Raw genomic sequence first — 72,027 nt, 5'->3', positions numbered from 1 at the left:
TCGAGTGTACTTTTATTTTATACATAATTTAATGTGCTCTGTCATCTTAGTGAGAGGGTACCTTGACTAAGGAGCTTTCCATAAGATAAAACATTATTTCAAAAGAAATGTGAGCATGAGATTAATTTTCTTGAATGTTAGTATTCATTTTTCCACTATTGATTAGTTGAAAGTAAATGATTATTAACTTCTCCTATCCAGTGTATTTTGGTACCCCACCAAAAGTTGTATGACAAAATATGAATCCATTCCTGGGGCTTTCTACATTTTAATATGGAGAGAGCAATTTAGAGATTAAAACTTACAATTTAAGAAAAGTAACACTGCTATGGCAAATATGTGTACTTAAACCTAAATTTAACCTCATATAGTTTTAAACATCAGGTTTTCCCCATATATACTGTTGGATCAATAAAAAAATTGTAAAAATTGATTGCTACATTACTTTTGAATTTTTAAAAAGATTCAATTTAAAATTGTACTGCCCAGATTACAAATATGATATAGGTACTATGCCACATTTTAAACAGTTTCCTTGAGCAAGAAGTAATACAGGTGAAACAGCCAAATCTTTACTATATTTGATCTTTTAAAAGATGATATTTTGACAAATTCCGACATGCAAATGCTAGTGAAAGAAAAGAACCTAAGCTACATATTCAGCTTTGCAACTGTATAGGAAAAATTTAAACACTTCACAAGAATATATGATTTGAGAAAATAAAATGTGGCTTCAGTAACAACTTGACATATTGTTCCCAGTACCCTTTTTATGTCTAGCAATGCTCAACCCAGACTAAAAGGGACGAGGCAGTACCTGAATAAATGGAAATATCAGTGAAAATTAAAGAAATTTGTAATTTGCATTTACAAGTGACTGCTATATTACTTAAGCCAACACATAAACAGTTGTACCCACTCATACATACTTCCCAGATACTACACTACTTGAAAGTTTCCTTGCAACTTTTTGAAATAAGTATCAGTCAGTCTATTCCTAAAGTCAAAGATGATTTTATTCCCTAAATTCTTGGATCTCTAGCTTTCAGTTCTCTTGTTGAAAATAAAAATGTTTACATTGCAAACATTGTCTCTCCCTTTACATTTGACAATCCCTGGATTCAAAAGTTTTGACATTGAATGTTTTCACGCAGAAGGGAGGATGAACAAAAAATAGAAAATGAAGAGATGAATGAAGGACATATGCCTGCCAGGGACACACATGATAAATGTATTTTTTCATCTTTTCATGTCATGGCTATAAAACATGAATCTAAAACTGGACTAGCTGCTCGACACTTATAGGTCCCCTGTGTTCATTCACAAATTTCTCTTGCCCTGTGGAAATTCTGCAAGGCAATTTGCATGTTTCCCTAATGGCATCCCCGTATGCTGACATGGGACAGGGTTGCTAAGCTACCATTCTTTTCCTGAGGGGGCAGCTACATCTCATAGTAATGGGACATGTGGCCCCAGGAGGAGCACCTGGCCTGGCCTCCAACTTACCTTATCTCTAAATATACTGAAAATACAACAATTAAAAGTTACTATTCCTCTTTCATCAAGTGTTGGGGAAGGAAATTCACAAGAAATCTCAGGAGAAAATCGTAAAATTTAAAAAATAACATTTCTCACCTTATAAAATAGCTACAATCATATGTATTCATGTATCTTTCCATGCTAAAAAATTAAGCTTTCAGAAGAATAATAGCTAAGGAAATTTGGATGAATAGTAAGCTAAGAGTCCTTGAAACCAAACAGTACACCTGCTTGTAAATATTTTCTTTAGAAAGGAGTGCTGACCAGCTAATTTACAAGAATCCAAATCAACTGGGCCTTCACTTATTTCATCTGGGAATATTTGACCTAGATATTGAAAGTCTTGTAACAGTATCAAAGACTTGCTGGCAATGTCACGTGTTTATTTATACTTTTGGCCTCTTTGACAATGGAAATCTGTTGAAAGTTAATGTTGAAAAAATTTACAAACAAAAATATTTTTAAAAATTTTTGTAAAATATATTTTACTTCTCTAAAAGGATCCAGACTTTGGATTTAAATCAGGCTGCACACCTGTCAGCATTTTACATCTCTCATTATGTCAGCTTGGTTTCACCTGCCAGTATTTCTTTAAATTCAAAGAAAAATACTGTTTTAAATTTTAGGAAAAAAATCCAGGTCTGAGAACAATTGACCTTAGTCCACAATGAAAGACAAAATGAGGGCTGCAGTATCACGTTGCTTTATAAACCTTTTCCCACTAAAACCAAGACTGTAAGTCTCCCAATTTGAAGAGGACATGACACAGATACGGGTGGGTCAGTACATGGGTAAACACACACACATGCACATGTTTAGAAACACACAGTTCCTGCCAACAACAAAATGCAGAGCGTGTCAAGTTAAAAATATTTGGGACGGTGTTGATCAAAACCCCAAGCCAATTTAAAAACATATATTTCAAATTAAATTATTTTCCCAATAACTAAGTATGTGTAGTTTCGTGAAACAATATAATATGTTTGGTTGCTTTTGGTCTAGGAACCTGTTTCACGATTACAATACTTTTATTTGCCACTGTTGAATGTTTATTTAATACTTATTCAAATATAGTGTTTTTTGTGTTATTTGACAATACTTATTCCACCTTTCATTCTTTTATCTTCCCATCATTTTAGAAATAGTCTTATAGTAGTCTCCTCTGTAAAATAGAAATATCTCATTAATTTTCTCTGCTGCATAAATTTAAAGCCATTACTGGATAATGTGTGAAGCAGTAGTTGTCATTTTGCTGAAGGAATAGTCTTGGGCAAATAACCATTACAGTCATAATTTTTAAGAGGGATAATTTGGCACTGTAATTGTTACTTCTAGCATTAAGAAAAGTTACTGGGTCACTTGAAGATTATGTATGATATATGCAATTTGAGAGACAGTCATATGGAAATCAGACATTCATAGAAGCTTCAAGCACTTTGGAAGATGTTAAATGACATATTAGGGAGTATTTCAAAGAAATCTAATGAAAATCAGGGGATATGTTTTTATGTTGTATAGTAAAGAAATCACAAATTATGGCTTAAAGAAAAGAGTTCATTCTTGATGACTATAATTCATTATGTTGAAGCCCATGAGGACATTAATAGCTAGCAACTTTATGTTTAGAGATCACTGTAAGTATATTTAAAAGGTATATTTTGAGTCAATACGATTTACTTTCCCACTGGGCAAAAAAAATTCACTCACTTTTAGCTTTTAGGAAAATACTAACTATTGAATAATGCAGCATTTTTGTGGCTGAGCTATGTAATACAGCTCCCAGCTGCTGGTAGTGTGGAGGTTTCTATTCCAGTACACTGGAAGGAGAAGGCATTGCAAGCAAGCTGACCAGTTGGCGGGTGTTTTTCCATACAAGGTCAGAGGGAATAGGGTCAAAGGTTGGAATTATGTTTGAGAGAAAAAACTGCTCTGTTGTCATTTGCCAATCTTAATTGGCTTATAATGACTGCTTGGAATGTCCAGAACACAGTTAGAGGCTCAATGTGTCGATGAGGCCATATCTTTCCTGTACAACAAAATATGCCACTGTCTACTAATGGTAACTGCTATGAGGAGAGGAAAGGGAGTTGGATTTGAAGCCTGATAGTTTTTTGACCACCCAGTCTATTTTTGATCCTCTGGAAACAACCAGATCAGAAAAGTAGTCACATAGTAACCAAATTCTTGAGCATTATCAGTTGACAGGATTTATGAGTTGGGAATAATTTCAAATTAGGACACTTAAAGCTAAAACTCAGGAACCCCAACTCTGGTGATGTTGACAGGGAGGGGCAGATTGAGACACCTACTCAGTTGCACACTGGAGGCTTTCGTGGATAGCTGAAGTTCGAATCTCTTGGTACTGCTACAGAGCTTCCTATGCTCCTGGTCTAGCTAAGCCTTTGGATCGCTGATCTGGATTTGTTATATTGAGGTGAAGCTTTGGATGAAGCTATTTCTTTCTCAAAATCCTAACTATAAGAGTTTAAGTTCAAACAACTTCTCTTCTAGTACTAAAGCATGCATTCTTGGATAAAACTGCTGAAGGAGTTTATGAAACTGTGTTCTCAGACCTCTGTCCTCAGAAAGAGAGGTAGATGACACAGCCCTGGTTCCTGGGCTCCTTGCTCTTATGATTGTCAAATCCACCATCTGGCTTACAGGGCTCAGAGCTGGCCATGACTGTCTCTGCCCATCAGTACTGTCATCCTGCACTTTCCAGTACAGTTATACCTGTACCTAATGTCACCTTTCACCATCATCTGTTCTCTAGGAAATGACTGCCACCACAAGGCCATCTCACTTAGCAGGATCCTAGCTGATTCCACTTCCATTGTTTTGGAAGAAACTGCTTCTCACGATTTGTTAAACTGCATTTTAACATAGACACTTTGTGGGCAATAGTTGTAGTCTGTAATTCTCCACATTGTCACAAAACTCTCTCATTTGACTGACTTTTTCAGGTTATTACAGCCTCTAGCTTTTCCATCTGCTTAGGAACCAGGCTTTGCTTTCAGAGGTAAAGTGGGTCTGAAAAAAACTTTAATTTTACTGAGAGGAGAGACCCTTAAATTGTAATAAAATCTGAAATACTGCTGTGATACCAAGATGACATCTCCGTGTCTTTTTCTCACTTATAAAAAGTGAAAGTTCATTCCCTGTCTAGTATCATATTCCAGGTGTTGGGTGACCCTTCATCACCATTGTCAGTACTCTTGTCAAAAGTCTCAATCATACAAGTCAGCCATGTGTCCTGCCTGTGTGTGTATCCGATCACACAGAGAGAATTAGCTCACCCTGACCCTCTCTCTGAACTGATCCAACATGCATCAGAAGAAACCCTGGTTCTGCATCCTAAGTAGATTGGCCTTCAGATTCCCCTCTCACTTTATTTCCTCCTTCTCATTCTGCCATGCTACATGGGATCTTCACAATAAGAAGGCAGCACTGAGGTCAATGGTTGGTAAGGATTTATTTCATCAAAGGTTGTGAAATTAAGAGTTTGATTTCAGTGTGTCTCTTTGGGCAGTTACCCAAATATGTTGTTGATATAGTAACTGGTTAAACTTCAGGGGTTGCAATTTTGCAAGAGCTTCAAAAGATGCTTAATCCTTCTAGTGAAAAATTATATCAGCAATGTGCAGATAAGGCTCCAAAACTCTGAGACACAGGCGACTCTAAAATGTGACATTGTGTAAGATGTAACTGGAAATAAATAAATGTTAAAAGCCTAAGCCGTGGTATGAGCAAATGTAACAGGAAAACACAAATGAAGTGTTATGTCCTAGCTCTAAAATGTCCCTCGAGATTCTCACATGTGTGGAATGTGGTTGGATCATGAAGCTGCTGTAGTCACCAGTGGGTTCATCCATTAATTCCAATTTTTCAGCATTGAGGCAATACATGAAAAAATGTCTTCTCCTCAACTTGTCTTTTCTCTCTCTGCCTCCTGGCCTCTCCTGCCATCAAAGAGACAGTTGATCGTAGGTTGAAACAATGATTCTCTCTTCCTTTAATTTGTGAGCACTGAGTATTGAACTCCAGCAATGGGATTGTGACTGAAAGAAGAAAGTTCAGCTTTACTAGGTAGGTAGCCAGCTTCCACACGATCCTCCTTATTGCTGCTTCTATGAAGAAGAAAAAAAAAAAGAAAGCATGCTGGCATACTGGATGGAGGTGGGTGGTTTCATCCAACTTCACGGGTTTTATTATAAAGATGGCATGAAACTGAAGCAAGGGACCGGGGATATAGCCCAGTGGCATAAGGGCCTGTGTGGCAAGTGCAAAGTCCTGAGTTTGATTCCCAGTAAAAAATAAATAAACAAACAAATATAAATAAATACATTGAAACAAGGAGGCCAGCCTCATGCTTGGGTGTGCAAGACATTAAACTAGGTCTCCAGAGACTCAGCTTTCATTGTGAGTCATCCATTGATGCGCCCCGTTGCATTAGGAAGATTCCTTCACTCTCTGTGTCATAATTTGCTTATCTGTTTCAAATAAGCAGAATAACAGTCTTTCATCAGATGTCCCTAAAGGTCCTTTCAGCTTTGAAATGATCCCATTCACTCTCTTAAAAATCTACCTGATGGCTAAGTTTAGTGATCATGAGCTAAGAAATTATTTTTTTTGAAAGGTAAAAAAAAGTGCACAGGTTTTAAGAGCTAATCAATATCCAACTTCAATAAATAATAAGTTATTCATTCTGATTGAGGGAAGCTGGCTTGGAATGAAGAGGCTGAGTGAGTGAGAATCACAGATATTGGTTTCTTTACCAATAATTGGCTGCAAAGCTGTGGAACGTTGTGGTTGTCTGTATCTTTTGCAGCAGAAAATCTGGGACAGAGGAAAAAATAGAGCTGGGTAAAAATGAAGGCAGAAGGAAGAGAACCTTGAAAACTATTAGTACTCAGAGCAGCTTGCTAGAAGTCTGAGGGTTTCCTAGTCTAAAGATTCAGGTTCCCTCTCTGTGGGTGGGAGGTAAAAACTATGCCTACTTTACGAGACTTCTGGACAGAAGATGAAATGAATCAGTTCATTTATTCATTCAACAAATATTTGTGATCTGTGACATTCAGACCCCACCATGGGCCCTAGAAAACAACACCAGTGGACAAAACTCTACACAAAGCCTGCCCTCATATAGATTACATCTTGATGATTCTTAAAGGATCATAAGTACAAAAGTGCCAGGGTCAGGTTCCCTCGCATAGGAGAGGCTTGATATGTGCTAAGGTTATTTAGCTATTTATTTGTTTAGCCAGTACCAGAGACTGAACCAAGGACCTTCTCACTGGGCTACATTTTCAGCCTTTTTTTATTCTTTATTTTGGGACAGAATCTCAATAAGAGGCTAAGTAGCTCAGGCTGGACTTAAATTCAATTCCAGAATGCTGGAATTACCTAATTCACCTTCACCTCTGAGTTGTTCTGTCTACTTTTAAATGATGGAAAATAGATAACATTTACAAAATATGTTTATTGGAAACTTGTTTTCATGGGATCCAATTTTTCAGCATTGATAGTTCTTCACTTTCTCCTTCCTTTTTTTTTTTTTTCTCTTCTTTATGATTTGGCCTCATTTAGTTTATAACTCTTGGGTTGCTTCTCAACTGGAAGGAGAATAATCAGCTCACCACTAAATTAAGAAAACAACAAAATATGGAGAAAAAGGATGTATGTGGAAGTAGCATTAAAGAAAATGAGGCAACATTGCTTCACTTCTAAAGATGATGAAGTGGCCCCTGACCTCAGTCTATCATCAGCTTCCCAGTATAACTTTGTGACACTCACCTACTGGGCCAACCTGGGCTTTTCCTCTGCTTCTTCAGAGTCCAACTGGGAAACCATTATAAAACATGAACCCTTCTTTGGAATTACTGTCATAGCAATATTAACTCTGCTTTAGGCAGTGTGGGTTCCTCTGACTGAGATAAAGAAAAATATAAGAGCAAACTGAAAACCAAATTAGTATTTTAAGACTTTTCTTGCTATACTTTAGTTACAGTATTTGGAATTCATTTAAAAATCCACTACTATAGATAAGATGGTTTATGGTATCTGTACAAATTCAGTTTACATGAGATTCTGGATATCAAATAGCATCTTGTGTTCCTTATTCAGTGACCCTCCTATGATGATGGCAAACGAGCTTTGGGTAGAAGTTAATCAGAAGTGCTTCCTCCAGTTTTGGCAAACACTGAATGCTTTCTAAATCGACCTAGAAGTTTTAACTATAATCAAAGTTTATAAGAAGAGTATTTTATTAGTGAGATGAATAGTATAAAAGTTGGACAATTGGCTAGAGAAAAAGAAAAACTTGTAGGCCTCTTTGCCTTTGATATAACAAGACAGGCTTTCAATGAAGCATCTTTATATTGACAACATGTCTGTGTAAAAGATCTTGCTACGATTAAAGTGTTTGTGCTCTCCTAACATACATTAAAATTCTAATGCTAAAATATTGGTATCAAGAAGTGATTATACTATACAGGTGGGGCCTTTCTTATTTAATTACTCCCAATAATTAGCTTTCCCTTTTAACCATATGAAGACACAGTGAGACGATGACATCTATTAGGAAGCAGGCCCTCACCTTAAATTATTCCTAAATGATCTAAACTTCTGACACCTTGACTTCATAAGTCTCCAGAACTGTAAGAAATGAATTTTTGCTGTTTATAAAGTACTTCATGTGATATTTTGTATAACAGTGGAATGGACTAAGATAATTCTCTTTCCTGTGCGTATATAAGGTCAGCTAATCTTATCCTCTGACTGACCCTTGGGCATGACTTGCCAGAGTGCTTAAAAGGTCAGAGAGTAGGAGCTTTCTTGACCTAACCAGTTACAAGAGGTGGTTAGACAATGTGCTTGTTTCCATTTGGTGATTAAGGTATATTTTTGTTTTGTATTGTTTTTTGAGCAGGGTCTTGCTATGTAGTCCAAACTAGCCTTGAACTTGCTATGTGGCCTAGGCTGGACTTGAAATCACAGTAATGTGCCTGTCTCAGTCTCCCAACTTCTGAGATTACAGTGTAGATTACCATGCCCGGCAACAAAGATGTATATTTGAGGTAAAATTTATTTCAAGAAGGATCTTTGTAGCTTTCCTATTGGTAGAAAACAGTGCTAAACATCTTAATTTAAAGAAGTTATTTAATTTAGCTCACAGCTTCAGAGAATTCAGTCTATTGTGAATCTCTAAAGCAAAAATATCATGATGGAAGGGTATGAGAGCGAAGTTGTTTAGTTTATGCTGGCCAGGAAACAGTGCAGGGGGACAGGCTAGAGACTGTAGATGATATCCAGAGTCACCCTCCAGCACACTCAGAAGTGTGTTCCATCAATATCTTGGGAAGCTCTGAAACCAGTCAAGTTGACCCAATCAAGCTCATTACCACTTATAACATGCACTTTACTAGAGCAGAGAGGTTGTAAAATAGGACAGAGAATTTCCCTGTCTCAGTGACCTCTGTAAAAGGGCATTCAAAACAATATTTCATAGCAATGGGCAACAACAAAATGTGACCCAAGGTGTTTCCTTTAATTTTACCATAATAGCTTCTAGTCTAGAAAATCTGCACAGATAATGAAATATTGAGATTAGCAAATGCACAATATATCATTGTTATTTTATTGTATTCTTCATATACATTTAGATCCATCCAGAGAAGTTTTATCATGGTGTTATTAGGTGACTGCGAGGCAGTGACACAAAAATGAAAAGCTCTTGCCCTTTAAAAGTGGAGCATTTGTTAAGACCAACAGAGATGTATTTATTGATATTTTGACTAACATGGAAGTACACACAGACTAAATAAATAGAGTTGGGATTCCTGGACATGACTGCTAAGCCAAATCTTGCAAGATGAATACAAATGATTAGAATTACTGCTTACAGATTTAATATATATCAGAAACTATTCCAAGCATTTCTAATGTGGACACAGGCTGAGGCCACAGGCTGGGTCTAGTTAAGGAAATCCCCCAATAATTCACTGTGCTTGAGAATGTCCTCAACCAGGACAGAAGGAAAAGGAATGGATTCAAGCATACTTAGGAAGGAAAATCTTGGGGTTTTCATGGAAAAATGAATGTGGATCATGAGAAAAATGGGAATGTTTAGGATGATTATCAGAGCAAGGTAATGCAAATAATATAACCAAAGGAAAATCAATTTTGATATGTATTTTTCCACGAATTATTAAGCAGATTAATCATCTGCTACAGTTTAGAATTTCAGCAGGTCTCATGTGTTTTTGGTAATGAACATTCCTGTAATCATTTTTGGTAGCAAGGTATCATCCTTAGACGCTTAAATCACAGTGCCATGTTTTAGTCAGACATGTTTTAGTCTGACGTGTGCCTTCCTCCTTGTTCGTACTTGGTTTAGGTTGGAGTCTTGCTCTGAGGTGGTCACCATCATCATCTCTTCCTTCACTGCCCCACTTATCCCACTAAGAGAAGTATTTGCAGGTCCATAGCATCAAGTAGTGAAGGAATCTGGAAGGGAAGGGGCAGGAAACCCAAGAGACCCCAGTTCTTGACACTTGTGAGACTTCATTCTGGGTTGGCGGATGTTTATACTTGAGTTTTTCTCTTCGGAGACTTGTCTACTTTAACAAACTACTATAGCCTAAGTGGCTTCCTAACAATGTAAATTCATTTCTCACAGTTTTGGCAGCTGGTAGTTCTGAGATCAAGGCAGGTCCTGCTGTTTCCCGGTTCCTAGATGGCTATCTTTTCAGAGTGTCACCGCATGGCAGAGGGTAAGGGATGTCTGTGGGGATCTCTTTTATAAGAACATTAATCCCACTGTTGTGCACTCTGCACTTCTGACCCCATTTCCCCATAGCATCATATTGAGGGTGAGGATTTGAACATATGGATTTGTAACAAATACAAACATCCGTTTTTCAGCAGAACACGTCCATCCTCCTCTCTGCAGTTTCTAATAAACAAAAATGCCTTTTCTCTGCAGAAGATTTGCTTACTGTCCTTTGTACCAAGCCTGAGTATTCTTTTCTGTAGGTGATTTCTTGCTGTTATGATCAGCCAGCACTCCAGCAACTCTACTTTGGCTATCCTGCATCGTTCAAATTTGGTCTGTGACAATCATCATCATATTTATTTTTCTAATAGACACTAGCTGGTAAAACTATATATTGTTTATCTTTTTTTAAAAAAATTTAATATTGTTGCTGCTATTGTTGTTGCTGATCTTGGAAGTGAACCTACAACCTTGCACATGCTAGATTAGTACCACTGAGCTCCATCCCCAGCCCAATCTACCTCAAATTTGTCAGTAAAGTAATTAGTCTCTTCTATTTCTCTGACTTTCACTGCCAGGAGTCACATTCACCTTTCTCAGGTGTGAGTCAGGTAGCAGAACTTGTGATCTCTCCATATGAGAGGACACATTTAAAGTTCTTGACACTGTTTTCAGAAACACTCCTGTAAGACTTCAGAGGAGACAACCACAACCCCTAACCCCATTTCTCAAAGAGTCCATAATTGTTTTCCTTCAAATCTCTTTATTAATCTCTTGAAAAAATCTTCAACTGAAACTTCTGTTAGACGAAGACTTTGGAGAATTAGCTAAAACATATTTCTCTTGGAGGAGTCAGGTTTAAAAAGAAATAAAAGAGCCTTTGGGGAATGCTCAGGAAATGTGGTTATCCCTTTATTTGTGGAGTCCTAGCATGCTTCATCACAGGGCATACCAGTTTTTCAGTCTCTTTTGCTCAGTGGCCCATCTGATTTCTCACTTCTCACAGGCTGATTTTAGAGAAAAATAAAGAAAACATCTTCAACAAGTCAGGTCCCCAAAGGCTGTGAGTCTCATTGTGGTGGTTGTTTCCTTGAGTGGTTGAATAGCCTTTGTTTCTGAACTTCCTGCCCCATATTTGCTTGCCTTGACATCTACAATAGCCTCCTTTGGTAGTGATTTTGTGTTTGTTTGTTTATTTTTAATCTTTGTTTTTTTTTTTTTTTTTTTTTTCCATTTCACTTTGGTCCGGATGAGGTGCTATCTACGCCTTCCCTAGGAATGATTTCTCAGGCATAAGATTGCCCTTTGGACTCATTCTCTGTGTCCATAATTGTGTCCAAAGAGCAGCAGGTCACTCACATATTTCTAGGTGTTCACCTGCCTTCAACCAAGTGTGTTTGTTAGGACTCATTCTCTGTATCCATAATTGTGTCCAACCAGCAGCAGGTCACTCATATATTTCTAGGTGTTCACCTGCCTTCAACCAAGTGTGTTTGTTACTCATAAAATTCCAACCTCCTACTATCCTAGCGCGTCGTCCATGCAATTATTTATAAAGGGAAGAAAATAATCTCAGAAAAACAACCAAGAGAGCTGACCAAATGTCCTGCAGTGGAAACAATAGCTAAGTCTACATGGTATTGATCTGATGACATCTGTGCTGCAGAAATTATAGGTAACTCCCACAGTATGAATCTGTAAAGATTAAGAACTTGGTGTTTCTTTTCATGACCCAGAATTGACTATTCTGAGAAGAACTTCATGAAAAGTAGAAATCCAAGCTCATTGGATATCTTCATTTGCAAACTGTAACTGTGCATGTTAAAGAATATATTATTCTTTTCATGAATAACTCCAAATTTCAAACCATGTTGACACAGAAGATCCCAGAATGGTTGCAAGATCAGTGCAAGGTAACATCATTCTAAGTCCCTGCACAAAACCAATTAAATGCTGAAAACTCAAGGAAGTAAGAGTAAAACTGCCTTCAACATTAATCCTGTGTTGTAGTGAATAAAAGTTAAAATTTGTTAGATTTGACAAGTATGTCCTGCAATTCTTGTTTTCAAAAGTTACCTCAATCCTGTTAGTCTTTATTGAGGTATTTTATATGCAGAGGCACTCTTCTAGGTAAGAGCTTATGTCATTTTATTTGACTCATAGCTATTCCATGATATGAGAAGTTTCCTCTGTTATCACATAAGAAAACTGTAAGTTGCAAAAGACCACAGTGTCATAGAATTAGTAAACAAAAGGGCTAGATTTAAAATGCAGATGTCACTGCTTGTATGTGAAACATCAGTTTGGTTATGCATATGTGAGCATTTTAATGAAGGAATAATAATTCTCACTTAAAGTTTAAAACAAGAAGCACAAAAGTTAACTGAGTTACAAGGGACATGATATGCAGTATCTTCAAGAAGTACTTGCAAAAACATACATTTTTGGAGGTTTAAAATTTCATATTTTTATGGCAGATATGCTTATTTTAAAATCTATTCAATTACAATATGTTTAATTTCCCAGATGATTTCAGGTAACAAATATAAGTGCTCGTTTTTTCCCTCAATTAATATAGTTTAGAATTTAATTAGCAACATAATGTCTTAGTTAGGTTAGGAAGAACTTTAGCTAAGGCTGTGATAGGACTGGTTATTGGAAAGCAAAATATCTGCCTGTGATTCTTTTGAAGATAAAAATATATCATCTCATGAAATCATGTATCATCACTTGATAGTGATTGTGACATTAAGCCAGTATGTGCCAAATGTCTAGTTGTAGAGACATTTCTTAAAATGAAGGTCCGTGTGCCTCTCCACCTTCCATAGACAGAAATAACACTGTTCCTAATACAGAAAATTAATCCCAGTTAAGTGATGTATTTTAACCCAAATATATAGGCCTTTTCATTAGAAGTTTATTATTATTATTACTTTTATTATCCTCTGGGCTTCTTATCTATTTGATGTGGCATTTGCGCATATAATAAACTTTGAATCACTTGAATGGTTTCATTGAAAAGTGTTTTGAAAAGAAAAGTTACAAAGCAAAACAAAACATACTGAAAACCATTTCCACAACTATTTCGTCCTCTGTTAGTTCAGTTGTAAGAAATGGAGAACAAAGGCATTATCAACCAAGGCTTTTAGCAGAAGCATAATTGCTTACACATCTAAATACATCAGCCAAGTTTGCAACACGCGATTAGGCAGCCAATTGTGTTGAAAATGTGCTTGCTCATTCGGAGCAGGCCACACCCCGAGGCTCCAACCACATGCTCCTCTGCAGTTTTGAAGTTTAGCTAACACCAGACCAGTCCTTTTATCCACTTGTTGAAACAAAGTGAGGCCTCTGGGTAGGAAGAGTGGTTTGGGCACAAGTACAGCAGTCTATGTCCCACCATAGGCCAGGAATGCGTGCTCTGTAGGCTGGTCTAACAACTTGAATCATTTATTTTTCTATCAAATGATACTACTTATAAATAGTTATGTGTCAGGAACTATATACATGGATGAAGGGAAGGGCGAAAGAAGTGAAGCAATAAAAAAAGGAATTAAGATGTGTTATGTGCATGTATCAACTTCCCACAAGGAATACAAACATTATGTATCACATGTACTAATAAAGAAAATGATCTGAAAAAAGCATGATATCACAGTGATACATCAATGCCCAAAATCTTAGTATGTATCTTACAAGAATACTTAATTTAAAAGAAAAGAAAGCTGGGAATATAGCTCAGTGGCAGGGGCTGGGGGTTTAGCTCAGTGGCATAAGTGCCTGCCTTGGAAGTAGGCAGTCATGAGTTCGATCCCCGGTACCAATAGAAAGGAAAAAGACATAAAAAAAATATATATATAGCTCAGTGGCAGTATGACAGCCTGGCAAATGTAAGACCTGAGTTCAATTCCTAGGCAAAAAGAAATAAACAATGAAAGGAAAAGGAAGAGCTCATTGCATATGTAATCTCAAGTATATGTCCCCATTTTTAAAATGACTACATGAAGGGATACCTTGAATATGTTCATCATGGGGAGTTCTTACATGTACATAGTACATCTTAATCTTTTTGCTTCTCCTTTTTGTCCTTTATCCTCTGTATTTTTACAATCCTTTAAAGTTAATTTGTGTTGGTAGTCACAGAAACCAATTTTCCATGTCTAACTTTAGCACTATTTTTTAATTGTTTCTTTTTGCAACCAGGTCTCTTTGTAATCTAGGTTGGCCTCAAAAGTTTCATTCTCCTGCCTCAGCCTCCTATTTGCTGGGATTATAGACATAGATCACCTCACCTAGATCTAACACCAACTTTTTAATAATTTCAAATGTGGCCATGTATCAAAGTAAACAGGGTTACCTTCTTTTATTTTTTTCTGGAGTGCAGAGAGAAATATCTCAGAACAATAATCCTTTAGACATTCAGCAAATACAACATGACAGGTAACTTTCCTGTCTTTCTCCCAGTTTCTTGGTTAAAATTCCTTTTACCTGTATGAGTGATCACTTAACAAGTCATTCTACAGCGCTGGCCTTGTAGTAGAGGTATACATTTTGTGCTGGCCACTAATTCTCTTAATAAGTGCTAAATGTTGTTCTCATTCCCAACAGGCTACAGCATCAAATTCTAGCTGGTTGCCCAAGCAGAAAGAATCACATAATTTCCACTTAGGCAACAAATTCCATTTTCTTTTCCCCTAGTGTTTGTTGATTTCCTGTCTATCATTGCGCAAGACAAAGACTAATGTAAAAGTTACGAGTTACGCATTTACACAAGCTGACTGTTAGGTTCCGTGTCAGTTTCCTATTGTGGCTCTAACATATTACCACCAGCTCAGTGGCTTAAAACAACACAAATGTATCATCCAGCCTTTGTTCACATTTCTCAATGGACTGACATGAAGGAATCAGTAGGCCAGATGCTTCTTTCAGGGTCACGTGGGAGGAAATGTGTTTCCTCTCTTTTTGGGCTTCTAGAGGCCTGTTGTGTTGTGAACCTTGGGTTGTAGTAATCTCTCTCCATCCCCAAAGCTAGAAACGGTGGGCCAGTCCTCATATTAGAGCACTCTGACCTCTCCAGGGAATTCACTGGGCTAGTTGGATAATCCAGGATCACTTTCCTATTTCAGGGTTAGCTGGTAAACAAATTTAGTTCCAACTGCATTCTCCACTCTCGTTTTCAATGTGACAAAATATTCACAGGTTCCTGGGATTAGGACATGAATATTTTCGATGAAAGGGCATTATTCTGCACACCACAGACTCACTTTCACTTTGATTGACAGAGATTAAAAAAAAAAAAAAAAAGAATTTCAACTAACATCTCCCCAAAGCCAATATCAAAGTGGCCTGGGGACCATACACAGGAAAATGTACCTTCTGACAAGTCTGTTTATCCCTTTTTGCTCTTACCAATATCGCTCTTTGCTCTTACCAATAGCTTTAAATGACTGTGCTCATAACAAGCAGATTTTAAGATTCAATAATCTTTGGTTCTATATATTGTCTGTAATCTAACTTCACTGAGCCCCTTCCCCCCTCACTCCCTCCCTTTGTGTGGGCAGTGCAGCTCTGCTCTCAGTAACGAGCCCCTCTGCCACAGAGCAGACCTTTTGAAGAGTACCTACTTTTCATCATACCAAAGTATGAGCTCACACACGTCCACACTTGCCTTTGTTCCCTCCAGGCTTCCATACCTCATGAGTTGTCTCTTTGCTTTCAGGGGGAATCAAGGTAGCAGACCTCAACAGCATTCTGTTTCAGGGTTGACGGAGAGGCAGCAGAGAGGGGATTCGGGTTATATCCAATGACCACCTCTGTCCTGGGTTTGCCCTCACAGCAGCTGGAGGGCTTGGAGGTGCTAAGCCCTCTGATTTAGAACTACACAGGTCTGAAGGCTGAGCATTTTCTATGAAGGGCCTTCATCTTTGGAATTCCCTCTCCAAGCTTATTGACCTAGATGGCCTGAAGTAAATTCTATCTCACTGGTATAGTGGATTTCAGAGTTAATATGGACAAGTTGATTTGGATTATTTATCTTCAGTGTTAGCCACAGCCGTGGAACTCTCAGATGTGTGTAGGAAATGAGTGCATCTTTAGAAATCCATCTTTAGGAAAGGGTCTGTCTGTAATCTTTTTGTGTTGCTATGTGCCTTGCTGTAATACTGAATATTGAGCCTGTATTCTGTGGTCATTTCTTCAATTATTTTGTCACACTACCTGAACTCCTCTGGCATTTTATTACAGAGGATATCTCTCTAGCTTGATGGCAAATGCCTGGTGTAAGTAAATGTAAATAAAGTACAGGGCACTTGCGTATATTGAATCAGCTGCACTGCTCTGTGTGGAGGACTGGAGTAAGGCGGACAGAAGGAAGTTATTAGCTTTCCAGCAGGGGCGAAGAGAAAAGCCAGTACTGTCAAAAGTGAATGCTGAAACAAAAGAAAATAACCCCGTCCCAAATGCTCTGGGCTGAATCAGCCTTCCTGGGGTCTTATTCTGGTTCAGAGATAGCTCTGTCCTTGAAGTACTCTCTGTTGAGTGACACTAGTCCATGGTATCAAGTAGTGCTTAAAATACCTAGATTAAAAGCTGTCTGCATTTAATGTCTCAGCTCCAACAGGTTTATAAACCAAAATGAACTTGCAAATTTCATTGAAGCTATATCCTCTAGCCGGGCTAGTCCCTAATGTCACAATTTCCACATTCCTGACAAAGAATCTTTCACTCCAACCAAGTTCCCATTCACAGTTGGCAGCTGGCCCATCCAGCAGGGGAAGGTGACTCTAGTGGTGTCCTGCCTCTTGCAGAGGTGCAGGTTAACATCCTCCTTGGGCAATGAGGGAACTAATATTTTGTTCTTTGTTCAAAGCTCTGGAGGATCAATGTATGAGATGCGATACTCGAATTGATGTTATTCCTGTTCTGCACACACTACCTTCAGTTCCCTTCCCAGTGGAAGAGGCGAGAGGATGGAACTGTGGGCTCAGCACTGCCCAACACTTTTATCAGATTTCTGCCTGAAACGCATTGATGTTTCCCTTAAAATGGACAGATAATAGAACTTCTTATGCAAATCCAACACGAATGGTAGATTTTAAATACTTAGAGACAAGCAGTTGCTTCTACACACAATGCTTGTTTGACTAAATGTGCCTGATGTATCCCAAAGTGTGGCCAGCACCTGATGAAGAGCCTACTCTTGATCTAATGGTTGTGGGAAACAGCCTCCTAAACAGTGTATCTCTGTCATAATTTGTGCTCTTAAAATACGGCTTATCCATAGACCTTAAGAAGCCCAACCTAGAGGGTAATGTCGGCAAAAATTGCCTCCTTAATATGCCGAGGGGTAGACAGCTGTACATCTCTCTCCTGAGCCTCTCCATTCAGAAAAGGAGGTTTAGGAGCTCAGTGTCAGGGGAGGGGTCAGTGATGGCTGAAGTCAGAAGTGTGTTCAAGTTGGACAAATCAGAGTGCATCAATTGGCTCAAGGCCCAGCAGTGATTAGAAAGTCCTCCTATTGGTGACTACTTTTCTTCTTCAGGACAGGAAGAGAATGATTGCTGTGATGGGGCATTCTCAAAGCTAACTGCGTCTCAGCATTGTGTCACACAAGCAGGAGGTAGGCAGGTCACTGTACCCATAGGAAGTGTTTCAGCTTAATCCTGACAGACTACACAGCCGATGGCTGCTGTGTTCTGTACAGCAGCCTGACCCACCAGCTCCAGGGCAATCTGCCCTGATCCTTTCCCATTACTGTCCTTAGTCTAGTCTCTCAGGTGCTTTCCCTGTTCTTATAATCACACTTGCAACTTAGCAGGTCCTACAAGGCCAAAACACATGCTGCAAAGCAGACGATAAACAGCTTCACATTGCCCTCATGTTGTGAGGTTCTTTCATTCATCAGTATCTTTAAAAGTGACCGAGATTTTCTTGCTAAAGGATTTGCATGCTAGGTGTCACAACCTAAGGTAACACGCTTTGTCCTTGCATCTAAAAACATTCTCCAGTACTCACCTGGATAGCTTGTTTTGATATTTCATTCCTCTTATTTAATCCATATCCATAGTCGTTAAATCTTGTGTAAACAGGTCTATTTCTGGTGATTCCATAAAGCAATGATGACTGCAGGACCTTGGCTGCACATATGTTCCATTACTTTACAGAGTCTGTTATCTTTTATTTTGTCAGGTGCCACCACACCTTCTTGTGGTATTGTTAAAAAATGTTTTTTCCTCCATTTTTAAAATTTTAAAACAAAAAGGATAAAAACGATACAGAGTTTTTAAAAAAGAAATAGGAAATTAACACCAGTTAATATGTTGTTTATTATTATCTTGAAAGGAGTTGTTCAGATTATAAGATTTAGGTATGGAAAAATGATCAAACAATCAGACAATGAAAACATAAAGTGTTCTTTTTGATGAACAAATAGTAGTATAATTATCTATCTCGGATATATTTACAAGCACACACACACACACATACACACACACACACACTCACTCACTCACACAATCTTTTTCTTTTTTTCGTTTCCCCTATCCCAGTTGTTCTTTCCTTTTGAACACTTTCTTTCCCAAGCATAATTTTCTTTGATTTTTATACTCAGTATTTAGACATTATGACATGGTTTATTGGAGCCTGTTACTGCAATTAGTCTTTGGGCTGATGGTTAGCTATGTTCTTCTTTACAATTTTGGACTATTGTTTCTTTATCAAATTGTCAGTGAGTGCAGTCACAGGAAGTTTTGTTCTTGGTTTCTCTTTCTTAATGTTCTATTCATGAGTCACTTGTCTCTCCATGCATTTCTGCTGACCAAATCATATTTGATTTAATTGCCCATCTTACGTTGAAATTAGCTTCAACTCCCCCACATTCTCCACTCACCTTTCAACCTGGCAAGGCTCTGTTCCTGTTGTATGATTATGCAGTTGTTCAGATGGAATGAATCAGAAATGAACCAGGTCATTAAGGTTGTATCTACACCAATAAACACCGAGGTGGGATAAAACTACAAAAGCTGGTTTTCAGCTAGAAATTTTAATTTAAAAACAGGCACTGTCTCTTTCCCTAGAAATCCTGTTGTGGGTAACAAATATTGCATCACTGCTCATTGGTTTTCACCAGATCAGATTTGGTCCTATTGGCCTCCTTTTGGCATAATTGATCTTTTCATTAGTTCTTTGTAAAGATTCTCTAAATAGTGGGGCTGAATCTTCAAGTTGGAAACTATTTATAAATTTGGAATACTTAGAACTGTCCTGTATCTCACTCCTATAAGATTTACTTCTTTCAGCAAAGGACCGCTTTATAAACAGTTTTATTTGTATAAGAATATTCAAATAAATTATATTTATAATTTAATTACTGTTGTTACATGGACCTAACTCTCAAAATGCAAATATTGCCTGAATTTTGAGTAAGCTTTTAGGTATTATAGTTCTGATATTGATACTCTCTTCGGGTCAGGCAGGGATAACCATGTGTAGACACCCTCCTGGCCCTCTTTGTGAGCTATATCTTGCACCCTAAATTCAAGGATTCTAAAACAGACAGTGTTCATGTCCACTGACCCTGGAGTCTATAGAGTTCTGTCTCATAGAAGAGACAGACCAAAAGCCTGTCTCTCCTCAGTCCTCTGAATATCTTGAATCACACTCAATTTCAAAGCAGAACACATTTATAAACAAACTAAAATGCTAAGCTGAGGTTGGGGAGTAGAATGGAGATAGAAACTAAACAAAAATAAGTTTCTCAAAAAAAAAAAAAAAGGGCTCACAATGATAAATAAACTCAAATAAAAAAGTCATAGAGAAATAAAGAGTGATTTAAAAGTCTTTCTGTAGGACCTTCCCAAAGTTGGAAGATATAGGGGCAGCATGGGCAGAAAAGAAAGAAACCAAGACTGGGGGCTGTGAACTAAAGAATGTTTGGGATGGGTCACGTTGCTAAACTCATCTCTAAACTTCTCTTTGACACACAGTGATTGGTTTCTAGGTTAGAGTTGAAACTATGCCCTCAAAAAATAATGAGCTACTAGCCTGTGTTACTTAGGTTTTCATTACTGTAAAAAGTTCCTGGGATAATCAACTTACAGAAAGAAAAGGGTTATTTTGATTCAGAGTTTCAGATGTGCCGCTTTATGGTTCAGTGGTCCTTTGCTTTTAGGTTTGTCATGAAGGAGAACATAATGGTAGGGATACAAATGGAGCAAAGACCCTCGTTATATAAAAAGAGAAAGAGGAAATATTGTAGTTTGTTTATATGTAGCCCCAGAGCCTCATGCAGTCATGGAGGTGGCTGAATCTAGCATTTGTGATTGGTTCACGTGTAGCACTGGGATTGGCAGTGTGGATCTGCATCTGCCTCGGAAGGTAAAGGGAAGGAGATGTACTTTTCTCCTTCTACCCTTGCTGTTTGTGGCTACCATGAACGGCTACCCATCCAGCCACACCAGCTGCCCTGGAGCCAGCTGAGTATGGACTGAAACCTCCTAAAACTGTAAGATAAATAGACCTTTCCTTGCTTCACTTTGGGCGTCAGGTATTTTGTCTCAGCAATGAGACAAAAATAATCAAGACAGCTCCAATTGAGCCAAAGACTTCTTGCTAATCCTCTTTTCCCCAAAATACCAAATGTTGGGGATCAAGCAATTTAATTCATAAGCTTTTGGGAGACATTTACCTAAACTGTAGCATTCCCTTTCAGAAAATATTTTTGAAGCCTAGCTGCCAGGTATATCTTTACTTATCTAAGTTAAATATAGGGTGCTACTCTAATATATTATCTATACTACAAAAATAAAAAAGAAACTATGCAGAAGGATAAGACAAATTCATAGTCTATTCCAATCTTTTCTCAAAATTAGATTCTGTTTTAGAAAAATTGGATGTTCCATGTGAAAATGCTATCAGTAAATATATTCTCATTAAATGAAAGTAATTATGTGTCAATTTAAAAGTCCTAACCAATTTTCTAAACATAACTAAAACACATCAAACTACACATAAACAGATCCTTGTGTTAAGATACAAAATGCTGCTGGGCTGGGGATGTAGCTCAGAGGCATAAGTGCCTGCTTAGCAAGTGCAAGGTCTTGAGTTTGATTCCTGGGTACAAAACAAATATCCTCGTAGGTTAAAAAAATATGTGTGTATATATATATATATATATAATGCTGAAAATATCACTTCCTGATTTCTGAAAAACATGGTAAATAAAAAATAATGGATTTGATAACCTAAACTCCAAACTCTACAAACATCATAATATAAATGCACATCAACCTTTTTGAAAATTGAAAGCATTGAAATCATCTATACATGATTATAAGATTTTACCATTCATAGTTGAATATTATCGCAATAATTTTTTTAGCATTTGGTTTAACATGTACTATGTTTAGGTGATTTAAATATATTTTTTCTATAAAATATTGACCCAAACAAAATGTGCTATTATATAAAAAAGTTCTACAAAGATTGAGAATTAAAAACATGGAGACCTTCTGCTGAAAAAAAATACTAATCAGGAGACTTTTTGTGTAGTATGCCTATGTTTTCTTCCATTATCCAAATGGATCAATTTGTCTGTACTAAGAAAGTTACTGTTTTCTAAAGACATTTGATTGTGTAAAAGGTACTAAGATTAGTACTGCTGCCTGAGATCAGTTATTAGTGAGGGAGAGAAGATACCTACACACCTTCAAGCAAAATCTATCCCCTGACTGGCGGTCAATTCTTTCTTTCAGGGAGAGCATGATTCGGATGCAGAAAACTCAAAACATGTACCTACACTGGGCAGCCATTCATTAATACAAGTGCATGAAGGCAAAGTCATGCATTAGCAATCTCTTGAGGACAACTGGGAACATAAAAGATAAAGCATTGAATATGCAAAAAAAAGAGAGAAATCGAATGAGTATAATTTAGGAAAATGTTATTTTTTGCAGGAAATTAATATCCTAAAGATGTTGAAGACTAAACATGACCAATCTAACAGTAACAGATTGCTAAGAAAAATATCAATCAGAAAGTAAGGAAAAAGTTTATGAAAATTATTTGAAAAAAATACAAAGCTAAGTCAGTAAAAAGATGAACAGATGTTCAGCAAACTACAGAGAACAGAACAAGGGAAAGAGAAATCGAGAAAGTTACAAAATAAAATTCAAGGGCATGAAAGACAATCTGAGAAACATTAGATTAAATGTTTTACATTCGTGTTACCTCTTTGATATTAAAACAGCATAACAGAAGTACTCCACAGATGTGTGACTAGACTCCTCTTACTGGTTTCTCTTCTCTTCTCCTTCTTTCCCCCTCCTTTTCTTGCTAATCCCCATTCCTCTCCTTTGTCTCCTCCCTTCACCCCTCTCCTTGTCTCTGCCTTCTGCTTCTTTTACTTTTGATGCTGGAAATTGCACTCAGAGTCTTGAGCCTACTACCACTGAACTATGTGGCCAGCTCATGCTTTATGGTTTTTTTCTTTTAAATAAGGAATAGAGGAAGGCTTTCTTTTACTTAGAATTGTAAATCTTCTAAGGCAGAAGTCTAAGTATGTGTACGTCTCATAATAAAATGTCAAAGAAACACCGGAAAACAAAACAGCTTTCTACTTTTGAAATTGATTGTATATCCACTGTGATTGAATTCTGAGTTTTTAAGAAATCTTCTAATTTGTAGCCAAGTTCTCTGTGTAGCAGAATGGATGAGAGCTGTTGACAACCCCAGCAACCTGTGCACAAATTTCATTTGTTGTTAAGAAATAAGGGTTAGGCCAGGGGTTCAGCTCAGCAGTGTAAGTGCTTGCTTGGCAAACGCGAAGTCTTGAGTTTGATCCCCGGTACAAAAAAAAAAAAAAAAAAAAAAGAAAAGAAAAGAAAAAGAAAGAAATAAAAATTTATTGGAACAGGTCAAAGCCTGAGGTATTTCATGGTAGATATATTTAATCAAAAATGTTCTCAGTAATGTTCCAGGTCCCCATTTAACTCTATGCATGGCCACCTTACCATTTCAATCTCAAACCACCATTATCCAGGAAGAATGACTTAAGTGTATATGAAAAGAAACTCTCCTAGGCTCAGAAGGGAGTGTTATACAAAGCACCATTGGTCATGCAGTTAGTAGCTTGAGGAGAAGGTTCCAACACACACAATTGAGGAAAGTCATTTGAGAGCGCTGGGAAGTCTGCAGCCTTGCAGAGTGGCTCCACTTAGGGCATACTAGCTCCGGTCTCATCCAAGGTGGACAGTGTCAGGTCCATTCTGAGCCAGAGCTGGAGGTCTGAGTAGCCTGAACTTTCCCTGTGCTGCTGATGGTCATTGTGAATCACAGGGAGATCCAGTTTACCTGTGCCTGAAGACCCCATAAGCCTTAGCGGTACAACTGACTGAGCCTCAGGTTATGGGAAAGAAGAGAATGCTCATTTATGGTAAAAGATCATGGTGTTTGTTAAATCCTAATTTCAGGTGGCATAACACTTGTTGTACCACCAAGATTTTTAGTTCTCCTGTCTTCACAATCTCTCAGGAAGCAAAATATATAATGTACAATAAGACTATTGCTCTACTTTGTCTTTAGATACTTTTGCATAAACAATTTTTTAAAGTCTTTCATTTTAGCACCTGTGGATTAGTACTGTCTTATTTGTATTGGTGTTTTATTCTTAAGTATATAAATGTAAATTATATTGTATTAACAAATGCTATAATGTTTATTAATAAAATTGGTCTTAAATTATATCACTTGATTTGTTACTATTTTGTATTTTATAAGAATGAGTTTCTACCAGGCTGAACATGTCTGATTGGATAGTGAAATGCAAATGCTTAACATTTTAAGTGAACAATATCCCACTTGGAATTAATTTTGATTTAAAAAAAATCTTCACCAAAACATTTTTCTGACTCCATAGTCCAACTACTCTATAATTAAAATATGATGCTACACATATTGGCATAGTTAGAGCACCTAAAATTGATACAATGATAATCTACCTGCATGAGAAAATGATTTCTCTCAAATGCTTTTACCTGTGGTGAAATCTAAAACACTTTCTAAAGTCTGAGGCTAGTGTAGGGTGTTGAATGATGTCACTTGTCTACCTATCCAGAACCTCAGAATGGGAACTTATTTGGAAATACAGTCTTTAGAGTTGTAATTAGAAAACATTGTGAGGAACTCATGCTTAGGATGAACCTTAAATCTAATAACTGGTGCTATTATTGAATAATCAATGAAGATTGTCTAATCTTTTCTATGAAATCAAGCTTCCAGAGAACAGAAAAAAATCTTTTTCATCTTAGATCTATACTGAACATATGATTTTAGTTCATATTCTTGTTTTATTTTGAATTTTATTTGAGTTTTATGCTGTTGACCACAAACTAACCATGCCCTATTTTCCAATAAAGCATTCACTTGTCTTTCGAAGAATACAACTATCCCAAAAGATGACATTTTTAGAAAGACATCAACAAAGCTTTTCTTACCATATGGTTCAATGAATTTGGTGACTTAATCTTAAGATTTTTTTTTTTTTATTTTAGTTAATGTTATGTCTCACTGAACTGTGACGGATTATGTCTTCCAAAACTGCACAAGGACAGAGTTCTGCAACATAACTTTATCAAGTAGTATTAGAGCAGACCTAATTAGGAAGATTTTGAAGTTTTAAGTTTAGTCATTAGTAGGAGTCTCCATATTGTTTGTAGGAGGTGCTTTTCTTTTGTCTAGTGAAGTGTGTCCGGTGTAAAAGATGGCAAGCCATGGTCTGTGGGTTACATTTTTCTCCATCATGTTTTAACCTCTTTGGAGTTTATAGAATAACTGCTTACACGCTTCAAAGTCACTTGTAACTGAGCATCAGTGTTAAAATGCCAAGAGCTGCCTGTGACACAGCTGTTGCAAAAAATATCTTTTTATTCTAGCTTTGATCTTTGAAGTTTTAATTAAGCTCAGGTACAAAGCATGATAGTGTCTGTGGAGAATCTCCTAATTACTTATCAATCAATATTTCTGGAAGAACTGCATTAGACACTATAGGGAGTCAGAAATTGAGTGGTTAGGGTTCTTATACCAAAGGAGTCTGTAATTTCGCATGGGAAGTCCGAGCAGAGGAGGAAAAGTAAATTGTCCAAGAACCAACGATGCTTGAAATATCTATGGTCGAGGAGCCAAGTTTATAAATGGTTCCTGAGTCCTGCATGTTCAGGGAATGGAAAGGACATAGAACTTTGATTAACTGCAAAAACTTCCTGGGAGGGGAAACCTCACTCCAGACCTTGGATGTTGGATGGGTTTCAATAACAAGGGATGGCTGAAAAATAATTCAGGTGATTGAGAAACAATGTATATTTGCTTCACTCCATAAAACAACTCTTCAGCTTCCTCAAAAACTTTAGGAAAATGATTTAGATTAAATTAAACGGCACTGTTAACGCAATAGAATCTATAATTTTATTTTACATATTTATTATTCCAGTTTAAAACTTGTCCATATTAGTATCTTATGGTCTCTAAAGAACAATTACCAAAAAACATGAGTTTTAAAAAACTGAAATCTATTGTCTGACAGCTTCAGAAAATGAGAGTCCAAGAGCAAAGTGTTAACACGACGACTTTCAGGCGAGGTCTCCTCCCCGTGGTGGCAGGTGGTTACCCTCTTTTTTTTTTTTAATTTTTTTTTTTTTTTGGTCTTTTTCATTTTTATCGGTACCAGGATCAAACTAACAACTGCCTGCTTGCAAGGCAGGTGCTTATGCTACTGAGCTAAATCCCCAGGCCCCGGTGGTTACCCTCTTGCTGTATTTTCACATAGTCCTGTCGATGTAAGTGAACCTCTAGTGTCTCTATATGCCCAAAAAGCCCCTGGGGATGGAAACTCATGACCGCGCACTTGCAAGGCAGGCGCTTATGCTGCTGAGCTAAATCCCCAGCCCAGATACCCTTTTCTTATAAAAGCACTACTGAGATTGGATTAGAATTCTCTTTATGTCCCCATGTAAAGTTAAATACAGCTATTAAGTCTCTCTCCCCAAGAACAGTCACATTTGGAAATATGGGGACATAGAACATTAATGTATGAAAAAAGTGGGTGTGGAATTCAGCTAATAGTATCTTATCAAGGACTATCAACCACGTGTTGATACTGGCAAAATGATGACTGTTTTAGCCGAAGAATTAAAATTAGAAACTTGTGTCATCTTCTATCTTCATCTCCCCAGAACTATTTGCCACCACTAGAAACCTTTCCTTTCTTCTCAGACTTCTTCCTGGCGTGTGTCCCAGCCACCCTTGATTTTCCCAACACTAATTTCATTATCAGACAGCTACATCACCTGATTATCTATTAACTACACCACTACCACATACTTGAATCTCTCATAGGTCTTTAAAACTTTTATCCGTTCCTGACTCACCAAAGTAATTTTCTTCTAATTGGTATGAAGAATAGTGCTAAGAATTACTCATGTGATTCTATTAAACTGATAAGAACAGATACTATGCTTGATCTTAGCCAAAAGGCTGAGAAGCGATTCTCAGGTGATTCTAATGTGAAAGAAGTGTGCGAACCACTTAGGTATCAGAAAGGGAAAACACATTTACCTTCTACGGACAGTCATTTGAGCTATAAAGGTGATGAGTTTACACTCATATTTCTGGTCTTCATAAACCACTCTTTGTAGTCGTAGGGAATTTTCCTGTCCAAATAAATGACAAACCAAACAAGATAGATGTCCTGAACAGCTGGCATTCCATAGGCTTCAGTGCATGCTGCTGTGCCATAGGAACTACATGGCTGGCATCATTTCATAAAGATGCAGTGAGGAGATCTGGAAATATTAACCTGTCTGTGCTTTTCCATGTCCCATATTCTACTCTGGTCATAAGATTTCTCATACTCTTAAGACAAATTTAAATTTTTAGAGCAGAGGCTGGAGTTGTCGCTCAGTAGTACATAACTTTGGTAACTCAATAAGCTATTGCCTTCATCTTCACTAACCTGAACAAGTCACAATCTTACAAGTACACCTTAGAAACGATGCATGCTTCAAATCTGAAGAACTACCACTCACTTACACCTTGAATTTACAGAGCTAGGACGTCATAACCATGGATCAGGATCCTCAAAGGTCACCCAGGGCTCTGAATTTCTTTCTTTCCAATCTTATCTTCCTGTAACTCTATATCATCACATGCCATATTTTGAGGGCTGTTGTATCTTTTACCCTTGACAACTTGTTCATTTATTTCTAATACAATTTGCTTTGTTTTTCCCCCAAATCCATAGCTTCTTCTTTCTGTATAATTCAAAAATCTTTTTTGAAAAAATATATTTGAAAATTCACAGTCAAGCCTTCACCTTGCACAGCCAAAGAAGAGACCAGGGCAGGATGTTCCACATTCTCTGATGAGCGAAAGAGTTCTGATTGTTCTGAAGCTGGTTTTCGATTCATCTCTAGTGAAACTTTGGAAACACACATACGATGTTCTGAAGAAATGGCTTCAGCTGCCCCTGGCAGATCAAGATATTACTATGTTCACCTTAAAACCTACCAGGCTGCCTGGAATTAGCTTGAACCTGAAAATGGCTCCTATTAAGCATTGGGGACTAAAGGTCCCTTACTCATCAATGGTGGCATTTTAGTTTGGAAAATTTTGAAATTTTTGAATAATGTGCTAGGTTGTTTTCCCCCATGAGTTCATCCAAAACTAAAGTGCCATGAGATTACTCAGTGAATGTATTATCTGGCCAAATCAATTTTCTAGTGAAGTAAGCTAAGTAGTAATTCAGTAGTACTCTAAGCAACAATGTTGAATTTAATTCTAAAAATTGGTTTTTTTTTTAATATTTTCTTCTTTGTTTCAGTGACCTTTAACCAAGGAGACATCATTAAGTCATTTCTTGATGAAGAGCATTACAAGTGGATAACTTTATTCAATGTAATATTTTTGCTTTGTTGTATCTTACAAACCCTACCATAACTCAAGAGCAATGTAAACAATCACATCTTTTGGGATGTTGTCCACAACTAAGGTTCCTGGGAGTAGTTACTGGCAATTTTCTGTTCATATATATTACTTTGTCTCCACCATTTTCATATTTACTACCAATTTTCATTATCACTTTGTTCTTTGAATTATGAGATTAGGAAAGTCTCTTCAGTGATAATAAATGAATCCCCAACTCTCACTGGCTTAGTGTAACCAAAGTTCCTGTCATCGTCAAGTCTAATGTCAATGGAATGAGCTTTCTTTGTCTTGTAGCTACATTCTCACTAAGCCTGAAGAGAAAGAAAGTTTGCAAGGGGTGGTTCAGAGGCCAGGGCTGGAAAGTACTTATAGTGTATCACTTTTGTCCTCTTCTTGTTCATTAAAATTCAGTCTCACAGTTCCACAAAAGTCTCAGTGTCTTCTTCCTGTGGCCCAGAAAGAGAGAACAGTGCTGTGAAAATGTAGCATTTATATATAAAGTCCTTTAATGTTTTCACCCTCCTCTCTGCTTTCTAAACTGGCACTTGACTCATAATGTATATTCAAACATGATTATACATGTTTGGAGGGATGGAAATTTAAAATTTTTCTTTCTTGTGGGGAGTGATGTGGTTTGACAGTGTATGGTCAGTATTGAAAAAATGTGACTCACTGATTTGTCCTGATAATTGTTATCTGAAGATTTAACGCTACTTTAATGTCATTTCCATTGAATAAAGAATATAATTTCCAATAATGTAAGAGTAAGTCAACTTTGGACTTTTTTATTTAAAATCAAAGCCAATGAGAAAAAAAAAAAAAGGTGGGATGCTGTATATGTGGTATGTCTTTTTTAATGTTTTTTCTTATGGGTGAATTTGTATTGATTCTAATTGGATCACATCCCCTTAAATTTTTACTAATATTGCTATCTTGGTGTGAAATTCTAATTGGTCTTGTTTTACTAACAAAATTATTTCTCTCATTATAAATTCATATTTACACTTATTTAAAATTAAATATCATTTTACCATTAAAAGCAGCAATAATTTGTGAAAAAATATACTTCTCTTTTAAATCCATATTGATTACACTTTATTGTTTCCATTTATGTGTCTAAATATCAATTTCAGTGGTCCAAATATATATTACATTGAACGATCTGTCTTGGATCCTGCAGTTCCCAGATGAGATATCCTCTGATAGTAATGTCATTAGGTTCAGTTCAGTTCCAAAGCTTACTGGTGCAGGAGAAGAAAGGTGACTAATGGGTAAAGATGGCAACCTTACTTGAAGTCCCTCTGTCCCTATTCACACTCATAGATGACGTACTTGGGAGATTTTACTTGAGAATTCTCCAGACAAGTGGGCCAGATGGAAAATTCAATGGAGAACTGAATACAACTCTTCCGCGATAGTAGAGATAATTCTACCCAAATAGTCATTGTAGGAATGTTTCCTTTCTAAATTAAGTACAATAGAGGTCCTGATACTTCTTGACCTGATAAATAACAAATAAAATGAAAAGTGGAAGGAGGCAGAAAATTTTCATATTAAGATGACTGAGGATGTAATGATCATGAAAATCAATAGCAAGACTATGTTTTTTGAAAGTCATTGGCAAGATGTCTGATGATTTTTCTCCTTTCCTTAAACTGTGTTTTTGTTTGAAATACATGTTTCAATGTTAATCTTCTTATTCTGCTATTTTGTTTTCTCTTCACTCTTGTCTGCCCTCTTTATGCTCAACTTTGACCAACTGGTTACCAGTGAGAAGTGATCTTACTAAATTAGATGATGGTCAAACAGGAAGAAGTTGGCGATTTGGCTCTGCAAACATGTTGCCCTTTCTCTGCAGACTCTCGTGTTCTTTCCTTCCTCCTTATGTGGTTTCAGGCAAAAATATTTACACAGGTGAGATGCCCAAAGCACAGGATCGAATGAAAGACTAGTTTTGGTGGCAATGTTTTGCCTAACTTCACTGGCTTGGAATTTGACTTAGCTTACGTTCACATGGATTTTTTGAATGTATAACGTCTTTAAAATAGTTATAAATAGTTATAAATGGAGCATATACTAAAGAAATGATCGAGATGATAAGTGAAAAAGCATCACAAGAACTCAACACTTGTTAAAGTGTTATTATAATTGATACAAACACAGTTGAATTTCCATTACACTCATCAAAGTACATGAAACTGAATCTCATATATCTGAGAAAAGACATTCAAGGGACACAAGTGTTCAAACAACAGTTAAAGCAAGAAAATGAGGATTCACCTAAAATGCATGAATGTCCTACGTTCTCTCCTGGCTAACTCTCTCCAAATGTTGCTCATCACTACTGAATTGAGGCTAATTTGCTTAACGTGATATATAGAGCTTCCAGTCCCTGGCCTTTACAGTACTTCTTGCATCATCTATCACATCCCTGTCTTGTCCTTTTTAATAAGAAGGTCAAAGGAACACTCAAGATTTATTTTTCCTTGCATCTTGTCTCTACCACACATACCATCCAGGCACAGAGCTTCCATGCTTTGGCCACAATTTTGCCTCTGCCTGTAGTGCACTTTTCACCATACCAACTGTCCCAGGTAGCCCAGCTCACATTTATTTCATCCTTCAGGGTACTTGTTTACTCAAATGGCCTACTTCTGCTGCCTCCAAAGCACCAACAGCCAATTTCTATCACAGTTCTTAGAATTATACAGAAAAGTTTTCCATGTATTCAACCTGTGTGCCAAATCATGTGGTAAAGAGAGAAGACTTGTTGTACAAAGTTAAGTAGAAAATCTAAGGATTTCTTACTAGGAGTTCAGGGGGTCAATTATTGCCTTTATAGAAACCCAGCAAGCTTGTGTATCTTTTCCTTCTTTAGAATCTACTTCAAACTCATGCATTCTTCATGTAGTTTTCTTCAAGGGACCTGCTACGCAAAATAATACTGAGACTTGCTTTGTACAAATTGAATTTGATGAAGGCAAATAGGGCAAGTCTGTGTTGGTAATGTTTTCTCAAAAGGTAAATAACAAAGAGTTTTCTGCTCCAGCTTTAGAAATGGAAGCCCACAGTCAGAAAATACTGTTTATCTTTCTCATAATTACCAGCCAGGATCTGATTTTCCCAGAATGACACATGAACAAATTGCACATAATACATACAAACATTCTGCAAATGCTACATATTTGTAACGGAAACATATTTATGTCTCAGAGTGATGCCAACTAGTTCTATGCTGTTTTTGTTAAGCATAATTGCAGTTCTTCACAAAGACCCTGGAAAAGAGAACAAATGCTTGGCATATTTCTTTTGGTTTTTCAGCGTGTGTGTAATTTATTTGTTTGCCACTGAGAAGCACTCTGTTTTTCCTGTGGGGCGCCAAGGCAGTGTGGTAGGTACTACAGCTTCCAACGCATTTTCTCACACTCTCAGGCTTCTGGATTTATGAAGTTCAGAGTCAGTGTTCTGTGGCCACATTTTGTGATGTTGAAAGTTGGCACTGTTTCATCTTCCCCCATTTTCTGTTCAGAAAGTGCCCGGTTATTACTTGTCATAGAGAAACCGGACTCCCACAGAGTTTGGAGATGCTGTGAAGCACAGGCAGAGCCTGAGTGAGAATCACCAGGCGGTACATCTGGTTATGGAGGTTGAGGGAAGGGCTGCTGTTTCTCAAAAAAAGGGGAGGATATTTAAGCTTACAGGGCTGTCTTGATTCATACATTATAAGTTAAATTCTATGAATATGCATTAGTTACCTCTTTTGAACTTCCTTGGAACAAATTCTCATAAATAAACAAGGAATGTACCGCACTAACTGACAGAGTCATTTAGACTAGATACTTTGTGCTAATGGAGTGAAAAGAATAAAAATTTTCAAGGGCTTCAACCCTCAATTTTAATAAATTTCATGGAAATCGGATCAAGTCCTAATTGCTAATTCATGTGAAATTATTAAAAAGAGATTTCAATTACATACCACCATTGAATTTTGATGTAGCAAATTAAATTAGGATACTAGATTGTTTCTTTTCTTAAATCCAGACCTATTTAAAAACCTTTTCCTGTAAATTCTGAAAAGGAACTTTGAGTTCTGTTATGTGGCTGAAAAAAAAAAAAAAGAAAAAAAGAAAGAAAGAAAAACAGCATTAGCACGAAGTAGTAGGTTAAATCTCTTAGTGAAGATTTTTAATGACATTTCAGTGTTCCTCTTATAATTACTCTTCATCTAAGATATCCCATAATGATGTTGGACACTCCTGGTTCAGGCTCACTGGCTTGCTTCATTAGCATGTCATTCCCATTCCACATCACAAGATTTAATTGTAATGCCGGATATGCACAGCTCTCCACAGAAGTCTAATCAAAGTGGATTCACTTGTATTATTAATATCAAAAATCAGTCCACTTGCTATTTTTATAAATAAAAGAATCCAGATACATAAATCAGCTGTCATTTATTAGCATGTTACTGGCATATCTGCCAGACATATGAGCAGCCCTATCACAGTTCCTTAGGATTATTTTCATCAAGATTAAAACCCTTCTACATTAAATATACATACTAATTCCTCCATAAAGTAATCAGATTACAGAGCAGGTGACATTGTGTGCTGGAATTCAAATGATTTGCAGTAATGAGCTGGAAAGGTGTGCTTGGAGTCAGGCAGAGAAAAGAGAAGAGAAAAGACAAGGAAAGAAAGGAGACTTTACTTTTAAATTTGGGCTTGCACATCTGTTGTCTTATTGTTTTTGCTAACTTCTATTTATTTATTTATTTATTTATTTTTAATAAATAAAGGACTCAGACAAATATCCATAATACTTAGAAACCCACCGTGTCAATCACTTATACTGCTAAGTGTTACATGCTTCTGCTTTCTTCAGCTTCTCTTGCCTTCTTTGTCTGTATACTCTGAAGTCAGTCAGGGTAGGAAAGTATTTCCTGTGGTCAGTCAAGTGGCCCTCACAGATCAATTCTTCTGGTCGCCTTAGCTGCTGAATCAGAATTCTTTATATTCTTACTAAGCAGATCTCTCTGTTTTAAAAAATTTCAGTAAAACATGAGTAACATGCCAGGCACAACATAGCTGCTCTAACATTTGTAAAAAGAATCGTGGAATAATATTTTGGAAGTCAAATAAAATAACTGCAATTGACTAAAAATCATTTTACCCTAGCATTTCAGATACATCAGTTTAAGACTCCTTGAAGGGTCTATTGGACGAAAGTGAAAGCTCAGATAGAGAGCGTCTTGATATTCCATTTACTTTCAAATTCTTTTTCTTAGCATATTTTGCAAACAAAAATGTCATTGATTTTTAGATACACATATACATGATGGATACATTAACAATTGGTTGACAATCTAGGAGACCAAATATCTGAAAATACACTCTGTTCCCTTGAAGAAGCTATAGTTGTCTTTGTGTGTGATTTAGTTTATTTCGAATACAGGATAGCTTTAATTGTATCACATAGTAATGAAAGACACATTAGACTTATATTTATCATGTTCAAATGTGTTTTCATATAATATCAAATACTACATTTATTTTCATTTTAAAATGTTATATGTTCTCTTTGATTGTAAAATGATTTCATTAGATTGCTTTTTGATGAAAAAAAACCTTTGACTCAATGCGTATTGCACCCCCCTCCTGACACAACTATGTAAAGAATGAAGGAACAATAGATAAATGAAGGAACATATAAAGCACATAATAAGTAGTAGTGTGATCAGTGTAATAAAATCTGTTCTCCTTTATGTAGGAGTATAATTTCTGACCCATTTAGACAGGGCCTCTTTGAAGTGTTGTGATAGTAAATGGGACAGCTTTAAAATAACCCATTCCAAAGATCCAGCCAATTAAATTACTTACTGCATTCTAATAAGTATCATATATACTATTATGCCACTGCATGAAGCAGTCAGGGCTCAATTTATTATTCAATAAGAATGCATTTGACCTCAGCATGTTGATGACTCTTTTTTTCAGAAACTATATTCTGCAGCTAGGCTAATCAAACTGTGTACAGTTCATTTGGAATAATTTCTAGTCTAATTCCTTTAACTATTTGGAGACAGAAGTTGGCTTGTCCTTTGTAGAATAAAAAGTAAACAACAGCTGCTATTGTATAGAAAGCAAATTGAAAGGGTAACAGCTAATTTGTGATTAATACCCATTTCTACATTATCACTTAAACATACAGACGTCCTCAGCATGTTTGAATTATTTTAACCATAGATGTGGTCATGATTCTAAAATGCAGGAAGAAAAATCAAGACATCTTTAGAATTATTTAGAGTAAATTATTTTCTGTTGATTATCTGAGGAATGAGGGCTTAATAGCATGTGTTGATGGTGACTCTAGAACCTCTGTAAAGAATTAAAACTTAACTAGGGAGAAATAGCATGAAAAAAGAAAGAGGCTTAGAACCTGTAGACATGCCCTAGATTTATAGTGGAAATCAAGTCATTAAGCTAATCATGGAAGTAGATAAGCATCTCACTGTCAAAATATATCTGTGGTTAATATTTATTCATTTCCATACTTGGATTAAACATATATAATGGAAATTATAAAGAGAGATATGTCTTGTTGCCAGTTTCAGAAATCTCTTATAGTCTTTCAGAAATTAAAAGTATGGGCTAAATATGCTTAGTGGTGTATTTTTGTCTGTAACTACAGAAGGCTTATGAACTCAGTTTTGTATTTACCTAAAGAATGTTGATAACATATCGCATGTGTAAAACTGGCCATGTCCTTGGCTATATTCTTGATGCAAAGAGCAAAAGAGAGGGGTTAGTCACTAACTGAGGACTGCAGTGTTTTGTCAGGAGGATACCAGACAGTGCTAGAACTCACAGTGCTTGGTAGTACTTAGTAAGTACCAGGTCAATCTGATAGTATCAGTACCATACTTACTTACATATTTCGGAAACAGTAGAAATCAACTGGAAAGAAGCATTTATAAGCCACCTAAAACACTGCAGCACGGATCACTCCCAAGCCGCTGCATACATTATACTGCAACTTTGGCAGACCGACAAAACTGCCAAAGCCACCTGGTTTAGGCATAACCACCAGTAGACACCATTGTGACTGGATGGCCAACCTTGAAGTGAAATCTGTTCTGGAGGGAAAAAATCTTGAAGAAATCAAGATTTATATATATATATATATATATATATATATATATATATATATCTCACATGAAATCAAGAAATGAACTCACTTCATGAGACTACTGAGAGTGATTACAGGTGAAAATATAGGTGTTCATGCTAGAGGGCCACATGTGTTCTGAAACACTGTGGATACTACAAGATGCAAATAAAGATGCTTGATCCAGGATTGGTGGTCCAGGCCTGTAATTCCAGTTCTTGGGAGGCTGAGGCAGAAGGATTGCCATGAATTTGAGGACAGCCTTGGGAACATAGAGGTTCAAAGCCAGATGTACTGCATAGCATGATTGTATTTTGAAAAATTTAAAACAAACAAACAAAGGTGTTTCTGAGAAAACTAAGATAAGAGCAGACCACTCACACAAGCCGTGGAACTCTGAAACCAGAACACGAGCAGCCAAAGCAAAATGAAACAATCCTAACAGATCTGGAGTAATATATCTGTCTTCATATTTACACTTAGCGTCACAGTCAGTCAGTTCGTCAGTCAGTCATCACTGTTCTGAAATCTTAAAATGCTAAGCTTGTGTTTTCTTCTCCAGGATGCATGTCGTGGGAGACAGTTGCTTTTAAGAGAATGTATTTTCATTAAGATGTGGTTCAGGATGTGGACTTCTTAAAATAATACTGAGTACTAAAAAAAAAATTATTTTGTAGCTTTTCTTCTACCCTATAATTTAAATACATGGAAGTTTCAAAAAATTTAGGACCACTGAAACCAACCACCACTACCAATAAGTGAAGTCATTTTATAGTTTTTTTTTTTTTTGTTTTTCTTTTTAAAGAAAATATTTTCAAGCTTCTAAACATTTCTACTGTGATTGGGGTTGCTTTGTGTTGACTCTATCTTTATGATTCTGCAGGGCTAGGAAAAATGTGCAAAAGCCGTTCCTGAGTTATGCTGTTTTGGTTTCTTTATTCATCATTTGTAGGGAGAGTAATTCACATCATTTCACATTATTTTAAACAAAGGACAAAGCAACTTGATTTGCTGCTGGCCAACTATGCTTAAACTGCCACTCAGCCCTCATCTGGCTTATTCAAATGTCCCTCCACTTTTAGGGTCAGATTTTTCACATATTTTAAGCAAAGAATCTGTCCTATATATCAATGAATATATGCATTATTTAACACAGGACTTCTTTGTAAAGGTGTAAAGAATTCAAAAACATGTTATTAATGACCTAATATTTTATCAATATTCTTATAAAACTACTGTATATTAAGAATTTTTCTCTAGGGATGTAAACCCTGAATAACTCTTTGAATTGCATTAATCCTCCTAGTTTCTTAGGTATAATGATACATTTTCAAAAGTTTTAAAAATTGCACTTGCTATGAGAAAAGGCACACTGGATTTTGGCTCCCCACACTGTGTTGTGGGAATCAGAAGAATACAGTCTCTGTTTATCAGGATACTCTCTTCATTGGCCAAAATGGAGGCATCATTCTTTGTCATGAAAGTTAGATGTCAATTCTCCAGAGAATCTAGGACAAAAATTAGAAATAGATGTCAACCCTTAGTTGTTTTCTACTGCAGTCAAATAATACTGATTCTGGACTTCTAACACATACCTTTTCTGTTGGTCCTGAACTTTACCCAGGACCTCTGAGATGAAGATTTCTAATCCAGAGTCTTCTGTTTCGTAGTTACTTAAGAGGGTTGAGTGTCAGGCATGATGATGTTAAGTGGTCACGCTTTGGTGGTGCAGGCTAAAATCATGATTAAAAAAAAAAATCACCTGCCACCAGGAAGATTTTAAAATAGCAAACTATTCTTAATGACTTCTAATTTTCAAGTTTCAAAGAGTATATTTCTTGTATTTTGTGCTTAGCAGATTTCTATTATTTATTCCAAGTAAGATCAATTCTTAGAGTGCTAAAGAAGACAGATTGTATATGAAACTATTCGTGGACGGGCACTCCCTCTTTCCCAAAGTATCTGTGATTCCACATGCCTATCTCCTTGGCAACCTCCTGCCAGGGAGTAGCAGGCCCTTGGATATTTCTGTCATCTTTCACACCTCTATCCTACAAGGGGGTGCTCTTCATGTGACCACACATTGTTTCTGTGGAGCTATTGAGCTCCTTTGTCCTGTTCTTTCTCTCCCTCTAGCTTTCCTTTCTTACAAAAGCTGCCACAGAAAGATAGATATTGGAGAAGCCTCACTAGTGCTATAAGAAGGAGATGCTCTTCCCGGGATGCCATGTCTAACACTCTTGGGTTTCTAGTTGCTGCATTGCCAGCAAGTTGCTGGTTTCTGCACAGAGCCCAGGAAAACGGTATCCTCCCAATTCAGAGCCAAGCTGGTCACCGGGGCCCTAGAAGCTGAAGTTCAGCCTCAGAAAGGCCTTCTTGAGGATGTCAGCCACTTCTAATTCTGAAATCTTTTTTTTTTTTTTAAAGAAGAAAAAATTTAGCCAGATGGTGGGATTTGGGGGGTTAGATGGTGCTTTTGCATCTCTCTAATTTTACTTGACATCATATCTACCTACAAACGAAGAGAGATTCTTATTCCTTTACCTACAATTCAAAATATTCCTTTCCCTGGAAACAAAATATTCAAAATGAAAGTTGTCAGTGATGGTGAATTATTCCATATACCAGAAAAGTACTGTTTTCATCTTATAATGTACAAGATCTTCTAAAAACATTGTTTAGAAGACACTCACGCCACAGAATTAGTAATGACTGTACATTAAGACAAGATTATAGATCTCACTTACCTATTCTATAGTATTTATCATTAGAATTTAGATCTCATGAACAAGTTTCAAATACTTTCTAATTTGTATGGCTTAGTTAACAAATGTGGAAGAAACACTTAGAACCAGGGAAAGTTCAAACAATGATAGTCTGATTTTCATCTTCCTCTAGCAATTATATTCTTTTCCCTGGTCTATTTTAACCACTAATTTTTCCACATAATCTTTTCTTTTTCTTTTTAAATTTCTTATCTTTCACCTTTAACTCTCTATTCTTGGAAATCAAAGATAGAGAAAATTGCCAAAATTTAGGATATGATGCAGTTACTCTTTCAAAACATTGGGAGAAAGATTGATTATTCAATAAAGGGTATTAGGACAGTTGACTGCCCATTTGGAAAAAAATACAAATGGAGCTTTATTTCACTACTTACTCAAAATGAATTCTAGGTGGTGCCTAAATTTGAGCATAAAAATGTAATCATTAAAAATCTGGAATAAACGTGGTAATTTCAAAAACACTTCAGGGTGCTCAAGATCTTGCTAAATAAGATAAAAGTGGGATATAAAACATGATGTATTGATTAAATTAAATAAAAATTAAAAGCATTATCCTTCACCAGAGATATGTTTAGTAAAGTAAAAAATGAAACAAAAGGTTAGGAAATATTATAAATTAAAGGGTAAAGAAACTAATGTCCATAAGTCATTTAGTAAAAGAGTAGAAAATAATTCAAATGAGAGTTTCAGTAGATAAATACAAGAAAATGTCAAATTTTTAATGCAAGTATAAAAACATAATTTTTACTAGTAGAAAATCATAATTAAAATCAAATTAATATAGTGCACAGTGACATTTTTTGACTTGTCAGTCTGACATACTTTTTTTAGTTTGATCTTACCTGATAATGAGGAAGCTTTGAGAAAATAGACAATGGCCTAAAAATTAGTGAGAATAAAAATTTGTTCAGATTTCTGGGAAAACAACTGAAAAACGTCTTATTCCAAGAATTCATTATAGTGTGTGTTCTGCTGAGTGAGCATGAGAATTAATTATACCTATACAAAGGTATTATTGCAACATTTTCACATATATATGCCTGTATTTTGAGATATATTACGATATAGGTATAGAGCTATAATAGATACAGATAGATATTATTTAAAGTCTCTGTGTACTGATACAAAAGCTATACATATTCTCTGTGCTCTTCACTGGAAAAATTATATAAAATTAGCAGGCACTTTTACAAATTTTTATTGTGATCTTCATAGCATTTAAGAAATTAAGATTGTAAATGAAGACTGAGTTACCTTAAAGTCATTTTTACTTTCCCAATTGGTGTATAATTTAGACTGGTGTATTGGGAGCCATCTTTGTCAGAATTTCATGAAATTCAAATTTGCTGAAAGGATGTAAAAAAGATTTAGGTATAATTCCTTATTATAAGTGTGAGAACTTTTAGATCTAATGTGCTTAAATGATTTGATCAAAGTCAAGAACGGAGGTGGAAACTAAATTCTGGTCCCAGAATTACCACCATCACTTTCTGCTTCACAACCTGTTGGAAACATCAGGAACTGAGTAGGGATCTTGGATCTTCAAAGTGACCACACTTTTAATTTTTATGTGCATTCACTGTTAGAACATGAAAGCAAAAATGAAAACATTCACTCTTCTTACCAACCTAAACACAATAGGTATTAAATCACTCAATGGAGGAACAAGATATGCATAGAAAACCAAACATGAAGATTAGAAATAAAAAAGGCAATTACATATTTAATTCACACAGGTACTTTTTGTTTTTGTACCTGAAATAGAATTCAGGACCTCACGCTTGCCAGGCAGGCACTGTGCCGCTGAGCTAAATCCCCAGCCCCAACACATATACATTTTAAGATATGTCTCAACTATGAATCTGAAACAATTGATCCGAAACACTTGATCTTGTTTCTCCTTTTGACTTTAGAAGTTTTGAGGACTATAAACAGCTTCTGTTATAGATACTGGTATTTAAATATTTATTGGTATTTAACATTAGAGGCAAAAGGTTTGTTTGGTTGTTTGATTTTTGAAACAGAGACCCCCTATGTCTTTTAGTCTGGGCTTGAATTCACTAGGTAGCCTTGGCTGTCTTCACACCCATGGTGAGTCTCTTGTCTCAGGCTCCAAAGTGCTGGGAGTAAGGTGTGTACCGTCATGCCTGACTAAGAATAGAAATAGTTTAAATGTTTATTACTTAAAAATACTAATTTTATTAATATACAAATAATAAACATTTAACATGAAAACAAAATACCTATTTTTGAAAGAAAATAGGAGTCATTTCATAATTTTAAACTATTTTTAAGCAACACCAAAATTGTCTATATTTATGAAAATGACACATAATGTCTCAGTATGTATATACAGTGTATGATGATTGGAACAGGGGATAAATATCAGTCTCCTCAGATAGTTGTCATTTTTGTGGTGAAAACATTTAAAATGCTTTCTTTTAACTGTTTTGAAATACAAAATGCATTACAGTTTTCCATAGTCACCCTATTCTGTAACGACACAGCAGAACCTGCTTCTTCTAATTGTAATTTGGTCTCTGTTGGTTAATATTTCTAATTCCTGTCTCCTCTCTGCTTACCTTCTGATAGTCACTATTTCATAGCTTTTTACAGACCTCTTGCAGGGCTATCATAGTGAAAATCTGCGTATCTTCTGCATTCAATCTCTTGCAATAAGCTGTATGATTCATATAAAGAGAATTCTATTAGGCACAGATGTAGTTGAAGCATATTTTTAACCTTTTCACGTAATGGTGCATATTCTGTAATACTACTCTAAAGCTTGACATGTGCTAGTTTCTTACTAATTAGTTGCAGTATGTATGCTCAAAGCCTATCAAAGGATTTTGATTGTCTTTTACATTGAAATTCATTCATCAGCTTATCTTACACATTAAGTGGATGTTTATCATGCACAATTTTGTAATATCATATATTGCTCATTTGGGAGATACTAATAGACTGATTTATGGTGATTTTCCAAATGCTGACATATTTTACCATGCAATATATTTTAAAACTTATTGTCTAATATTTCCACCAGTCTTTTCAGAAAAACTTAACTACTGAAAAGTTTTGAAACTTTTAACAGTGAGTTCAAATCCTCCAAAATTCTACTTTTCACTTGCAAGCTCCCAGTTTTATTGTTAACAGTAAATATTTTCAGATGTTTTATTGAACTAGTGGGTTCATTTGGAGATATTTTTGAGAAAATACCTGCCAAATACTTACATCTCAGTAGCTGTAATTACCTGTCAAATTTTAAGTAAAATAGGAAGTGCCATTTGAAGGCATCTAATGGAACTCTCCACAGCTGAGATGCATCTAATGCTTTCTCTCCACAGCAGCACAAATGATTTTCATTGAGGTCACATCATACTTCAACAGGGAGCAAAAAGTCTTATGTGTATTTCCCACATCATCACAAGTAATATTAGAAGTCCTACAAAGTTAAAAATAGTTACTGCTGCATCAAGGGCATTCTTAAATTAAACTATTTGATTTAGTAGGATTCTTGATGATGTAATAATAATAATGATGATGATGATGATGACTAGCTACAATTAGGTGCCACTATTCTTGTTTTGTGTGTGTGTGTGTGTGTGTGTGTGTGTGTGTGTGTGTGTGTGTGTGTTGTGTCTGTTACCGGGAGTTGATCTCAGGACCTCATGCTTACCAGGGAGTCGCTTATACCTATGTGTTTTTTTTTTTTTTTGCATTATTGTGCATTATCTGCGCAAATATCAATTCATTGCAAAAGTATTGATATTACTATTGTTATTAAAAACCAATTTTGATATCTCCAAATCTGAAAGAGTTTGAAGGAGGGGTCTAGAAATGCACTTTGGAATCACTAATTTATGACAACAGTTATCGAAGGAAAGAGATGGCAAGAAGTCATCTCTGAATAAAATGTTGTTTTGAAAATAAAAGTCATTACTCAGATACAAATGATGGATATAATCAAAATCTGCTCAGTTGCGTTTAAGTTACAGAAAAGTAAATGTGCTTGTAATCAAAACTACTTAGTCCTTTACCACTTTTTCTTTATGGAAATCATTTCTATATAATTCAATATTCGATGTCAAAAGTTCTTTAATGCACACTTACTGCTGTTGTATGCTCATGAGCAAACGTGCACACACACACACACAGCTGGCATCTACATGTGTTTTCTGTACACATCCATCCATCCCTTTTCTTCTTTAGGAAATAGATGAAGTAGTTTGACTATCATTATTAAACCAGAATCCTATCATTTCCTACATTCTCAATTATATCTACTTTTTCTGGTTTTTTTTCTCACTTCTGTAGTGCCAAATTTTATACCCTGGATTATTCCAATGAGAGCATTTGAAAAAGAAGACAGAAGGAGAAGAAACAGCAGGAGGATCAAGGGGACTAAGTGGAAGGAGGAAGGGGAGGAGGAGAGAAGACCTCACCAGAGCAAGGGTAGAGTTCTTGCCTAGTAGGGCTCACTGATATGTGTTTACCTCACATGCATGAAGCTCTAGATTCCATCCCTAGGTTGGAAAAATGCGAAGAAAATTTTCTATCTTTTCATCATTTCCTATGCAATTACAATTTCTCATCTCAGAAACTATTCAGTTCACTGTAAGATAGTTTCTAGCCTGATATGCTATTGAAATGACCTTTGTCAAGGATGTCAAAGATTTCCATGTTGTCAAAGTCTTTATTCTCACTCTGCTCCAAGAATCACTAGATACAGTCCACAACACGTTTTTCTTCTTTTGAAAGTAGAAACCTCCATTCTTCACGGTTTTATTTCTCATTCACCAGTAGTACTTTTCCACTTGTCTTACCTCCCTTAGTTCCCTACTGGTCTCTAAATATGGGAATCTTAAAGACCTTGTGCTGAACCATTTTTTCTCCCTACCCATCTCCTTAGACACATGGCACCACCATGTTGATGAGCCTAATCTTCATATTTCTATCTCCCAAAATTTCCATTGTTCTCTTTTTTGTACCAGTAATAGAACTCAGGAACTTTGTGCTTGCCAGGCATTTTGTGCTATTGAGCTAAATTCCCAGCCCAAATATTCAATTTTTATGTGTTCAACAGTTGTTGCAACATTTCCATGAAGACTTAAATGACTTTTAGAAGTTTCAACATATTTCTCAGATGCTGATGAGGCTGTGGGGGCAAAAGGAAAAAAAAAACTTCTATATTGGTAGTGGGAATGTAAACTAGTACAACCACTATGGAAACCAGTATAGACTTTCCTCAAAAAATTGAAACTAGAAAATTCCACTTGACTCAGCTATTGCCCTTCTAGGTATCTTCCCCGAAGAGCTTAAAACATCAACGACTGTGTTCTTACAACACACAGTGCATAATAAACAAATTTTGGAAGATCCCTTTAGGTCCATCAACAAATGACTGAATATATATAATGTGATATTTATACACAACGAAGTACTGGCCTGCCATAAAGAAGGATAAACTGGAGTCATTTGTGGAAAAATGGATGCTCCCAGGGACTGTAAAGTTAACGCACAAGCTTAAATAGCATGTGGCTTCTTTTGTATGAGAAATTGGAACTTTAAGTAGAGAAAAAATAAAAGATAGGTAGTAGGAAATAGGGAGGCATATCCTTTAGAAATGGAAGGTATGTCAAGAGATGGAGGAAAGGTGCTTTGAAAGAATTAAGATGTGCTGTATGCTTGTCCCTGCTGCCCATAAGAAATGTGTCCTTGAGGCTGGGGATTTAGCTCAGCAGCACAAGTACCTGCCTGGCAAGTGCAAGCTTGTGAGTTTAATCCCCAGCACAAAAAAACAAAACAAAACAAAACAAAAACATGTGTACCACAAACATGTACCAATAAAAAGTTGAAAAAAAGATTTATTTTTCCAGAAGTAGTTAGGATTAAATATATGAATCAGCTTCGGCCATGCATTTATTCATTCCTCCATCCTACCATCTGAATAACTGATCATAGCATCTTCTCTATTCAGCAACAACCCTGTTCTGAGAGTTTTAGTAGGGCTTCCAGGGGACAGGCTGCTGAACTTCATCCGCATGAATGAGTCACAAAGCAGGTATACTCCTGTAATCTCAGTACTCTGGGAGGCTAAACCAAACATTTCTTAGATGTAAATTTCTATTTTCTCCCCATTCCCTCTTCAGCACAACAAATGGCAGGATCTTTTCCTGATTTGCTACAATCAAGACTCAGGCATTATTCTTTTCTTCGGGCCCAGATCCTCAATCATTTAATTGAATACCATCTATGGTAGAGGTGTTCACTTTTATACCAGTGATGGCTTGTAATATAAATCACCAAACATGTTCTTTATCTAATATCTGTACCTTGGCAATTTACGTGTGAATGAAACATACAGCCTGATTGTTCCATGATAACTTTAGGAACTGCTAGAACTAGTATAAATTTTATTTTATCAAGGCACTGTATCCCAGCATTCTGTTCCTTCATATGAATTACATTATTACATTCACATTAGTAGGACATTATATTTTTCCCTAAATAAGAAGCAAAACAATACTTTCAAGAGACTCTTATTCTGGAGATTATTTTTTTAATGTCTTACACACCCAAGTTGGAATATTGCAAAGTAATATTCATAGCAGTTCCCTCCACACTCCTGCTTATCCCAGACAAATGGCTTCACTCTCTATTAAGCATAGTGAAAGCAGTGAAATGCCACGTAATCTTCTAGAACTAATAAATGACACCATTTGTACCTCTTCTGTCTCTCTAGCAGTGTGAAACCCTTGGTCTTTAAGCAATTGACTCTATTTTTTCCACAATATTTAATATTTCCCCTCTAAATTTTCCTTTCAACAATGATATTTGCATATTTTGTCTGAGAGGCACCAAACTGCAGATGATATAAATAACCTCAAATAGATTTTCTGGGATCAACTATCTATTATCTATCTCTCTATCTATCTATCTCTCTATCTCCAAACTGTTAAACTGATGACTTATTTTCTTTGGTCTCAAGGTGCTGAAATATGAGTGACAAATTTATTTTTACATACTTTTTTAGCGTTCACATATTCCCATTGATAGCAATAGGCATTGCTGTATGTCCAGAGAGCATACAAAACAAGTCAAGGCGAAACATCTGGTGACATTATTTTTTTCCTGGTGTTTAATCTACCAGTGATAAAGGCTTCCTTTTCATAATAGCTCTTGTTTTCTAAGTCTGAATTGCTCATCTAACCTTTCATTATAAGGCTGAAGAGATTTTTATTATTGTTCCTTCTTAAAGAACAAATATTTTGGATTTTGGTGGGGTCATGAGGATACTGGTATAGTTTATCTTCTCTCAGTGAATAAAAACAAAAAACTGGATTTTAAACGTCCAGCTCTCTTTAGAATAATATCTGATAGGTTTAAGGATGTGTGACTTTTATGAGTTCTGTATTAAATAAAATGTTTATTTTTCAAAAGTTGATTTTTCAAGGATCTACAAAGTACTGTAAAATAACAAAACTAACAATGCTGTTGTAACTAATGATTCCTGGAAATTGCTTTTTTGTGTTTCCTGAGAACTTTGAATTGCAACCATCAATGATTTTCCCTCTAATTTTTGTTCTATACCAAATGAGTCAAAAATTTTAGCTATTCTAACTAAATCTATTGGACAACAGCTTTCAGTTAAAATCAAGGAGTTAAATCAGCTCAGGTTTTCTCTCATCATTATAGGAGTCCATAATAATAAGACAACCAAAAAGCCTGCATGGGTATAGATTTTTAATTGGATTATACATTCCAAACCTATAAGCCGAAAGCCCAGAATGTTTCAAGATGTCTATCCTGAGTCACTGGCAAGGTAATCAAACTAAAACTGAAACACCATACATCAAATTACGCACCGTTTACCCTAAGGTAAGCTCCTATTAAGGGGTTTTAGTAACACTTCAGTGTGTTTATTTATATGTTGAGTACAAATTAGGCAGGTGGTCAGTCAGTTATTAAGAGAAAATTACTATCCGATGTGGCTGGCCCTGGAGAAAAAGTGGACAGAGATTATGGTTTGTAACCCTGGTGGAATCTACCAGCAAGTTCTGCCAGACTCATTTTAATACAGAGGCCCCCTAAAGCGAAGCTTCATCAAATCGTAAATATTCTGTTTATTTAGAAATATGGAGATAGCTAACTGCTCTGTGAGGGAAACTCCTGGTGGGTGATGTAAAGGCAGCCACACTCAGCATGGCCAACGTGCCAAGGCCGAGATGCTCTGAAAGCAATAAAGAATAGAATCCCTTCCTGGTTCTTTTTTTATCTCCCCTTTGTGTTAAGTCTATTTGATTTTGCTATCAGTGTAGCTTATAATTTTCTGAGTGCAATGAAAAATAATTCTGTGAATCTGTACCCAATATCTAAAGGAGTTTTCAAACCAAGGAGGATAAAGAATATTTCGTCTTCCCTCTCCATTTTTAATTGTATGAAAGATATGCATAGACTGTACAGAGTGATATGTGCAAAAAAAAAAAAAATCCCTGTCAAGTGCTCTCTACTTTGCTATTTGCCCATGGCAATGGACAGTCCAGAGATAAAGGGGGAAAAAAGCCTAAAACCCATCAATCCCAGAAATCTCTTGCTAAGCAGTAACCAAGGGCAAAATAACATGCAGCTGACTGATATAAAGTGAGGCTACCTTTCAGATTTAGGGTCCAATTCTCTTTGCTCCCCTCTAGTTAAAAACTAAACATTATTTTTTGCATAGCTTCCAATTGCAGAGCTGTTGAAAACTCATTATCTTCAAATAGGATTACACTCCGTTAATATGAGAACATGCATATTACAATATCTGGTAAAAATCAAAAGTTCCAATTTGCTCACTACATGTAAATCCAATTCAAAATATTTCCATAACATATATCTGCTGGATGTTACACAATTTGTGTGTCACTCTGGAATGGATTAACTCTGTGACAGACTAGGCTCAGTTTTTCTGCATTTGGTGTTTTTAAACAGTTTATATTTGTTATCATATCAAAGACAGGCTTGCAGTTTTCAAAAGGAAGAAGAGAACACAGCGCCCAAGGCTCCTCCAGCATTACATTTCTTATTCCATTTTATCTTTCTTGGTTTTGACTAATGTCAGTAACAGCTACTGGTAATAAACTGCTTGTTACAGCCTGCTGTTGCCTTGAAGCCTGGCTTTGATACATTGTCAGCCAATAGGAAGCATTTCCTGATTACGTTTCCAAATTGCTTGTTTATTGATCGAGAGTTAATAAAGCAAAAGACAACTTTGCAGCTTAAATTAAATGAAAGTTTCCTTTGATGTTCAAATTATCCAATCAGCCAACAGGCAGTGCAGTGTAAGCATTTGAAAGTTTTATCTGAAAAGGGAAAAAATGTATGAGATAAATGGATCTTAGTACAGACACGGTAGCTAAGTACTAATGAAAAATATGTGCAACTTAGCATACTGAGATTTCATTTAATTCTCAGGCAAAGGAGATGATGTTGTTATTCAGTCTACCCTTCTCCTCAAATGGGAACAAGCAAAAGTACTTCCAGTACTATTATTGTTATTTGGATGACAAAAATAATTTCCTAAAATAAGAATGCTTTTAATAAGTGAAAGGAAGCACAAATGATTTTGAGTTTATCCAATCTCTTATATTTGGATATAGGAACAATTTATATGCTCTCTCTTCACTATCACAGGTAGCTATTTGGAGGATATATGTTTTCAACTGTGCAAAATAAACTACCCTCCTCAAAAATGTCACTGTCTTTTCACAGTTTTTCCCATAGAGACAGAAATCTTTTATGAATACAAAGGGAAATTGGACACTTCTCTCAATGATGAAAATAAGACAAGTATGCTAAAGGTTTGTTAATGCCAGGACTCACTGGAGACCAGCACAACTCATGTGTGATGCGTTCACTGAATGATTGATTGGAGAGGAAGGGTGGGGTTATTTGAGACCTTGGACAAAGTCATAAAGAGGGTTTTTTTTTTTCTTATGTTTGTTGTATAATGCTCAGTAGAAAGAAATTAAAATTTGTAGGAAAAGTGTGATGACAGAACTGTAATAAAAGATGAAAATAATACAAGGAATAAAGTTTTGTAACAAGTACACTGGGGAGTATAATAGAATATCAGCAGAATTTTTTGCAGCGATTCTAAGGATATTTTTCTTTTTAACATGCTTTCTGCATTTCCTAAATTTTTAAATAATGAGTGTGCCTAACATTTAAAACGGAGAAACCCATTGTTTAAAAATTAAAGTTAACAAAAGCTAAGGCCATTTTCTTAATGATTTCCTTGATAGTAAAATTGCACAAAGTTATTCTGGGATACAGAATCATGAGAAGCTTTGACTGTTAACTACAAATTCTCACTTAAATTGATCCTTTTTCTCTTGCACATCATGCTTCCTTTGCACACTTGCCCTTTCACAATTATTTCATCCTTTGTTCCTTTCTGGAGTGGGAATTGTCTGAGGGAAGCCGCTTTGAATGACCCTGCTCACTGCTAAATCTTCAGCTCCTAGTAAATGCAGGATGCAGGGAAGTAATCAATTAGTTTTGACGGAATGGAGGTGATATGAAAAAATAAATTAAAGCCCATATTGATAAAGGGAGGTTAGAAATTATATAAGATATAAAACTGTCACAGACAAATTTATTAAAAGGTAACAAACAGCACACACAAATGAACTGAATGCACATTTCCATATGTGCACATTTCGTTAACCAGCATCTGAATGCATTTTGTTAACCACCATCCGAATGCACAGAACATCCTCAGCACTGCGTAACTTGTCTCTTGGGCGTTCCACCTTGGCTCACTTCTCACCCTCCCAAAACTAGATGATCCCTATCATCATCCATTATTTTGTCACTTTTAAAATTTCATATAAAAAGAAATTATTCAATCTTTACACTTTTATGTTTTTTTTTTATTCAATATATCGGAGATTCATCCTTGTTGTGTATATAGCAGTGTTTTCCTTTCCACAGTTTCATGTTATTCTGTTGTATGAGCATATCATGATGTAGTTATTCATTCACTTATTAATAGAGCTATGTTGGAAAAACTGTAGTAAATATTCCTAAACCGATCTCTTTAGCTTTTTGAATGTTAACTCTATTTTATTACTATCATTAAAAAATCAATGGGTGCACGCTCTTATAATGCTCAGAAATAACATTTTAATTCTTTGAAACAATTGAAGAAACAGTTGAAGAAATACAAAAGAATTCTAATTGATGACTGGGGAAGTTGTTAGCACTCTGTCAGAAGCAGAAAAACTTGAAAATCTAATGAAATAGAAAACTTGTTAAACATAGTAAAGTGCTTATTAAAAATATATCCACAAAAAGACATGAAAAACTGTCCATAGGAGATTTAGTATAACCCCAGACTGGCAAAATCAAATCAAAGCAAACTAATAATTCTTAAAATTCTGTACTTTTACCTATGATTCTTAAATTTTGACGATGTATCACACTTAGGTAGAACTTTAACATAGATAATAAGTGGTAGAACAGGGACTCAAATCAGAACGAGTGACCTTAACTTTATGTGTTTAGCCATCATACTCTGATTACAGCTCATCAGGAAAAGCTACATTTAACATGATTACTTATGACCAAGTGTGTTTAATTTTAGTATATTTAAATCTGTGGCTTATACTTTGGAAAGTTTTTGTAATTAGAAGTAATTAGTTGCATATGCATTCTGATCTACCCTGATCAAATGGGTCTCAAGCTTTCCTATCTCATACATATCAGTCACCCTAACAGAAAGTTTGTATCTTTCATGGGAGGCATAGGCTACATTTCACAAGCAATGAAGTTTCTTATATTCATTGATAGACATTCTGTAATCATTTAGTTTTCATTCATGGTGAATCCAGGGGAAAAAAGAATCCAAATGTTTTTGGTTTTGCTTTTTTTTACCAGAAAATTACTTTTAAACTTTACTTTTAAAATGGTGGTATGTATCTAATAACTCTATGAAGCTACACTCTACTTCCTAATTACCCTTAAAATTTTCTAGAGAAAACAAATATGTGGAAACTCCCTAATGCACTGCTTTTCCTTTGTTACTTTCAGAAAGCTTAACTTTCAAAGATGCCTTTTACTCAATGTTTCATAAAGTGACTGTATGAAAATCCTACCGTTGAATGACATCAATAGATGGTAGCGACCTCTTTCAGGTAGAAGGGTTGACCTTTGATGAGAATTAGTAAGATTAAACTCAGAGTGACTAATTATAAATTCAGATACTTGCTTCTAAAAGAAAAATATAATGTATTTGTGGAAGGGTGAGAGAAGGTGCTCAAGTCCGATCTTGAGCTGCCTGAAAGTTGCTGGTTTGGGTACTTTGTGAAACTAAGTTAGTATTCACAGAAGAATGATGGGGCATGGTAACCTGACTCACTAAACCTATCAAAGCTATGATGCCATCCCAAGGAGGAGCTATACCATTTACTTTTCATCTACCTCAGTGCAACCACTGACATGGTCTTGACGTTGTCAAGATCTGTATCATGATGAGCATACCCAGCAAGAAAAATTGCTCTCTACACGAATGTCTGTGTAATATCCCCCACGCCCCACCGCTGTCTAGCTTTTAGTCAGTGTTGCTTGGCTGACAGAATTCATCTGCAAATAGTTGTGTTTATTTTTGCCAGCCATGAAAAATCGCACTCCATTCTGCCTGAAATTGGAAACTCGGAGCCATGTCCATTTCAGCAAAAACATATTACTCTTGTTTTTTTACTGATTTGTCCTCTCCTGAAGTGTGCAATTGTTCATCCTATTAACATCAGTGGAGCTGAACTGTTTCGGTTTCCCTTCAGTGTGGTTTAATTACATAAAGTAATCCCATATCAATTCAAATTTTAAATGGATATACTGTTGCCTCCTTAATTTATTGCAAAAATGATTTCTTTTTCTAAACAGTGAAAAAGGAAGGAAAACATTCAATAATAATAATAAAGTAATTATATTTTAAAAGACATGATATGCAATGTTGTACAATGTAAAGTGAATTTTATACCTCTTAAATTCATTTTTGTGTACTGTGATTTCTACAAATAAATTCAATATACATTATGAAGAAAATACAAATACATTGATATCTGTAATTATTTTTATGTCTATTTTACTTGTGTGTGTTTTGGTTTTGTAAAACATAAATATATATACTGAGAGTGTTTAATCAATGCGTCCAAATCAAATAATCTTTGTATTAGTTTTGTCTTTCTATCTCATGTAGCTATTTCAAAGGTGTGACTGGAAATTTTGCAATAAATTTAACAATCTGGAAACAAAGTGCTTGTGAGTAAATTTTGAGTCTAGTCCTGAATTACTTCCTAACTTTGGATCAGTTATTTGTTCTCTCTGGATCTTAGATTCCTGATGTGCAAATTATAGGACCTGTACCACATGTCTTCTATGAGAATTCATATATATATATATATATATATATATATATATATATATATCACTATGAAGAATTTTTATAGAAAAATATGTTATCATTCTAGCATCATTGTTGTTGCCATGATCATCATCATCTGCAATATGCAATGTAAAACTAGTCCAATTATGTAACTAGAAAATTTGTACTGATGAATTCAAGAAGAAATACTTAGTATGTGTATTTTCATCATTAAGATTCAGGTACCTGGAATATATAACATTACTGTTTGCCATGCATCCTATTAGTGCTAATTTAAACAAAATGTGTTAACATTCCATTGCTGTGACAAAATTTCTGTTATGGTTTAATCAGATGGCCCCCAAGTCTCATGCAATCATGGACAGTGCTGGATCTAGCATCTGTGATGATTGGTTCATTGTCTAGCACTCGGATTGTTGGTATGAGTACTACACTGGCGCAGAATGTAGTGAAAGGGCCCAGGAAGAAGGTGTGTCTTCCTCTCTTTTGCTGAATTCATGCCTTACTGTTTGTGGTGGTCATGAATGGCTGCCCCCTAGCCATGCCACCCTGCCTTGCAGCCAGCTAAGTATGGAGAAACCTCCAAGAACTGTAAGAAATAAACCTTTCCTTTCCTAATTTTGGGCGTCAGGTATTTTGTCTCAACAATGAGAGAGAAAAGTAACTAAGATAATTTCTAAGAGGAAATAAGCTTATGAAGATGAAAAATTTGTTTTAGATATGATTTCAGTCTGTGCTCAATTAGATTCATTGTTTTGGGACTTGTGGTAAAGCAAACTGTTATAACAGGGAGCCCAAGACAGAGAAAAACTACTCATTGTGCGGTACTCAGAAAATAAAGGGGAACAGATAAAGAACCTGGGTTTATCTTTACCCCTTAAGACCGGACCCAGTACCCACCTCCCTTCCACTAGCTCCATCTCCTAGGAGGTTCATCTCTTCCCAACAGTGCAGAATGCTGGGGATCAGGTCATCAACAAAGGAGAGTTTTTGTGCAATTAAGATATAAATCATAACAGAAGATTTCAGAAAGCAGGAAGTTTTACATACTGCTTGTGGGAATGTAAATTTTTACAATTACTTTTCAGTGTCCAATAAAATTGAAAATATTCACAGTATTTTACAGCACGGCAATTCCTAACCAAGGTATATATGTATGCCACATCTACATCATGGGATATTATACAGCAGTTAAGAAAATGCACTAGCTACTAGAATCTGTCTCAAAAACAATGCTAAGGTGTAACTGAAAGTGGTTAAATTTTCTTTATATAATATTTATACAAATTACAAACCTCTAAAAACCCAACTACATTATTATTCATAAATCATCTTAAAATTTTTAATTTTGTTGCAATCTGGAAGTATATAAACACTGGTTTTGTAAAGAAAGTAGAACAAAAAGACAAAATAGGTCTTCAATATGCTTTTTTTTTTAAATTTTATTTAAGGAGAAAACAAAAAAAAAAGCAGGGAAAGGGTACAAGTTATACAGATTTACAGAAAAAAAATGAACAGTAGGAAATCACTAGTTAATGGATTACATATTGTCATCTTAGAAATAATTGTTCAAGTCACAAAATTAAAGCTTGTAAAGTGGACATTCCATCAATGATACTGCAAACAGTTCTGTTCATTGATTCAATAAAACTCTGTGATATCATTTTCTATCTTATACACTTAAATATACATGCAGTTATATAGTTTGGAGCACTTTCTTTTCCTCTCTTTTGTACCATGACTATTACACATTTTGGGTTTCATTGCTCCCACGGTTCTTATTACTTTTTTGAAAGAGAGTAAAACCAAATGTGACATAACAGAACAGAATCGGTCAAGTCAAAAGGGTGGACATTATAGATAATGTAAAAACATAATACAAGGTGATTAACAATGGTTACCATAATGCCTCCCGCTATCTCTAATAGAATTGCCTACATCATTAGTTATAATACAATTGAACAAAACAGTAAAGAATAAAACCGACAAAACCAAAACATTGGAGACATTGTAGGTTTTCAAAAGTAGATAAAAGTCAACAAGAATGGGCGTCATAATGAATCTCATTATCTTCTCAGCTGATGCCTAAACTTTCGAACCTGATACTATCCAGCAAAACAGAATAGGGGAACATCAGTTAAAAACCAGATGGTGAGAGTAATACAGGGCTTTAAATCAAGGTAGTGAAAAGTCAAAGTGGGTTACTATAATATATCCTGCTATTTTTTTTTTCTTTAATTAAAAGGATAAAGATAAAAAAGTAAATAATGGAGTGGAGATTGAGATAAAAGAGGGCATAACAACGAAACAGCGCAGATCAAAACATAACCATTTAAGCAGAATAGTGTTTCACCACCAGATAATCCTAACCTATAAGTAGTTACCATATTGTTTCTTTCTTTGAAATCCTTGAGTACAACTTTGTATACTGTAGCATTAAGTATATCAAAACAATGTAAAACCATTCAAGAGAATGACAGCATTACAGAGTATTTAGAATCGACTAACAGAAAATGAACAATGGTTTCTGTATAATCTCCTTGTCTTTAAAAGGTTTTTGCTTATACTATCATACATTATAAAATCCAATAAGATACAGCCTATTTAGACCATTGGAGACAGAAGGACAAAAGCTAGATGAGACTTCAAAACAAGATGATACTAAATCAGTATTACCTATTAAGATGTCATTTTCTCCAAAATAGCTGTTCCTATCATCCAATCTTCTCTGTCTCATTTCTGTTGAGCTCTTTTTCTGTCAGTAGCTGTCAGTTTGTCTTCTTCATTTTGTTCTCTGCTCCATTCGCTGTGGCCTCTCTGCCATTATTTCTGGATTCTTTGTATTTTTCTTTTTTTAGAATATCCTGCAATACTCTCTGTAGAGTTGAATTGGTGGTTGCAAATTCCCCCAGTTCCTCTTTATCCTGGAAGCACCTTGTTTTTCCATCAATTTCCAGGGACAGTTGTGCAGGATATCTCAATCTTGGCTGGAGATTATTATCTTTCAATGCTTGAATTATTTCCCCCCATGCTCTTCGTGATTTGATGGTTTGTGCAGAGAAATCTGCTGTAATTCTGATGGGTGTTCCCTTGTAAGTGGTCTGTTTCTTGTCTCTTACAGCTTTTAATATTCTGTTCTTGTATTGAATTTCTGGAATTTTTATTATTATATGCCTGGGTGTTGCTCTGTTTGGGTTGTAGGTAGCTGGGGTCCTGTATGCCTCATACATCTGAGTATCTTTACCCTTTGCTAAATTAGGAAAATTCTCCTGGATTATTTCTGTGAGTAGCTTTTGTAGTTCACTTGTTTGTGTCCCTACTTCTTCTTTTATGTTCTTAATCCTTAAGTTATGGATCCTCTTATCATCTTCTTGTCTTTGTATTATTGCTGTTTGTTTCTTTGTTATTTTTAAGAAGTTTTTCATTTCATTCTCCCATATTACAAGTCTGCCCTCCAGTTCAGATAGTCTGTCCTTAGTTTCTTTCAAGCTGTTATGCCAGTCTTCTATAGACTTCTTAGTATCTTGGTAGTCCCTTTGAACCTGCTTCACGTATTCTATGCTTTCTCTGTTTTCTCCATCCAACAATTCTCCCCTTTTTTTCTGTTCTTCCATTCCACCACCTGTTTTTTCTTGGGTGGTACTTAGCATTTCTCTAACTATTCTGCATACTTCTAGCTTCAGGTCATTGATAACTTTATTCCTGAATTGGTCTATGAGGCTCTCTATATGGTGCCTTATGTGTATTGGTGTGGTGTCTGCTATTGCCTGTTTCTCAGAATTGGGGGCCAAGGAGCCTTTCTTGTTGCTGCCTCTTCCCATTCTGCCTCTTCTTCTCTGTTCCTTATATATGCAAGCTTATATAAGAGGCCCAGCTTCTCTCCCAGTCAGCCACAGCCTGATCGAATTGCACCAGCTAGGTGTTCCCGCTCACCGCTGCGCACCAGGGAGTTACGTACCAGGCAGCCTACGCGTCTCCCCTCCCGGCCACCGTCAGGCTCTGGGATCTGGGTTGGGACAGCCTACCAGGTCCGCCGGCAGCGTCACGCAGGCCAGGCACTTTTCACCAATCCCGCCCGAGAGGGGGATGTGTGGCAGGAGTCGCCACCGCGCCCTGCTCCCGCAGGACTGTTCGGGCCCAGAAAGTCCTCTGCTGGAGTCAAACTGTGGTGGAGTGTCAGTTTCTCTCACTCACCTCACCACAAGTCAGTGCACGCCTCCCTGCCATTCGCAGATTGCCGTTCTCAGAGCTTCTGCGCGTCTCTTTCCTTGCCGAGCTGCTGTAGAGGCAGCCAGCCGCCGCGCGGCGGGAAACCCAAATCGGGGCTTACAATGGCGCGGGGTCCAGCCTCCACACCGAGGCTTTTCTGTTCCTGTTTTAGCACCAGGACTGCATTCCAAGTTGGCTTCTCTCAGCCCAGTTCGTTCCTGAGTCAGCAGAGCATATCTCCACCTGCTTATGTCTCCTTAGTCCGCACCATTCCTGGCTTCTGAGCCGAGTCTTTCAGAGAGCCTCCGGTAGTTGCTGTTATCTGTCCGCCATGTTCTCTCAATATGCTTTTTTAATTGAAATAAAAAGCCTTGGAAAAATCACATAAATAAGGTTAATATCTGACATTTCTTGGTGATTAGTACCTGGGTCTTTAGTATATATGGCTCTGAGTGCTCTTATAATTTAAAAATTTCTCAAAATATGTACATTTAAATTACTATTGTAAAAGGTAATCATTCTGAAAAAGATAAGTACTATACTATGCACATGCCAATTCATCATCAAGAAGGAATAAATAGGTTTCCATTACAATTTAACAAACATATGAACATCTCCTACTTTGGGAGCATCTCAAGATCAAAACCTATGACATCTGGCATATACTAAGTGCTAGCAAACCTACTTTAAAATGTAGAGTGAAATTTATACAAGAACAAGAAAAGAAGTATATTTGTAATTGTTGAAGAAAATAATATAAAGTATTTAAGAATCAGTAGGTATTACTTTAAATACATCAGGAAAAATTAAAAATGATAAAGCCCAACACTCATAAAGACATGAGAAAACTACTGAACTTACAAAGTCTTGCTGATAATTTCAATTGACAACAACTTCGGCAGTAAAATTGATAATATCTCGTTTTTGAAAAAATATCCTAAGAAAAAAAACTCCAAAATTTTATATATATATATATATATATATATATATATATATATATATATATTCTGTGCTGTTATTTAAGGAAGAAAATGGAAATCAGTGCCACTGTTCACTAATCACAAAATGGCATATCTAATGATTAGATCATGGTGTAAGATGTTTTAGAATTTATTCAGCTATCAAGACAATAATAATGTACATGATGACAATCTGTCTAAAACATCTGATACCCAATTTTTAAACAATTTATTTATTATTAGTAATTATCATATCAGATTTATAAAATTATGCCAAGTGAAAAAGACAAAATAGTTTATCAGTTTCTAAGGAAAATTATATGAACACATATGACCAAGATGAAAAGAAGTTTGTTATAAAAGTTATCTTTCCTCAACAGTAAAAATGTATTTTTATAGTATTTTATTGAAGAAAAAAATAGAAAAGTAATATTGCACATTTTGGGGATAGAATTCAAAATGTCTGTTTCATATCTACTGTCCTGAAATCCAGTCATGGAAAAAAGAATGGACTTAGCAACGCAGCATGTAATGTGGATGGTAAAAATGATAGAACAGTACCCTGTTGTTACATTTATCTTGAGAAAATACACAAACAAATTTTACAAGGCTGTATATTCTGCTCCCAAATTAGATTATGTTCAATTTATGAAAGACAGAACTATTAAGTTTGATATTTTACTCATACTTTATGCTTTTGATCAAAATATTTGGTTACGTTTTTAGAAATCAATATCTAGGTTTTTAGAAATATTATGGGTCATTTTTTAGGCAGACTATTTCTATGATGGTTTATTCTATTGAGCTTTACAGAATAAAAGTTTTTCTTAGAAGCAGCTGCTCAAATGGAATACCAAAAATTTGGGATACAGTAAAAAATAGAACAGGATAAAACATTAGAAGGTTCATGCATTCACATGATCATGTGTGTGGGGGTGGGGTGAATGAAACAGATGTGATATTTGAAACATGAATACGGCACACATGAAAACAGTATTACATTAGATATGGAAAATGCTCTCATTGAGGTATCAGTTGAGATTATTTGAAAGAGAAATATGGAATCCAGCATTAACCAAGGCAGAGAAAGAAGACAGAAAATGCGTGCTTTATACTTGAAATCTGAGACTGAGAGAGACCAATTGAGATTTCCAGAGGATGTCATTCCCAAATGTCACTCCTCATTTACACATTACCTGGGAGAGTACCGTGCAGCTGCATATTCTCAGCTGTTGAATGTGTTCTGCTCATTTTCCAGCAGAGAGGACTGGTTTAATGCTTTCTTGGCAGTGTGTACTTTCTTCACTTCTGCTGTTTCTATTTACTTATCTGCTTACTTATTTATTGTTTGCATTTGACTTGCCCTGCAAGTAGCTCTGAAAATTGTAGGGTGACAATATCTACAAATAAATCTCTGTCTCTTCAGTTTTTATAATAGGTTTGTGTGGAGATTCATTCCTTTTTATCCTTTTCCTTCAAGTTCATGACATTTTCTAAAGGACCGTGCATTTTTAAACAAAATGTGAAGGATAGAGGTTTCTTTTTCAAATTTATGTAGGCTGCCCTTTGACTCCAAAATTCTTCCCAAAGAACTTCAATTCTAATGAATCATTGTCTTTCACACTGTACAACAACTTTTACCACTCCTGTGAAGGAATGCTAGATCCGAGGCCTGAGGCAGACCACTAAAACTTGTTTCCAACTCATCAGTAAAGTAGGGAACTAAGTAATATGAGCACAATTATTCAATTAAGGTTTCATGATTGCTAAAAATATTTTACTTCAAGAGCTTTCCAGAGAATAGCTGCACAGTTTAAGAGTAAACACTGGAAGATGGTGATTGGTAAATAACTACTTGGCAAATAATGGGAAGACAGACATGGGAAACAATCATAGTTCTGGCTATATCAATAGCCACAGATTATATTAATGATTTTGTAAGGAAGCTCAGCAAAATGCTAATTTGTTTGATAAATATTTAATAGTGTATAATTTCAATAAATAAATTGGTATTTACACTGTAAGGAATACAAATGTTTTGTGCATACAATCTTGACCTACTTCTATAGTCCTTCTTGGATACTTCCCAAAGAACTATTTAGAAAAGAACATCAAAATATTTCTGTTTATACCAGCTTATGATTGGTGGTTAAATCTATAAAATAATCCAACAGTTTATCCTTCTTATCTGGAGAATGTTTAATCAACTTTGATATTTGCTTTACATTAGCACTGTCAAGTGTACATTTGTAAAAAAATCTCTCAAATCATGAAAGATTTATAATTTGCAATGTATTTGGATTATTCTTCAGTTAATCAGTTGGATAAAAACTAGGAGTACTGTAACTAGAACAATTAATTCAGTTGAGTGGAGTGCTAGAAAAATAATTTCATGGTGTGCTTTGGCTACATAAATGAAATAAATCCTGTTCACTACCACCGAATTGGTGTGATGCAAGACACACGTGTCCTTTGCAGGCGCTGAGATTCATAATAGAAGCATAGATCACAAGAGGAGGAATCAGGAGGGGGCATTCTTGATATTAAGTGTATTGCTGGCCTTTTATGGGCTCATGTAGGTTAATTAGCTCTGGAAAGACTCAGTTGCCACTCCTGAGAAGTATAATGAAAAACAGTTACTTGTCATTCAGTTTAGCAACTAGATGTTAATGTCTATTACTGTGATGTGTAGTAGGGGTAGCAAGAACTTACATGCTATGGGGTGATGACAGGTGGAGAGAGAGTTGAATAGGAAACTCACGCAGAGAGATGTGTGCCAGAATCCTTACCTGCAGACCACAGGTCTGGGAAACATAGTACCGGCTGACTGCAGTCCTTCCTGCTTCCTAAGAGAACTCTCCTGCTTACTAAGGTGGTGATGCTTTTCAAAAGATGCCCAGAAGATCACTAGCCTTTGGGGTGTCCTGGCATTGACAGTGTCCTGGAACTGTAATCACTGTTTTAGGTATTTCACATCATTTGAGGGCAAGGGGCCAAGTATGGCAGATCAGAAGGGTGACTTCACCTGGACATTAGAGAATAGATGTTTGTCAAAGCAATGACAGAAGAGCGTTTCAAAAAATGAGTAAGGGTGCAGAAAATGGGAAACTTATTTATAATGTAGTTTATAATATAAAATTATAATTGTTTATTATTATTTGTAAAAATAATAAGCTGGCTTATTAATTGAGAAGTATTGAGATCACTGAGGCTAGAACCACAAGAGAAAATATTCTGATAAGCAACCTAGGAAAATTAGCCATCTTACCTGGTCCTTTCTCCCTGGGTATGGTTCAAAACAGGACACTGGAGCCTCCTCCTTGCCTTCTGTCAAATGAGACTCTGGCTTTTTTCTTCATATGAAGAATTATGAAAGCCACAGACTTAGAGTTTTATGTTCCCTGAGTCTTGAAATCCTAAAGGGATTGTGCAAGAACATCAGCCTGCTGCATTTTATCTTAATAGATTGTTTTAAACATCATGTGACATTTCTGAGATTATGAATTTTCCATTTTTTATCTCTTTCTAGGGCACATTTTGATTTGTTCACCGTGTAAAAGAGGTAAATCAACTTCTATACAAACAAAAACAACAATGTATTTATAAATGTATTCTTTGGTATCCCAAAGTAGGAAGTCCAGATTGCATAAAAATATAATTAAAGTTTCAATTTTTAAAAAATGGGTCAAAGAGCTAACTGTACTTAAAAGTTTTGCAGATGTTCATTCAATCCAGATTTCTAATACAACAACACAAGTTCTTAGAAAAATATGCAACATGTAACTTTTCTTGAAAGGAATTTATTTATGACTATATTAAGCACCAAAGGAAAAAATGAATTGTAACTAACGTTAAATACATAGGGCATTGCCAGATATCTTGTTGCTGACATAACATATTTTAATCAAACACAGAAAGCTGATTATGAAAGGCAATATTTTTAATCTTATACTGGCTCCAGTTATTCAACTGTATTCCTATAGATTGCTATATGTTATTTACTATACAAATATGCCACAATTTATCTATGGTAATAAGGTTACTTGTGATTTTGGCTATAACTAATAAAATTATTCTGAGCATTATTTTACATAACCTGCCTGTCTAATCCATTTATCTGTCTTTGTTTTCTATGTGGAATAAAACTGAGTGCTCAAGTTTAAGTAAATGCTGCTAAAATGACTTTCCATAGTGGTGGCACCAGCTTACTTTCTAACCAGCTAAATATGAGATTTCTGTGTGTTTGTTCCATTCTAGGTATAGGTCTTTTATTGAATATTGTTATTATTTGTAAGTTCTTCCACTTTGTGATTTGCATTTGTCTTTTTCTGGTAGTTTCTTTGGATAAATAGAAATTTCTACTTTTAAAAAGTTTCTTTAGCAATTTTCTCCTTTATGGTCAATGCTTTGCTGTATGCACTTCATGTGCAAGGGATCTCTGCTTTCCAAAGTTCAGAAAGATATGATTTTATGTGTTGTTATATATCGTGTAAATTTTCTATTTTTCATATATAGAGCTTAGATCTTTATTTATGCTTTATTTTGGGACATAAGATGAGCCAAGAAAAGAACTGAAATTTAGTTTTTTCTCCATGTGGATATTCAAATGCTTCAGCACTCTTTATCATAAAGACCATTTTCCTCTCTTTCTGAATTACCAGAAGTGACTTAGTGACCATACTACAGCATTGATGGAGTATACATCAATAATTTGACTATGATTTTTTTTATTTTAAAAAACAAAACAAAAAAAGGATAGAAACAATACACAATTTGAAAAAAAGGGGGAAATTAACAATAGTTAATACATTTCATGTTGTTATCTTAGAAGTAGTTATAAGATTTAGACATGAAAAAAATGACCCAACAACCAATTGAAAGTACAGTCTTCTCTTAGATGAACTAACAGAGATTAGTAGTATAATTGTCTATCTTGTACACACACACACACACACACACACACACACACACTCACTCACACACACACATGTATACATATAATCGTTTCCCTTCTTTTTTGGGCTAATTATGCCTTTATCATTCCATTTTTATTATTGAAATTTCATAGATCTTGTTTTTCGGTATTATGAAGTTTTCAACTTTGTTATATCTTTGTTGTTATGCATAATTGTGTTCACAGTTTCCATAAAAATATAAAAATAGTCCTTTTAATGCTCACACATAATTGCTACGGTTTTTATTGAGTTTGAGTGAAATCTATGTACCAAAAAGTAAAAACTGTACTGCTTTTAGCCTTCCAACAGGAAGATTCATGAGTACATTAATTTTGTCTTTTTAAAAAATGTTTTTGCTCAGTAACACTCATAATTTCCTTTGTAGTTATTCTGACATTTTTGTTAGTTTTATTAGAAATTAGTGTTTTATTACTATTTTAAATGGTATTAATTTGAAACTTTATTTTTTTTATCTTCCAGCACACAGAAATAGAACTGAATTTTGCAAAACCATATTTTAAATAATAACTTACAATGCTTGCAATACATTTATCTTTGTAGTTGTACCCCATCTACTAAACAATAATTCATATATTTAAAATCGTTAATGTTCAGTTTTATTTTTAATCATGAATAAATATTTGAGCTTAAGTTTTAACAATTTATTTTTCTAGTTATATATTTTTAACATAACTTTTGTATAAGGAAAGATATCCAAAATTGTTTCAATTCTTTTATTTAAAAAAAGCTTTTTTTTTTACTACTACTCAACATGTCTGTTTTGGTACATAGTAACCACTTTTGTACTTGGAAGAGAGATGACTTCTATCATTGCTGTGCATGATGTTCTCTATACACTTAATCAACATGCCAATTAGTGTGCACATTGATTTATTCAAATCCTCTGCCCACCTAGTGATTTTTTCCCACTTGCTTTATCATTTGGCAACTAGTCTAAGCTCTTGAAATATAGCTTAGATGTTGAACCACTAAGAAGCTTCATTTAGATTTCCAAATTGAATGCTAAGTCTCAGGCTGTCAGTGCCTTGCTCTGAATCCTTATTTGTGATAGTTGCAGTTTATTTCCCTCTTGATTAATTTGTCTTATGTAGGATCACCTTTGTATAAAACCTTGCAAGAGAAAATCTACTGAGGGAAGATTCAGGATTCTAACCCATTCCTGCCACAGTGAACCCTAAACATTGTATTTATAAGAAGCACTTGTCAGTTTTTTGAATATTTTATTCCTAGTTGTAATATACTTTAGTAGATTTTTATTTCAAAAAATCTTCAAAATGCTAACATTTTTGCAAATTATTCTTAATTATTTTTAAAAGTATAAATTATTAATACCTGATCTATAGATGTTTTTTATTAAAGTATTAATTACATTTTAATGATATATAGGTCTTCCATATGTTTAATATATTTAACAAAAAGAGCTTTTGAAAATCCTGAGTACTAACACAAGTTAGTATAATGATCATCAGATTAATAGAATGTCAGTCCAAGCTTATACATTCACAAAAATATTTGTATTGTTCTCAGTGGTTTAATAGAGAACAAAATGTTCTACTAGCATCAAATAGAATAACTTAAAGTAGTGGCATTTCTAATCATCTCAGTGTGTATATCACGTATCTCTTGAAGAGTTAAAGGGACTTTGGTCTAGTTCTTGGTGACGCTATTGAATCTGGTGCTAATGATGGTAAGTTGCACATAAATCTCTATGAAGCAGTGTGATGACAGTCTGTGATATTCCAGATGGCAATTTCTCCTGACGTCGTTGGGGATTTTAGTTCTACAAGGTTGGTTCCAAAAGAAAGCACACCAAGAGGTGGTGGGGCAGCTTGAGTGAGTGTCACAACAGATGATCTGTGGACTACAGCGCTCTGAATGTGCACCACACGTGCAACCTGTCAGCATTTCTCAAAAGGCAGAGTCAGCACAATCAGGGACTGGATGCTGAATACCACAAAAATGCAGAGGCAAGACTCAAGTGCACTAAGTTTAGACACATGGATTAAAAAAGAAAAGAAAACTAGATAAAATTCCCAAGAAAAAAGAACCAGAGTGACTGTTACTAAGAAAACACAGTGAGACGAACAATTTTCTACAGTTCACATACTGGTCTGATACCTCAGTTATACAGATTTTATAGGACAGCAAAGGGAGCTAGCTAGCTTTATTAATTTATTTTCTTTGTAAACTACAATTTTGAGAACATTGCCCTTCTGGTTAAAGCAGCTTAGTTTGACTGTAGAAATTTTGAAAAATAGAGCAAACTACAAGCAAATAAACCATGATAAACCACAGTTACTGATATATAATACATAGTATCATCTCGTCAGCATAAATATATATCCACTTAAAAAACTAACTTTATTATACTATAAATAGGTTACCAAATATGTGACCATTTATTTCTCCTAACTGCCTGAATCTGTTTTGTATTCTCCTCTCTGCCTTGTTCCTGCCTTGGGTAGTAGGAAAAGAAAAACTACAGACATGGAACTAAATGAATGATTTCTCAAATTCCCACTGCCTTGCCCTGATGCCTTTATTCTTATCTTATTTATAATCATGCATCTCTCCACTCCCTTCCTGTTTTGTTTTATTTGTACCTTTCTCCGTGTTTTCAGTATCATATACTCAATATATTTTATTATTTTTCTATTAAATATTTTCCTCCCCAACCAGAGTATAATTTCTGTAGAAGAATGGATTTGTAATTCATTTATTATTGTGTCCCCAATACAGAGATAAGTGATTTATATGGAGCAGATTTGTGATTCATATTTGTTGTATTAAAAAACAATTGAAATGTTTACATAAGAGAAGAGAAGCACTGACCTTCTATTTTCGGGCTCCTGTGTGGTCTTTTCTGCCAACCGGGCTGCTGTCATTAGCCCATGAACTAACCCTTGTCCTGAGCTTGAAACCATAAACTCAATTTCTGCTCCAGACTCTAACTTTGGTCCTTAAATCTCTGTGTGTCTTCATTAGGACCCAGGGACAGAAAACTTCTAGATTCTCTCCCAGCCACCAGGAAGCCCTTGCAAGGATGGCAGGAGGGCACACAGCATAACATGGGCATTGCTTTCTTTCTCCCTTCAAACTACCTTCTAGCTGTGACCCGCCTGCCATTTAGTTGTTAGCATACGTATCTGGCATTTTCTTGTATCTTCTATGGTTACTACCTATACATGGTAACAACTGGTTACCACTGAACCTGGAAATATAACTTATCTGAATTGCAATGTGTTTCAAGTATAAAATATAAACAAGATTGCAAAGAAAGTATTGAAAATATGCAACAGCTCATTAGTAATTTACATTGAGTATATAATGAAATAATAGTTTTGTCATATTGGATTAAGTAAAATTCATAGATTAACACAACTAACATAAGTTAGTTTGATCAGTTTTCTTCACTTTTTAAGTGGCTACTAGAAAATGTCAAATTCTTGGCTCCCGTTATATTTCCATTGGTCAGCAGGATTCTAAAGTTATCTTTATCTGCTACTGGTGGTAGAGGATGCCCACATCCTAGAGCCTGACATTTCTGTTCTCTCCTTCTCTCATCTTCTTCCAGTGATGCTCAGGTCCTGTCAGGGCCACGTTGGCCTTCCGGTCCTGTTATCCTTCTGACCTATTGCTCTTAGGACACGGCCCCATGAGGCCAAGGATTTTCCTGGCAAAAGAAATATACTTTCTAAATTTATTGAGAGTATGATTTAAGTATTTAAGCTTGAATTCTAACATGCCAAAAATGTAGGACATTATTTTTCTTATTACAAAGCTGTGCCTTAAGTCTTTAATTTTTTTGACAGTAAAATCTCGTGGTGATGCACATCTTATTGTCACTGTCTCTTCTACTTCTGAAGTGTTAAAAGCTTATGTTTGCTTTAGTGGGTGGAAACATCGACCAAAATATCATGTAGATGTTTATAACAAAAATTTGTACTACAGGGCTGAAAAACATTGCCCATATTACTTAGCATCCTGTTTTTCTCTTTAATAAAATGTTTGCAAATTGCATTTTCTATTTCAAAAAGTACTATGATTGAAGGACTGAAATACAATTCTCTGTCAGAAAGAGGGCATCTATGTAAATTACAGGTATCAGTGAAGAATTTCCAAACTACACAAGTGAACGTTTCCCTACTCCAGCTCACATAAGAACTCTGATTTTTCACTTTCTGTGACCCTCAAAATCCTCATTTACTAGGATTGCTGCGTATGGATAGCCCACTGAAGATACCCACATGGAAATTACTGGGTTTTGCTTGATTTATATGACTCCAAACACTTTGTCTGTCCCTGGTATGTGCCCTAAGGATGCAGCACTGTGCTCTCTACTCAAAAACCTTCTTTCTCAGAACATGAATACCTGGAGCACTCCTGTGCTCTATCCAGCAATTTCTCACAGGCTCATGTAGCAGGTGCTCTTCATGTGCTGATATGTTACTTCAGCCTCAGGTTCTCTCCACAGATATTTGATTGGCAGTAAGAAGGCCAAGGGTGAAGATGTCATGTCAAGGACAGGAAGCCTGGCCTAGGTAATCCGTGTGGGGGCAGAAGGTTTTTGTTCTACTCAAGGGCAGAGATCAACAGAAGTGCTCGTTGTCTTGATGTAAATTGAAAAATACAAATATATATATATATATATATATATATATATATACATTATATGCACAGTACATAGTTTTAATATGTGCTTACCCTCTTAATTAGTATACCCATTATTTCATACAGTTAACATTTCTTTGGGGTGAGGACATTGAAAAGCTCCTCTTTTGGCAAATTGTAAGTATAGAATAATGTATTACTAACTATCAGGCTACATATCCATCTGGTCTCCAGATTTATGCTGAAGTTTGTGCTCTTTCATCAAAATCCCTATTCAGCACCTAAATTTCTGCTCCAATGTTTTTTAGGCCTAATAGTTTGAGACTCCATAAGTTAGTGAGAGCACATAGTATCTGTTTTAGTGGACCTGGCTTATTTCAGTTTATATAATGTCTTTCAGGGTTGTCCATGTTTTAAATGACAAGATTTCCTTTTTAATAAAGCTGCATAATATTCCATTGTGCGTGGGTATGTAATATGTCACAGTTGTTATTCACCAGGTTAATTTCATAGTTTGAATAAGTTGTGAATGAGTCACAATGACTATTGTGAATGCATATATCTCTCTGAAATGCTGTTTCCAAATCCTTGGGATATACACCCAGAAATGGAATTGCTGGATCACATGGTAGCTCTATTTTTACTTTTTTGAATAACATTTTGCATAATGATTGTACTGATTTACAATTCCTTTACCAGTACAAGGATTTCTTCACTGTTTTGCTAGCAATAGTCATTTGACTTTTTGAAAAAAGCCGTCCTAAAAGGTGAAAGATGATATCTCTTTGTAGTTTTGTTTAATATTTCTTTTATAATTGGTTATACTGAACACTTGTTCATACATCTATTAGTCATCTGTATACATTCTTTAGAGAAATTTCTACTCATGGCATTTGACCCATTTTAATCAGGTTGTTGTTATGGTGATCGTTACAGCCATTGAGTTGTATGAAGTAATTATTTACTTTTGAACAAAAGCACTTCATTGACTGTTTGTCTGTAAGTATTTTCCTCCCACTTCACAGATTACCTCCTCATTTCGCTGATTTTCTTTTGCAGCTTTTTAGGCAGAAAAACATGGAGAGTGGAGCACAAGGAAGATGGACCTATTTACGGGGACTCTGTGTCAGGTCCTTTCCCAGTTGTAATGCCTGGTCTTGGCTGCTAACTCAGCCATAGTCTCTCTTCCTTGATTTATAGCAAATAAATACACAAAAGTGTCCTGAATAGAAGGCAGAGGGGCAACAGTGAGAATGATGGTAAGTCACATTTTGGTGGACATGGATATTCTGTTTGGGAAAATGAAAAATACTGGGGATGGATAGTGAGGATATTTGCACAACATTGTCAGTGTGCTTACTATCCCTGGTCTACACACTTAAAATCAAAATTTATGTCTTATATGCCTAACATGTTGTATTAAATACACACACACACACACACACACACACACACACACACACATATATTTAGACAGTTGAAAACATGTATTCTGTGAAAATAGAAATTTAAAACAAAACTAATTGATGTCAGGTACTAAGTGGTCAGAAACTTGGCTGGTGCTGGCATAGAGAGAGAGTGGGACTTGTGAAAGAGACATATCATAGGAGGACGTGTTGCAGCCAGTGCTTAGAACAAGTAAATGCAGTGGAACTCCCGGAGAGCAGGTGACCCCTTTTTATACCATCGCCTACTGCAAAGATAAAATGAGCAGAAGAACATGCTCTCGTCTAACATACTTAGGGAATTAATGCAAACCTCATTAAACAAAATTGAGAAAAAAAAATATTTGTGTTGATAATAGGTGATATCCAGAAAACTCTCGGATGAGATTTTTATTTTTGAAAGAACACATTGAAATTATATGATGACAGCAATGTCGATCGTACCTACATTAAAGACAGGTCTTTAACACTTGGTGGGCTTCAGCTGCAAAAAAAAAGCAACAACAACAAAACCTCGGTAGTGTTCTTTGGTGTTTGGCTGCTCTGGTCTCACTCGAGCCAACAGTTCAGGAGACACTCCCCCTCTGAAATGGTCATATCATTGAATTGCTGTCCCTATGGTATAATAACCAATGATTTTCTCCAATATGATTGAATGAATGGAAGGTAATGAGAGTGCATTATGAACATTTAAAATTAGAAACAAAGAGTAAGATTGCCTGGCACTTCTGGCAAAGAAATAGTGTCCTGTCCCCCCATCCCCACCCCACGGAATATTTGCATTCTGATGATCCTTACCACCAAAAATAACTGCTACCTGTTAGAAGACATGTGTTGAGGAAAATGAAAATTTTCCTCATTATCACAGAGTAATTGCTCTTATCCAGAGGTTGTACTGGATGAATAAATAGTGAACACCCACAGAACCTACAAGGTCTTCCTGATGAGCTTTAAAAGTTTATCAAAGACAGCGATGCTTGGTAGAAAAATCCCACGCAACCAGGGCCAACTTGCTCATGGAACTTAGGACACCAGCTATCAAATATGTTGTAGACTATGCTAGGAAAAGAGTTCAGGGCAGTAACTAAGACCTGAAACTGGAGGACATGAAGTATTAGAATGTTAATACAATGCGTGTGCTTCAATCAAACTGAGATACTGAGACTGTGTTTGGTAGCATACTTTAAATGGCACAGCCATGAATGTGACAAAAGGGACTCATGGCTGATGTCAGTTTTGAATAGCTGATCCTGAAATTATTGAATAGAGACTGAGAAACTCTTACTTTTGTGCCTCTAAATGAACATTATTAATGTTTTTCTCCACGACTAATGTCCCGTTCATAGGTAGCTAAGTGTCGATAGTGATAAACCACATATCTATCTCTTTAACACAACAAATTTAAGGCTTAAGTGTTAGGATCTGATTGTCTCTTTCTTATAAGAATGCATAGTGTCAAAGGCTTTTTGGAAAAGTCCTTTTTGCACTATCTCCTCTTTGTTTAGTTGAGTAACTATTTCTACCTTTATCCATGATCTCCATAAAGTTTACCTGTTCTGTCAGGAAAATGCAAGAAATCAGCATCTTCTGTTCTGTTCCTCTCGGACAGCTTTCAACCCTCTCTTTCTTTGTTATTATCCCCAATGTTAAACTCGTAAAACATAGGTCTTCTGATTCACAGCTGAATGTGCTTAACCCGCCCTAGAAGCATGTGCTTTGTGCTTTTAAATTATTTAGACCTGCCAGAGAAGTCTGAATCTGTTTCATCTTCACCTTGTCTTTCATAATATTTTTTTTATCTTACAGTGTTCCCATTAGTCCTCATGGGCGTGCTTACGGGCTAATATAGCCCTCGAAATCACCTTCTGGCATTGAAAATTCTGCCTTGGGGCTTCTAAAGCACTGGAAAGTCTGCAGGGACCCCTCTCCTCCAGGCCAGTTGAGTCGATTCCCTGGATCTTTACAGGAATAAGAAACACACCCTGACAGTAATTCCCTCCACTGGGTACACCAGTGCTACACTGCGGCAATTGAATGTTACATGTGGGTTTAAGTTTATATTATTTAAAACATACACATCCATATTATTAGAATGCTTTTCTTTTCACTGTCAGTGCAAAGGTGACATGTGTGAAGTTAAAAGTGACCTGTGCTGTGGGGATGAAATACAAATATAGTTCACTATGATGCTCCTGGGACGGGAACAATGTTGTGTGGCACCTGCTCATTGGCATGGGAGCCAGAAGTCCTGCCTCACTCCAGCCCTAGGAGTATGACATTATGCCTTGCTACAAGATACCAAAACTTCAATCTACATATGAAATTCTTCCCATTCTTAGCACAGTCTCTGAAGAGAGTTTGGGAGAGAAAACAAGGAAAAATGCCTTCCAATTTTGCTTGAGATGAAAATTTCTGATCTTAACAAAACAAAGAAACCATCTTTAGGAACGTACACCTGCCTGTGGCTTTATCAAAACTTTGAAGCATGCTACCTCCTCGCATGTGAAACCTGACCAGAATCTTTCCTGTCTTTTCTACTGTTGGAGTCATACATGAGCCTCTAGCTCATCTGCTGGATCAGCAGAGCCCACACTCTCCTTCATTCCTGTGTCCTTTCAGGAGGAGGATAACAGAGTGACCTCAAGATGCAGGAATCTCAGCCCTGGCTGGTGTGTGTGCGTGGCTCTGCTGTGGACTGCCTGTTAAAATGGGTACTAGGTATTTGAGAAATTGCTTTCATGTACTTTTAGGGGGAAATTAAAAGTTGCAAAAACAATATATGCAGCACAATTCCATTTTTATTTAAAAATAGGTGCAGAATAAAAGACTAGAAGTAGATAGAACAAAATTTTAATACTAAGTTTGGTGGAATTGCAGTATTTTCATTGGTTTGTATTTTATACATCATTACTGTTCTAAATTTTATGAGGGCATTTGTTTCATGATGTAGTGATACATTTGTATTGATGGACAGTGAAAGGAATTTAAAAATAAATTCAGATGTAAATGAACGTTACTTCTTTCCTATCTTTGTCTGTCCTGGTCCTCTAGACTCCTATTATGGTACAAAAAATTGTCATTAGTTTTTTTTTAATATTTACTTCCAGGAATTCTTTATAAATGGTGGTACCTCAGTTCACAAACTTTCCAGAATGCTTGTTTCAGAATTAATTTCAGTCAGAACTGTGGAATGAATTCTGCAACCAGCATCATGGAACGACTTAAGTTTGTGAACCAAGGTACCCACTGTAAATACGAATATATTTTTGTAATTCCTTTCCCTATGCAACAGTAATTTAACATACTCATCAGCTTTTATAGATTCTTCTGTGAAAATATAAACAGCCTTCCTGGATGTCACAGGCTCAAAATAAAAACAAACAAACAAGCAAAAAAGCCCAATTAACTCTCTCATTTTGCATAAGAGCTGCTGTGCCCTGGATACTTTCCTGTCTCTGGTTGTAGAGAGCTTTCTAGGTCTACTTTTCTAGGGTCCAGGCTAAAAGATTGGCTTTTTTTGGGGATGCACTCTTCCTATGCTACAGGCAGGAGCAGTCAGGCTGGTGGAACTTCACAATGCCACAGAAAGAGCAGAAATAGTGTGTATTGTGCCATTCTGTGACCTGGTGATACAGCTCCTCTAACTGCCACAGAGACTGGACATGTCTCTAACTAGGCATCCAGTTGCCTGCTAAAATCTTGTCATCAAGGCTGAAAACAAGGCCAGGCATATCAAAGACACATTCCAATAAAGAGAACAGCCAAGTCAAATCATAAATGCAGTTGTAATTTTTTTTTTGTACCAGAGATCAAACTCATGACTGTGAACTTGCAAGCAGGCACTTATGCTGCTGAGCTAAATCCCCAGCAACAGTTGTAATTTTGAAAAAGAACGTTGCATTTTTCTCCATTGGAGGTTGAATCATGTTGTACTTCCACTAGCAATGTGGGAGTATGCTTCATTTTCCTAGCTGACACAAGGGACTATATTATCAAACATGGGGATGTTTGCCAATTGTATAATTGTGTAAATAAAAAGGTATCTCAATTTAGGTTTATTCCAACTTAATATATAGGAATGAGAGTGAGCTTTACTTTATATATTTGAGGACCACTTTTATTTCCTTTTCTAAGAATGGTCTGTTCTAGTTGGCCAGTTT

General features: G+C 35.9%; 1 pseudogene; it reads right to left on the bottom strand.

The window, feature by feature from the left end:
- Positions 1 to 26,747: 26,747 nt before the first annotated feature.
- LOC111758401 (U2 spliceosomal RNA) lies at positions 26,748 to 26,848 on the bottom strand (annotated as a pseudogene).
- Between the last annotated feature and the right edge of the window lie 45,179 nt (positions 26,849 to 72,027).

Source organism: Cavia porcellus, unplaced genomic scaffold, assembly GCF_034190915.1.
Source record: "Cavia porcellus strain 051 isolate PalLab524CR breed Dunkin Hartley unplaced genomic scaffold, mCavPor4.1 scaffold_2, whole genome shotgun sequence".
Classification (NCBI taxonomy): domain Eukaryota; kingdom Metazoa; phylum Chordata; class Mammalia; order Rodentia; family Caviidae; genus Cavia; species Cavia porcellus.
This window is presented reverse-complemented; position numbering and strand designations above follow the sequence as displayed.